General features: G+C 36.7%; 1 protein-coding gene across 1 annotated transcript; it reads right to left on the bottom strand.

Annotated features, from left to right (window-relative positions):
* Nucleotides 1–21,841: 21,841 nt before the first annotated feature.
* Nucleotides 21,842–24,086, bottom strand: LOC102919008 (beclin-1). The gene is made up of 2 exons (XM_042285398.2): nt 23,704–24,086; nt 21,842–23,049 (listed from the first exon to the last, which is right to left on the bottom strand). Exon 2 carries the CDS (start codon nt 23,046–23,048, stop codon nt 21,957–21,959), a length of 1,092 nt encoding a protein of 363 aa, XP_042141332.2. The 5' UTR covers nt 23,049; nt 23,704–24,086; the 3' UTR covers nt 21,842–21,956.
* Between the last annotated feature and the right edge of the window lie 48,003 nt (nt 24,087–72,089).

Here is a 72,089-nt window from a genome sequence, read left to right as displayed (position 1 = left end):
AAAGTAATATAAGGCTCGAGGACCAGGAGCTAGAGCTGGTTAAGCTTTTAGGCTTTTGAGCACAGTTCAGCTGAGACTCATTTAGATGAGGACACAGAGGCTTCCAGTCTGAGGAAACAGGATCAGCTAAGGAATTGGCATGGTGAGGTAGCTGTGGCTTGTTCTGCTTCTCTGATCTTCCAGCATTCACCCCAATTTAGGGCTTCAGATTTGATTTTTATTAATAAGAACTTTGAAAATTCATGCTACAAGTGTTTAGATAGGGAATACTCACAGTTGCCTGACATAGGGATCGCATGACTTGTAGGTGGTTATTTTTCATGATGTCTTTAGCAATGCGACTATTGGTTTTAAAGCTATAATAGAGTTATGATGTTTTGAAAGAAAATGGTCCCCAAATGGAATGGCACTATTAGAACATGTGGCCTTGTTTGAGGAAGTGTGTCACTGTGGGGGTGGGTTTTGAGGTCTTTTTTATCAAGCTTCACTCAGTGTGACAGTCACTTGTCTTCCAGTTGCCTGCAAGATGTAGGATCCTCAGTTATTCTTCCAGAACCATGTCTGCCTGCATGCCACCATGTTCCCCACCATGATGATAATGGACTGAATCTCTGAAACTATAAGCCAGCCTTGTCAATTAAATGTTTTACTTTATAAGATTTCCTGGGTTCATGATGTGTCTTCCCAACAATAATAACCCTAATACAAGATTTATAAAGGTTTGGCCTTTGATCTATTATTCCACAGAGTTGCTGCTCTTACTGAGTTTAGACATTTTTTCTTCCGTCTTAGACTGTTTCACACATTTGTTTAGTTTCTAAGCTCTGCAAGTATTATTTTTTCATACTTTCTGTCACTATTCCTGTTGCTTTTACACAAGGGCACCATGTGTCCTTTCATATGTCCTGCTCTATTACTCTGCAGTGACTAGCTGTAATATGAGTTAAGATATAGCTTGTCAATAGGTAGATTTTAAAGAATTTGCTTTTTTTTTGGGAGGGGTTTGGTTTTTTGAGACAGGGTTTTCTCTGTGTAGCTTTGCTCCTTTCCTCGAACTCACTTTATAGACCATTTGCCTGCCTCTGCCTCCCAGTACCAGGATTAAAGGCATGTGCCACCACCACCACCTGGCACATCATTTGTTTCAATAGACATCTTACAGCACAAGTGACTCCTCTTTCAAATAGCTATTCTAAATTTCATCTTGAGTGAAATTACTGAGAGTGATGTTTGTCAAAAGCCTACATAATAAAGATAAACCACAGAGGTAAATTCCCCCAAGCATAAAGTATATTGTATTAAATATTGATGTTAATATGTCCTTAGAGTTTCACAAGACTTTCACTATTGAAATTTTAGTCATGATTCTCACAGACATTTATGCTTTGAAATCTATGTGTATTTTTTTTTGGTTTTTTCCTGCCATTTCTAGAAATGGTTTCAATAGACCAGTTTTGAATGTATTCCCCATCTTTCATAAGTTGGGAATCTTATCTACAAAGCACCAAATTTTTCCTCTTGTCGCATTGCCACAAGTATCAAATAACCACAGACTGCCTTCAGTAGATTCTAATTATGCCAGCACAACTGGGGGTGCTCTGTTCCCTAGTTCATTCTGTCTTTTTTATTAAGAAAATGTTTTCATTCATTTTACACACCAATCAAAGATCTCTCTCCTCCCTCCTCCTGTTCCTCCAGCCTCCCCCTCCCAACACACCCTAAAAGAAGGCAAGGGCTCCAATGGGGAGGCACATCCAGCAGAGGCAAGTCCAAGCCCTTGGCTCTGCCTTAAGGCTGCACAAGGTATCCCATCACAGGTAGTGGGTTCCAAAAAGCCTGCCCATGCACTAGGGATGGATTCTAATTCTATCGCCAGGGGGCCCCTCAAGCAGATCAAGCTACACAACTGTCTTGACTTGCAGAGGGCCTAGTCCAGTCCCATGCAGGATCCACAGCCATTGATCCAACTCTCATGAGTTCCCACTAGAATTGGTATGAAGTCAGGACTCATCCTCACTTATTTTTCTTAGATAGCTTCCATCCTACTCCTTGCCTGCATAACCTCACTTATCTATGCTTAATTCAGGAACACACTAGACATCTTCCCTTCCATTTCAGTATTTTACAAATAAAATTGTTTTATTGATTAAATAGTTTTTACTAATTACCATTCTAATTATAGTTTTCTTGCAAGTCCTTAGAACCATTTCCATTGTTTTTCTAAAACAATTAGTTACATTTCTGTATTAAAATATAATCACTTGTATTTTACTTCTCTTTCTGATGCACAATGTTCATCTTTCAATTTAACAGAAAAAATATTAACATGACACATTTGTATTGAAACATTTAATTAAGTCGGATTAAGAAGTTATCTTTGTATTTGTAGCTATTAGGGTTTCAGTTGCTGTAAAGAGATACCTTGAACATGGCAACTCTTTAAAAGGAAAGCATTTAACTGTGGCTGACATATAGGCTCAGAGATACAGAGTGTTATCGTCATGGCAAGAAGCATGGAGGCTTCTTCAGGCCAACATGGTCCTGTAGAGGAAGCTGTGAGTTCTACATCTGGATAGGCAGGCATCAGCAAGAAACACTTCCTCCAAGAAGGCCATGCCTACTTCAACAAGGTTACACCTCCCAATAGTGCCACTCCCTATGAGCTTATGGGAACACTTTTCATTCAACTCATACATGTATTTTTTTATTTTTGTAACTTATTAAAAATGTCATATTTGCTACAATGCTTCAAATCTAAGTACAAGCTAGTATATGTAATCATTGTTTGCCTTTACATGAAAAAATTGGAACCTTTTCACCATGAACAGATTTTAAGAACTAACAAATTTAAGTTCATGTCTGAGACAATATTTAAGCATTACCTATATTATATTACTCACTAATAAAAATATTCATTATTCGACAGTTTTAGATATGCATGTGCTTTTTACAAACTCATCTTATTTTATGTATGTTGATGATTTGTTTCCATGTATATCTATATACTACATATGTACCTGATTGTAGAATACAGAAAATGGTATCAAACCCCATGAGACTGGAGTTAACAGACTGTTGTGAACTGCCATGTAGATACTGGTAATCAAACACAGACTCTCAGAAAAAGCATCCAGTCTCTTTTTATATAATATATATTTTTGAAATTATAATATAATTGTATCATATACATCTTCTCTCTGAAATTTCTGGCCTCTTTTTCTTCAATTGTCCTAAATATATAAATATAATTCTTCCAGTCTATATAATGTTAAGTGCATAAATATGACTTTAAGGCTCACCATTTTGTACTGGATAATCAGTTGGAAGGTTTTTTTAAATGGGAAAGACAATTTCTCCTGACTTCAGCATTGCTTAGTTGCTAGTAGTTGTTAACTAAAGTTTAGGCTGGGTGAGCTCTTCCCTTTTACCCCCGAGCCATGTTTCCAGCACCATATCTATGTTTTGTAAACCCACTGAGTTGCCAGTGCTGCAGCAACGGCATGAGTGCTGGACGATCTAATGAAGCACGGGTAGCCTCTCAGAAGCTGCAGCTCAGAAAGACATGGACACCTGTCAATGCCACAGCATCCACTGGGAGCAGCATTTCATGAGCTTGAATCCCAGGAATGATGGGGCTGTATGCTTGCTACAAACCGACTTCCTTGTGTTGATGTATGTACCCTGTAGGCTTCTCTTCTCCGGGACTTTTATCATGAAAAAATGTCAGATTTTGTCAAATGCTGTTCTGCACGTAATGAGAAGTTCTTGTTATTTATGTCTGTGATGATATTCAAATGATGGACTAGATTTACTTGTTAACATGTATTTAAACGTATTTACATCTCTAGGGTGAAGGTAATTTAAAATTTGATGAGTAATCTTTTTTATGTGAATTTGATTTCAAAGTATCCTGCTGAGAAATTTGGTGTCTGTGTTCTTCATAGAGATTTATTTGTCATACTCTATCTCCTTTCCTTCTTTTTTGAGTCTTTTTTTCTCTCTTCCTTCATTCTTAAAATGTTTTGCTCATGAATTCTGGTTGAATTCTGTGCTGAACCCATTTGGGCCTAGGGCATTTCTTTCAGTTGGGATGTTAATTAATGCTTCTATTTTGCTGTGGCTATTACACATCTGATTATTTACTTCATATAGATTTAATTTTGGTAGGTGTCTTTATTTCTCTCCTATTGCTGTGTTAAAATACTATGACCACAAGTAACTTAGGGAGGAAAGAGTTTATTTCACCTTATACTTACAGGTAGTATTTCCTCCTCACTGAAGGTAGTCAAAACAAAAACTTAAGGGAGAAACTTTGAGTTGGGGCCTGAGGCACAGGGTATGGAGGAATGGTACTTACTGACCTGCTCTCCCTCGCTTGTTCAGAACCACTTGCAAAGGGTTGGCACTGCCTCCTGTGAGATAGGTCCATCCACATCTGTCACGAATCAAAAACATGCATTACTGGCTTGTTTACAGGCAATCAGATGGAGAAATTTTCTCAACTGAGTTCCACCTTCCAAATGAAAACAAGTTTGTGTCAACCTGCAAGAAAAATGAGGACAGTAGGCAATGCATGTGTAAAAATTCATCAGCTTGTATTGTTTTTAGATTTTCCAGTGTAGTGGAATATAAATGTTTCAAATACATCCTTATTATTCTCTGAATTTGAATCTCTGAATCTCAGCATCAGTTAAAATATGTACCTTTTCATCTTGAATTTTATTAACTTATATCTCATTTTTCTTTCTTTAGGTTTATTGGATAATGGTCTGTCCATAATATTAATCTTTTTAGAGAACCAGGTTTTCATTGTTTTAACTCTGTAGGTTTCCTTTTTGTTCCTATTTCATTCATTTCAGCCAATAATAATAATAATAATAATAATAATAACAATAGCTATTATTACCATTAATTTCTTCTTTCATGCACTGTCTATTGAGAGACATCAACTGGACTGTACATGATCTTGTGCATGTTGCCACAGTTGCTATTAATTCATGTCTACATCAGCCAGGATTTCCAGTTAACCTCCTCACCGAGGCACTAGTATCAGTGTACAATTTCTGGGGCAGAGAGAATTATTCGTTCTTAAGGATATAGCCACTGGCCTGCTTCCCATTCTCCAGTGGATGGCTTTACAACCATGAACATATTGGTGGCAATAACTGACTTAGTGGGCTATCAAAACATCCCGAAAGCCACAGGGATTTGTTGTTTTGACATGTTATGGACAACTTTGCAGAAGTTGGAGAAAGAAGTGGGCATATGTGTGATGACATTTCTTGGTATACTTGTATGAAACTCTCAAAATTGAAGAAAAATAAAAAAAAAATACAATGATTATTCCTGAAGTTGAAAGCAATGAGCTGAAGACATTACTTATTTAAATATAAGGTAAATCTGTAGAAAGAAGTAAATTATATGTGCTCCACTCCTCTCAATGAACCATTTATTGGATTTCATTCAAATGTATTGATATAGTTGTGTTCTTGATCAATAGTTTAGAGAGATGTTACTCATTGTCATCCTCTGCTTACATTTTCCCATTTATAACACACATGTGCATCCCTCTGCAATTACATAGAAAATACTAGATTTCAGAGGATTTGATGCTTCTTTTGCTTTGATCATCTTCTAATCCAGTGGAAAATAAATTTCCCAAGTTCCTTGAGTAATGGCTTCTGTAACTCAATGCTAGAACCAGAATTCCAACTAAATGCTTCCATTTTGTGCAATGTAAGACTTTTCAATATAAAAGACACAACACGATGCTCAGAAACCATGATGCTCAGAAAAAAAAATCATGTTTTTCAGGGCAATACTAGCAGTATAAAACTTAAATAAACGTAGGATTTATGGTGAATACTTTCAAGTTGAGAACCAGCAGAGATTCAATTATAACTAGGATCTAACTTCACAAAAATGTCTATTTAGCTGACCAGGACACTAGGAATTCTGAGAGCCCAAATCTTTACCATCTCTCATCACACAAAGAATCATGAGGATTTTGTATCTAGGCAGTGCTATACCTGTAGGGATTTCTGATAGAGCTGATTTTTTGTTTGTTTGTTTGTTTTTGTTTTTTTTTTGTTTTTTGTTTTTTTTTTTTTCGAGACAGGGTTTCTCTGCGTAGCTTTGCACCTTTCCTGGAACTCACTTGGTAGCCCAGGCTGGCCTCGAACTTACAGAGATCTGCCTGGCTCTGCCTCCCGAGTGCTGGGATTAAAGGCGTGCACCACCACCGCCCGGCTAGCTGATTTTTAAAACAAACTAAATGAAGAAAATGATCCTGCATTGTGGGAGGCCAGCTTTCAATTTTTTCCAGGGTTCTCTTGAAAAGAGAGGAATAACAATTATTTAGATAAAAAGATAGTGTGTGCTGTGGGATGTTCTGTATGTCCTGTGGGAGCCCTTCTTGGGTTCTTTGTGGCGTTACCCAGCAGGTCCGTATAGAGGATGATTAGGACCATGGGCCTGAGTGCAGGTGTTTGAGATGGTCTGCACTTGGCTGTGCTGGGGGATGGTCTGTATGTCAAGTTGCTCTGATTGGTTAATAAATAAAACCTGATCGGCCGTGGCTAGGCAGGAAAGATAGGCGGGACTAACAGAGAGGAGAAATAAAAGGACAGAAAGGCAGAAGGAGACGCTGTAGCCGCCGCCATGACCAGAGACACTGCAGCCGCCGCCATGACCAGCAGCATGTGAAGATGCTGGTATGCCACCAGCCATGTGGCGAGGTATAGATTTGTAGAAATGGATTACTTTAAGATATAGATTTATGGAAATGCGTTACTTTAAGCTATAAGAATAGTTAATAAGAAGCCTGCCACGACCATACAGTTTGAAAGCAATATAAGTCTCTGTGTTCACTTGGTTGGGTCTGAGCGGCTGTGGGACTGGCGGGTGACAAAGATTTGTCCTGACCGTGGGCAAGGCCGGAAAACTCTAGCAACAAGTGTGGAGAAGACAGTCAGAAATACAGGATAGCTTCAGGAGGACCTGGATCAATATCCACCAGCTCCTTCTGTCTCTTCAAAAGGGCTTTCTATAGGAATGCCAAGGTATAAGGTAAAAGACTTCCCCCTAGCACAGCCAAGTGCAGGCCCTTCCAAACACCTGGTCAAGCAATCCTCTAATGCAGCCATGCTGGGTAAAGCAAGCTCAGATCTCACTAGGAAACCTCAGTGGGACACCACACTGCATAACCACCATAAATTGATAGGTTAATTTAATAACAAAAATTGTATTATTTATAAGACTATCCAGGGAATAACACAAAGTTAAAACAGTTCCTATGTGAAAATAAAAATGCTCTCTTTTAATTTGATTTATAATTTATTTATAATATGCATATCAATACTGCAATTGTTTCTATACTTGTCTTTTAAAAACTGTCATGTTTCTGTTTAGAATATGTAATAATAGTTGCCTAGTATAATTCATATATTATGATTTACTAAATTCTAAGGGATAATGACATGCTTCAGGTAACTTTTGGTTACTGTTATTTCTGCATGCTGTCTCTTTAAAACTTTTTTTATAATTTATGAATGAACATATATTATGTAATATATCTATACATAAATTAAACATGACATTATTTTCCTTCTTCACTTCTTCCCTCCAACCTCTTACATATGATCTAATTGTTCTCTTTTGGGTATCATGGAAAACATTTTAATTGTTTTGTTTTATATATGTAGTGTGTGTGTCTGTGACATATGATAATATATATTCCTAAATATATAAACATGGCCTGCTCAGTTAATTTAATGTTGTTTGTATGTATACAAATTAAGGGCTAACTACTTGGTATCCGATAACAAATTATTTTCTCTGATTTCAGAATTTCTTAGTTGTCTCTATTCCTTTGTATATGGTTGGAGCTCAGTGAGATCTTTCCCATCCCCGTTATCATGTCCTTTAGTATTCTACTTGTCTTATTTAAACAGCCCCAGAGTTGCAGTATTGTGAGTGAAGCTTTCATATCATCTCTAGGAGACACCATCACACAACAGATTTCTTCTCTCTTTAAATCTTAAAATCTTTCTGCCCTCTCTTATGTGAGGCACAAGATTCTTCCTAAGCATTATGTGTAGGAACTATGTTTTAAATATGTAAGTTGGAGCTGGACACTCCACATTCACAGGTTGTCCACTTTTTGACCTCTTAGTTTCTCTGATTAATTTCTTTTTCGAACAAAAAGTTTTCTTGACACAAGGTGAAAGCAACATGAATCTGTGTGTATGAAGGTAAGTACTTAGAATGTAGTTAAGAATCATGTTGATTTATCAAAGTGGCAGTCAGATGTTCTTTCTTAAATTGTACGACTTCCCAAGCCCTCTGTAACTGGCTAAGTTTCCCCATACTAGGTGTGATTCCCCTTCTATTGGATGGTCATTAAGTCTGGTTACATAGCTGTTCACTATTTCTCAAATGTGAGTGTTACTACATTTGTACCCTTAGTGCTATCTTACCATGAAGGTAGTCATTTTGGATCACACAGATGGGAAAAACTATTGGTTGCTTCACTCTTTTAGAAGCTTGTATAATAATCAATCATTTTTATTTCAATGTGAGAATACATACAATACATATACCTATGTGTATATACATAACTACAGAGTGTAAATGTGTAAATGAAGTTATTCCACTTGGACAGACAAATCGCATCTGAAGAGATGTAGATTATTTAACAAAATCCCCAATACCAGGCATAAAAAACATTCAACTTGTTGGTCTAGGATATTGACGTGATCCACCAAACAATATAGTATTGTTGTTGCCTCTGATTTCACCCCAGTGTTTGAAAACTACCATACTACTACTGAAGATACGGTATCTTGTTACAGAATATTTAATTATGTAAAAATGTGTTGCATTTATTTAATTATGTAAAGATATGTTGCTATTTTACCTTGCCTGTCTAAGGCATCTGATTAGTCTAATAAAAAAACCAAATGGCCAAGATTGAGGGAGGATAGGTAGGCAGACCTTCTAGGCAGGGAGAGTAAGCAGGAGTAAGAATTTAAGCCTGAGAAAGAAAGAAGAAGAGATGCCAGGGGCCAGACAGACATGGAGGAAGCAGGAAAATACAACATTCAGAATAAAAGAAAGGTAAAAAGACCTGAGGAAAAAATGTAGATAAATAGAAACAGGTTAAATTAAGCTAGAAGAGCTAGTGGGTCAAGCCTAAGCTAAGTTTGAGCATTCATAAATAATGATAAGTCTGTATGTTTTTATTTGGGATCTGGATGGAACACCAAAGTAAATTCCAACTACACAATCTGGACATAGGCCCTATAGGGCCCAAACTACAGCTAAGACTTTTCTTTCTTTATTTATTTTAAAAATATTTTTATTTTATAATTCAATTAATTTCACATATTACCCACATATTCCCCCATCCTCCCTCCTCCCACCTCCCAGCACCCCCCCCCCTCGCCGATTTGACTCCAGAAACTCCATCTAGGGCTTGGCTGTGGATCTCTGCATTTGCTTCCATCAGACATTGGATGAGAGTTCTATCATGACAGCCAGGGTTTTAGGCCATGCGATCACCAGAGCAGGTCAGCTCAGGCACTCACTCGACCATTGCCTACAGTGGAGGTATCTGTGGATTTCTGGGGACCCCTCTACCACTCTGCTTCTTCCTATTCCCCTTGGGCCTTTATTCATCATGATATCTCCCTCTCTGTTCTCCACACTGCTCCTGATCCAGCTGGGACCTCCAGCTCCCTTAAGCTCTCTTTCTCCCAACCCTTGACCTCCATTACCCCCCCCCCCAACTCCAAGTTTGCACATGTAGAGCTCATCCATTTCTCTGTCATTGAGCGATCCCTGTGTCTTTTTTAGGGTCCTCTTTACTAGGTAGCCTCCCTGGAGTTGTGAGTTGCAGTCTGGTTATCCTTTGCTTTACATCTAGTATCCACTTACAAGTGAGTACATACCATGTTTGTCTTTCTGAGTCTGGGTTACCTCACTAAGTACTGGCTGCATTACCGAACTGGAAACTGGACAGCCCAGAGTCCTAGGGTAGAATTACACGTGACTGGCAAAAAACAAACAAACAAACAAAAAACCTAAGTGATTCTTAATAATATTCTGCTATACTCATAAATGTGTGCCTTTTGCATTTGTCATCAGAGAGGGTTTCTCTGGCAGCAGATGGAAGTAGCTACAGAGACTCACCGCCACATATGTAGAGAGAGAGTCTAAATTGGAGATGTCTATTAGATTCCTCCCATAGCAGATCAGAGAACACCAGGAAGAATGATTGTTGGAATCAGAAGGGATGGAGGACATTAGGAGAACATGGCCCCCTGAATCAACCGAACAGGGCTCATATGGACACATAGACATTTAAGCAGCAAGCAGAGATATTGTAAGAGTCTGCACCAGGTCCTCTGTAAATGTTACGGCAATTATGTTGGTGATTTATGGAACTCTTAACACTGGGATTGGGTGTTTCTCAGACTCTTTTGCCTGCTCTTTTCCTCCTATTGGTTTATCTTGCCCAGACTCAATACAAAGGCCTTTGCCTTATTGTATTGTATTTTATTTTGTCCTGTTTGGTTATTGTCTCTTGGTGGCTGGTGCTTTTCTAAAGGGAAACAGAGGGGGACTGGATGTGGGAAAGAGTGGATATGAGGAAGTGGGTTGCTGTGAGGAGTAGGAGCAGGAGAAACTGCAATTTGGATGTACTGTATGAGAGAAGAACATATTTTCAATATAAAATAAAAATAAATAAGCATCCATAGTGTTAACTACCCGGGCTAGTTTTTAAAGGCAGCTACAGAACTCTTTTATAATAGTGTCATCTTCTTAAGCACTACAAATCATGTAATGGTTCTTATTGAAAATCAGTGGTATATTGACATTCTAAATTATTCTCTCCATTGTTTTAAATTTCTGGCTATTTTTCAAGATTAAAATATTGCTGCCTTATAAAAGAAACGGCTCTACACATAGATTTTTTTTGCTGCCCCTGTTGAGTAATTTTATAAAATAATACATTCATTATGTCCTCGAGAATTTCATACAACATATTTTGATCAAATTTGCCACACATTCCTCTCCATAATTCCTCCAGATTCAAGCCCCTCCTTCCTTACCTTATATATATTCTTTTTAAATATCCCACCAAATCCTATTTGTGTTGCTGTAATGGCCATAGGTGTAATGCCATGCTGTAGACTATAGCTCATTCATCAACAGTGGCACTGTTGACAAAAACTGACTCTCCCTCATCCAGCAGACATTAACTTTCATAACAACTCTCTTAAGAGTAAGTTCTGCTGAAAGACTTACTCTTCCAAGATATCAAGTTTTCTGGCTTGATATAATTAAGCAACCAACACTACTGTGAGTTCATGATATAGCAGTTACATCAGGGTCAGAAGATACACTTTTGCTCTGGTTTTCCCTAAAGTCTAGGTCTTTCCTTATTCTGTATTAATCCAGTTTGAATTCCAAGTTATGTCCTGCTCTGTGACTGCCGTGAAGCACGAATCAGAAGTGTACCTGAAAACTCTGAGGTTTTGGAAGTGGTATTTGCTTATGTGCTTTAAGTTTTCACTCGCTGGTAGACTATTGATTTCATCTTATTCATCAAATCTTTAATGACCTGAAAATAAACAAATCCACACAGAGTCCCCCCCACACACACACACTCACACACAAGTTTTAACTCACATTTACCTCACTTGTACAGAGATCTAACTAACAGCAGTCTGAAAGACAGGTACATAATTAAAATGCTAAAAACCTGATCATGATCACGTTCGAAAGGGAAAGCCTGTAGGGAGAGAGTACTTGAAAACACTTGAAATCAGATGGAAGTGATGATTCATTTTCACAGGGTTGATTAGAATGAAAAGAGATGATGTGGATATGAACAGTTAGGATTTTCCTTTATGATTACTTTATAGATGTGATTTTTGAAGATCTTTCCATAAAAACAATAAGATAGCATGCCATGATGCCTCCTATGTTGGACTTAGAGTGAAAATCCTAAATAAAACTACCCTTTGTATTTCTTCAGAACAAGAATAATTATCTGTGACTTGGGAACCTGATCTGCAATAATTAACCCATCTCATCTGTCTATAGAAAATGGACTTCTAAATGTCTGAGAGATATATGCAAGATTGCCAGCTTTGTGATTGGTTTATATTTTCTTCTCTGCTATCCTTAGACATCTATTGATTATGACTCAAATAATTCCCTTTCAGTTTTGAGTAAAAGAGAATCAAAGACTGACATAGGATCTCTTCTGTGTATATGTATCTATTGTAGTCTTTGATACCAAAGGACCCTGATGAGAATGATTGGTTGGCCAGTGAGCACAAGGGACACAGCTGTCTTTACAAGCCCAGTCTCACTGCCACCAGTTTGAGGGTTGGTGACACATACAAAACATTCAAATGCTTATTTGGGAAATGAACTCAGGATCGCCTTGAAAACAGGCACTTCATTGACCCAGTCCCTATTGTCATTATTATTTATATTACCTGATCTTTGATCTCCAGCATTTTATTTCCATATCGTATGAAGTGTGAAGTTCAGAAGCTTAGTAAACAGGTTTTCAAGGCCATTTAATTTTATGAAGTGTTCATAATTGTCTCTTTATCAATATCAAAACAGTAGACTACATAAATTATACAAAAATTTAAGCATGATCAACAAGCCAGCTAAATTTTTGCCATCCAGACCCTATAAGCTATTGAGGTACTACTGAAAATTGATAGCTGTTGGAATAGGGAGAGCCAATCCCTTTGAAGGATATAGCCACAGATTGATTTCTTATGCTCTAGTGGGTGTCCCTACACTAGCCCACAGATGAGCAGCATTTATTGGACTTTGTGGTTTATGAAAGGTAAAATTAAAAGAAGATATGAAGATGGGAAGAGATCATATTTGGGGAATATGGGGGGAGTTGGAGGTGGGGAAATAAGAGATGGATATTATATTTAATTGCATATATATATTCAATTCTCAAGAAAATAGGAAAAACTAACTTATTAATGAATAATGACTAGGGAGTGGGACAAAATATTTTGATGACCTGAGCTATAATCTCAAACATAATTTGTGGTTAAGGTGTCCTTCAGTTGACAGCTTTCTTGAAAAACAGAATGTGGAAATGGATAGAACAGAACAAGATGTCCTATTCTCCTATAATGATGTACTGAAGGAAAAATACTTAAACTCATCCAATTTCCATGAACAGTTTTAAACAGCCTATATTCCAGGAGTTTCCTAATCCAAACTGTGTCAAATATTCGACTTTTCTAGACCAACATTTCAAATTAACAAGTAGCTTTGCCTTCCCTGTGATTCTGATGGGGAAGACATTTTTAAAGACTATACAGTGGTCCAACACAAGAAATTCATATGAACACCCATATTTTTCTGTAATTGATCTTGCATAAATTACCATATGTGGATACTTTGCCATTGATAGTTTGTGAAACTGCAAGTGAAGCCATCATTGTCCTTGGGTATTTGTCACACATGCTCTGTGTGGCTTGGCCTTTCTCAACCCACTCACTCTTACTATACATACAAGACAAATCAGACATATGTGCTAAATTTATAGTTCACAATCAAATTTCATTCTTATGGGAAACCACTACTTAAAGATCTCTTTTATATTCTGAAATATGTAACCCTGTGCCCCAGCATTTGTCATTTTGAATCAAGATTTATGGGACTTATTAATACTTTTCATCTGTAGTTCACTGCCCTAGAACTAAATCACTGTAAATTCTGACCAAAAGCTCACAGGTGAATAGACCTGTCATATCTTCTAGGAAGCAAACCAACCCTAAATAATCTATGACACCTGTCTTGTCAGCTTTCTCTTATTCCCATGTATTCCCTGGCATGCTAAGGCATTGGTTTGAAACTGTGAATTACTACAGCATGGAATATAACCATATTTCTACAAGGAATGCAGGGAAAAGAAAAACGTGTTATACTCTACTAATATATCAGAGTTATAAATAAAGAATTAGAGAGGAAATCAACACCATTATCAGAAGAGTTCATTCTTGACAATTTCTTGGGAAGAATCTGATCTTTTGTTTTGCTTTAGCCTATAAAGAAGAGGACTATTTCCACCAGGTTATGGAGAAGCAGAAATGGACAGGTTAGTAATGGTAAATGTGCCAAAGAAGTGTAAATCAAAATGATTTAACTAGGATACATACAGAAACAGGCTGATTCTAGTACATTCTACATGTACTGGGGTAAAACCACAATAGCCATTTGTATATGAACTTTATTTGTAAGAGGCACCTTAGAGATTGTGTTGCTCATAAGCCATGCCTCAGATGATGTTGAACTGCTGCTTGCATGTCTATACACATACCTCAAGTATCCCACTGATATATACATATCATCATAACATCATTTAATATGGGGAAGTAATACAATTTTCCCCACATTGTCCCCATTCACAATAAAACAACAGATATGGCTGGGCAGTGGTGGCGCACGCCTTTAATCCCAGCACTCGGGAGGCAGAGCCAGGCGGATCTCTGTGAGTTCGAGTTCAGCCTGGGCTACCAAGTGAGTTCCAGGAAAGGCGCAAAGCTACACAGAGAAACCCTGTCTCGAAAAAAAAAAAAAAGATATGTAGTGTTCACACCTCACATTAAAACCTGTGTTCTAGAATATTTGTGTCACATGACCAGAAATTTAAATCCTTTCATTTTCACATAAATATCATAACTGTTTGTTAGGATTTTACCAATTTACTCTTAGATACATATGAATACAAACATAAAAATTGTTCATGTGAAAGACATAGCAACACTAAGATGACATATTGTCAAAAGGATAAGTAATATAATAAATGAAAGAAGCTTAAGAAATGCATGTGATGAAAAGTGAGAGGTAGCCGGGCGGTGGTAGCACACACCTTTAAATCCAGCACTTGGGAAGAGGTAGACGCAGGTGGATCTTTGGGAGTTCAAGGCTAGCCTGGTCTACAGAGCGAGATCCAGGAAAGGCACTAAGCTACACAGAGAAACCCTGTCTTGAAAAACCAAAAAGAAAAAGGAAAAGAAAAGAAAAGAAAGGTGAGAGGTATAATTTATTGTGAATACTAATAAAGATGATACAAAAAGAATGTTTTCCTAAATAAAATATCAATCAGATTGTTCAGAAGTTTACTTATTTGCTTTTTTTAAGGAGGTAAAGAAATAATCTCAGACTCATTTCCCCATCTGAAGTAATATCTCTAAATTGGAAATTCCAAATTAGTTTTCATCTAAGAATTATCCTTACAGTGGTTTATTAGGGATATCAACTAGAGGGATTCACATTCCATTACTGTCATGTAAAAGGGACATCTATGTTAATATATGAAATCCCTGCTAAAGTTAATATAACAATTAAATACAAGCATGTATGTAAATTTTTATTATAGGTCAAGTGGAGATTTTCCCCTTATTATTTTCTCAACAGTTAAAAGGAAATATATAAAATATTGTGAAACATTTTAAACTATTATTTAAAAAAAATTGGAATTCAGGCTAGCAGGTTGGATTCCTGTAGCAGACCTGACTACCACCATCCCCCACCCGACCCTGTAACCTACAAGCCCCAATCTACCCCCCAAACTCATTCATCCTCCAAGATCGCAGCTGCTTCCTGAGACAGACTTCACCAGCTAGGATTGGACCAAAAGGTGAGTCTTTGCCCTCTTAGACTATCACCCCACAGCCTCTAGGTTTTAGGCCCAGGGATACAACCAGTGCCCCCATACCCTACCCAGGTGCAGATCAGTAGGCAGAACTCCTGCAGACAGGCCTGACTACCCCCACCAGACTTACAAACCCCAGCCCACCCATCCCCCCAAACCCACCCTTGTGGTGATATTTTATTTGTGCTGAAATGTGGTGATATTTTATTTTCTGTTAATAAATAATGTTTGCCTGGAGATCAGAGGAAATAGCAAGCCATTAACATAAGTCAGGTAGTGGTAGCACATGCTCTTAATCTGATCATGTGACAGGCAGTGTCTCTGTGTGTTCAAGGACACACTGGGAAACAGCCAAGCATGGTGACACATACCTTTAATCCCAGTACCAACCATGGAGAACTGGAGGTCTGTACAGACAGGAAGTGACAAAGAAGTGAGGTAGCTGGGCTAAGAGCCAATGAGAGGGCAGAACAGCAAGGTATTAAAGGCATGGTAGACAGGAAGTAACTCACTTTTTGGTAGCTGCAGAGCTGGAGAGGTAACGTTGGTGGCTATTCACTATTTCCTTGATCTCTAACGCTTTCACCCCTATATTTGGCTCCATGTTTTTTTTTTTTATTTAAAAAGACCATTTAGAAATTCATCTACACACCCATCCTCTGAGACTTCAGCTGATCCTTGAGACTCAGACTCTGCCAGCTCTGATTGGACTAAAAGCCCCAGTTTCAGGCCAACAAGCAGGACTCCTGCACACAGGACCAACTACCACCATCCCCCACTGGAACCTGTAAACCACAAGCCCCAATCTACCTCCAAACCGACTCATCCTCCAAGACTGCAGCTGTTCCCTGAGACACAAAGGTGAGTCTTTGGTCTCTTAGCCTATCTCCCCAGCCTCTAGGATTTAAGCCCAGGGTACAACCTATGCTCCCATATGCCAGCCCCAGTGGCAGACCAGCAGGGAGAACTCCTGCAGGCAGGTCTAACCACCCTCCCCACTGGACCCTGTAAACTACAAGTCCCAATCCACCCCCAAACCCATCCATCCTCCAAGACCACAGCTGCTTCCTGAGACACAGACTCCACCAGCTCAGACTGGACCAAGAGTGGCTCCCTGAGACATAGACACCTTTTGCACTAATTGGAGGAAGAGATGGATAGACACCAATGCAAGAATACATTCAACAACATAAAGAGCAACATGACACCATCAGAACCTAGTGATTCTACATAAGAACAGTTAGCAAGAAGCCTGCCATGGCCATACAGTTTGTAACCAATATAAGTCTCTGTGTGTTTACTTGGTTGGGTCTGAGTGGCTACAGGACTGGCAGGTAAGAGAGATTTGTCCTGACTGTGGGCCAGGCAAGACCAGGAAAACTCTCGCTACAAGAAATCAATAAATCTCTTAAAGAAAGTCAAGAAAACCAAGAATAAAAGCAATTAAAGAGGTGAAGGAAACAGTTCAAGACCTGAAAATTGAAATAGAAACAATGAAGAAGACACAAACTGAGAGAATGCTGGAAATAGAAAATCTGAGTAAAGAACACGAACTACAGATGCAAGCATAACCAACAGAATACAGGAGATGGAAGAAAGAACCTCTGGCATGGAGGATACAACAGAGGAAATAGATTACTCAGTCAAAGAAAATACTAAAGCCAGAAAAGTCACAACACAAAATGTCCAGGAAATCTGGGACACCATGAAAAAGTCAAACCTAAGAATAATGTGGATAGAAGGAGGAGAATAATACCAACTCAAAGGCACAGAAAATATTTTCAACAAAATCATAGAAGAAAAAAATTTCCTAACTTAAAAATGAAATGCCTATGAAGATACAAGAAGGTTACAGAACACCAAATAGACTAGAACCAAAAAAGAAGCCAACCTCACCACCTAATAATCAAATCACTAAATATACAGAATGAAGAAAATATTAATAGCAGCAAAAGAAAAAGACCAAGAAATATATAAAGGCAGACCCCTCAGGATAACACTCAACTTCTCAACGGAGACTCTGAAAGTTAGAAGGTCCTGGCCAGACATTATGCAGACGCTAAGAAACCATGGATGCGCTGAGCAGTGGTGGTGCACACCTTTAATCCCAGCACTAGGGAGGCAGAGGCAGGGAGATTTCTGTGAGTTCGAGGCCATCCTGGGCTACCAAGTGAGTTCCAAGAAAGGGGCAAAGCTACACAGAGAAACCCTGTCTCGAAAAACCAAAAAAAAAAAAAAAGAAAAAAGAAAAAAAAAGAAAAAGAAAAAAGAAACCATGGATGCTTACCCAGACTATTATACCCAGCAAAACTCTCAATCATTATAGTCAGAGTAAACAAAATATTCCATGATAAAACCAGATTTAAAAATACCTATTCACAAATCCAGCCTTCCAGAAAGTACTAGAAGGAAAAATCCAACCTAAGGAAATTAGAAACACCCATGAAAACACAGGCAATATATAATCCCACACCAACAAATCCCAAAGAAGCAAAATGTACAAGACTACCACCAAAAAAGGAATTAACAATCACTGGTCATTAATATCTCTTAATATCAATGGACTCAATTCACGTATAAAAAGACACAGGCTAACACAATAGATACTAATACAGAATCCATCCTTCTGCTGCATACAAGACACACACCCCAACATCAAAGTCAGATAGTACCTCAGAATAAAGGGCTGGGACAAGTCTTTCTAGTCAAAGGGTCTTAAGAAGCAAGCTGGTGTACTATCCTAATATCTAACAAAACAGACTTCAAACTAAAATTAATCAAAAGACATTGAGAAGGCCATTACTTATTCATCACAGAAAATATTTAACAACATGAAGTCTCAATTTTGAACATTTATGCCCCAAATACAAGGGCATCTACATTCATAAAAGAAACATTACTAAAGCTTAAATCACACATCAAACCCACACACTAAGAAAGGGGGACTTCAACTCAGCACTCTCACCAATGGACAATTCTACCAGACAGAAACTTAACAGAGAAATAAGAGGACTAACAAATGTTATTATTCTGTTATTATTCTATTATGTTTAGACACCCTGCTCACCCCTGATAAAGCAGGGAGGGACTTGGTCCTGCCTCAATTGAATGTACCAGGCTTAGCTGTTCCCCCATGGGAGAACTTGAGGCAGGTAAGGCCAAAAGCATTGGGCCATACTTTAAGGAAAAGAAGAGCTGTGACATGCACAAAGAGCACTCTGGCCAAAGAAAACTTGACTCATAAACTCCAAAGTGGAAGGTGATGATATTTAGCCAAAGCCAACCAAAACTCCACAGTAGCTAGGAGCAGAGCCTGCCAAAAATCCATATCTATCTATCTATCTATCTATCTATCTATCTATCTATCTATCTATCTATCTATCTATCTATCTATCTATACGTGTGTGTGTGTGTGTGTGTGTGTGTGTGTGTGTGTGTGTGTGTGTGTGTGTGAAATTGTCTAGGAATAAATAAAATGTTTAAAAAATGAAAACAAAAAAGTTTGGAAGTCATTGCTTATTATGTCAAGCTTTCTGGAAAGATTATATCACTATGGAAAATGTGACTAACCAAATGTACTCTCACATTAACCAAATTTATGATACCATTTTATTTCAGTTATGATGTCCATAGACATAGAGAGAGTGATAGAATATTCATAGTCTCAATATATTCATCAAGAGCCAGACTCACAGGACCTAAATATTTTAGTAGGTCCCACATCCTACAGGTTCCATGACCTCATAGAAAGCTCCACAGGACCTGACTATGAGCTTAGCAGTGTGGATCCAAACATATAATAATTCATTCCTAGGGAAGAGTAAGGTCTTCTGGTATATTGCACATTAGAGGAACTTTCAAAAATAATGAGTCATGCATTGCAAAAACTTGGAAGGAAAGACTCGAAAGTTTCATTATAGAGAAATGATAAGTATTTGAAAAGATGAGTATGTCTAGCGTCATTTAAAGATTATCCAGTGCATTCATATATATATAAATTAAGCATTTAACACTAACACACATATTTTAATGTTTTTTTAAAATATTTTCTAAATATAATCAAAATTTATAAATAGGAATATAGTATCTTTTTAAGTTACCTGACATGGTTTATTGCTACTTCCTGTGGGACAGATTTTTAATGTTCAAAATATCTACTATTTAAGTAGAACAAAATGATATTATCTTATTTTATTTCAAGCTCATTTAAATGTTGCAATATTTATCATGAATAATTATCATTAATTTCTACATTAACCAATGAAAGAAGACATTCATGGTTTTTATTAGGAGAATTCAAATAAACATTTGTCAGATCCACACCAAAGAAAATAACACATGCACTAGAAGTATGAATAATAAAAATCTGAGTTTGGTTATTTAAACACGCTGTACTGAATGAAAGAAAAATTGGCAATGAATAAATATAGGGTGCATTTTTTTTTTTACTCAAGTATTTTAAAAATGGATAAGGTGAAAACATATGCACAGTACCAAGCATTCACACATTTCTCATTGCTGTAATTCTACTCAGAAAAGCCAGCAAGATCCCAGTGGGATATTTAATAATTGAATAAGCCTGACCCTTTATACTGCTGCTGAATTCTCTAGGGACAGTGGTAGTCCAAAGGAAAAGTGTCATGCTGATTCCAAATATATTGAGCTAGTCTTAATTGTAATTGGGTGAATCACATTTCATTGGTTTTGTTTGTTTAAATTGGTTAATTTACATGCAGAAATGCAGAGCTCAGCAATCTTCTGTAGCATGCTTTTCTTGTTGTCTTTAATGTAATGAAAGGAAGCCAAGTTTTCACACTCTAGAGGAAACTCCTTGATCCATAGCAAAACACATTAGTGTTTTGAAGTTTTCACTCTGTTTTGCTCAAATGTGTTCTCTTGGGAGTATATATGCATTGAGATTGTGGCATAAGCTTAATATTACTGTCACCAAGGATTTATTTTTTGCTTTGACTCTAGATGTAACAATTTTATTGGATTTTTCTGGCTTTTGCTCTTCCATCTATCAAGTTGTTTGGATGGGTTATAAATATACACTGGCCTTGAAATGGTCTCAGCTTCATCTCAAAAAGAATGTTTCCTTCTTCATCAAATTGTGCCTATTAGGCTAGATTTAGTGCAGTCTTTGCCAAATTTAATAAACTGTGGCGAAAACTAGTATTGATGAAATTTTTCTATCATCCAAGTTCTTTTTCCAATAACAAAATTTCTCAGAACATAAGTATCTTATGAAATTTAAAGATTCCGTGACAGGATGCAATATTGTAGTATTAATGATAGTCAGATACATAAAACACACAACTTTGATACTTGCAACTACAAAGGCAGTAAAATATCACTCATGCCCACAAATGTGCTTGCCCCTAAGGGCAGCATAAAAACAACTTAAAACTGTGGTAACATCGACTTACATATACCAAACTAGTGTTTAATTACCTAGTTCTATTGAATAATGTCTGACCTTAGTTGTCTGGTACCTAACCACTTAGTAATTAGAGCAGGGACCTAGTTTACTCAGATTTGTGATTAACATATGAGATTCACATATTAACATAAGTGTTTGTTTAAGCAGTTAATTCACATGTCAATAAGAGCACGTGAGTCCCCGCTACATCAGTAGAACAGGGCATACTGGTATCAAAAACAGGTAAATTCCATGAGCTGTAGTGCAGCTGTCAATGTGATTCTTATTTTGATTGTTATCATTCTGATAAGAATTTGGCTTAGAATTCATTTCCAAATGATCTGAACATCTATATTGACTTATTTAATCATTAATTCTCAGGGCTTGATATGACCTCTATTTGAAATGGTCTAACTTCCTTTTTGTAATTATGTTCCTTGGTAGAATCCTTATCCACAAATTAGTACTGTCATCACTTTGTAGTCACTTGGGCTTTACCTTTCCTTCTGTAGTTCCCCTTTGCAGTAACACTGGCCACACCTCACTTCAAGTCCATTGGCACTTACTCCTCAAGTCCCCTATGCTACTGCAGGCTTTTAAACATAGTTTAAACTGATGATTCAGCTCTCAGCCACATGTTGCAAATTTCATACTGATTTAAATCATATTCTACTTCCAAGCTTTATCATTTTACTTTGAATGTCTAATTCTTTTTTTTTTATTGTAAACATGTAGTTTAATATCACCCAGATTTAATTTAAAGCATCTTCCAAACCAAACCAAATATAAAACCTTAAAGGCAAACATCCCCTAGGGAATAAGTCACTTGTTATAGAACTGTGAGGACACCCAAGCAAGACCCCACTTCAGATTCGTCAGCATGAACTTGAGTGCTTTCGTCCATTGCTCCTCAGACTTAAACTGCGTTTTGATGGAATAAGAGCCACCACTGCCTCCAGTATCTTCAATCTTGCCTTTCTCCACATCCATCCTGTATGGAAGACAAAATCGTGTCTCGCCCTTCTCCACCTCCTCTTTGAACTGCTGCACACAGTGGAGAAAAGCTACCATTGCATGGTCAAACTTGTTGTCCCAGAAAAACCGCAATCCCCCAGAACAGTATAACGGCAACTCCTTAGACTTGTCTGTCAGAGACTCCAGATATGAATGATTTCCATAGGGAACAAGTCGGTACCTCTGAAACTTCAGACCCATCTTATTGGCTAGTGCATGGAGCAGCAACACTGTCTGGCCCCAGGCAGCATTGATTTCATTCCACTCCACAGGAACGCTGGGTAAGCGACCTAGTCTGAAGTTATTGATTGTGCCAAATTGTCCACTGTGCCAGATATGGAAGGTTGCATTAAAGACGTTGGTTTTCTTCAGTTTGTCCAGCTGCATCTGGGCATACCGCATCTGGTTTTCTACGTTCTTCAGCTCATCATCCAGCTCTAGCTGCTGTCTTTTAAATTCACTGTATTCCCGCTGGTACTGAGCTTCCTCCTGATCCAGTCTCTCCGCCTCAGCCTGGACCTTCTCCAGGTTTTCTGCCACTACCTTGCGGTTTTTTTCCACATCTTCTAGCTCCTGGATCAGCCTCTCCTCCTCTAAGGCCAGCTCTTTCAGCTCCCTTTGTAGCTGTTCACTGTCATCCTCGTTCATCTGCTCGAGGATCTCCAAACAGCGTTTGTAGTTCTGACATTCATTTTCAGTGACATTGAGCTGAGTGTCCAGCTGGTCTAAAAGAGTATCTGTGCATTCCTCACACAGTGGGTGATCCACATCTGTCTGACCCGACATGATGTCAAAAAGGTCTCCAGTGACCTTGAGTCTCCGGCTGAGATTCTCCATGGTGCCACCGTCAGATGCCTCCCCGATCAGAGTAAAGCTATTCACGCTTTCTGTAGACATCATCCTGCAGACAGCCCCCCGCCCATGGCCACATGAGAGGGCAGAGAGGCCGCCTCTACCTACTGCACTGCTCAAGCGCTGGCTGAGGGGCCTCAAGGTTCATACCCACTCCTAGCCCAACTGGACCTCCCAGGGCCACCTATCTCCTAAGGGAAGGCCATGCTGGTCTTCCACAGGGGCACTACTCAGCAGGTTAGCCTGGATGGACTAAGGAGACAGAAGGGACATCAAAAATTGATATGTATGTTTACAGCAAAAAGGAAGGAGAATCAAGAAAGACCATTTTTTTTAATATTACACTTCTTGACAGCAACTTTTACCTGCTACATTCATGAGTACTAAGAACCTGAACATCTAACAAGTACTACTAAAAAACTTCTCAAGAACCCATCTCAATCACTCCCTCAGCATCCCTCACTTCTTCAACATTAGTGGTACTAACCCTTCTCACTGTGGGAATGGCTACAGAGGAAAAAAGAAAAGAAAAAAAAAAACAATGCTGAAAGGTCATGTATAAGGGAACACATCTTTCCTAAAAGAGCCAAAAGGCTAGATGATAATTCATCTACATCACCTGGTCCCAAGTCCTAATTCCTAGGTTTAATTAAAAGTCCCTTGGCCGCTGGCAAGAAACAGGGGACTGAGGACTAGTAAGCACCTGGCTGGGGGGATGAATCTTCGAGAGACACCATCCTGGCGAGTTTCAATAAATGGCTCCTCTCCTGAGTGAGTCTCTTCCTCCTGGGTCTCTCCTGGCTTCGCCTGGGCTGTGGTAAGTAATGGAGCTGTAAGTTCCTGGATGGTGACTCGGTCCAGGAACTTGAAGCTCGTGTCCAGTTTCAGAGGCTAGCTGCAGCGCTGGCACACGAAGCTCACCTGCATGGTGCTGCTGGACGCCTTAGACCCCTCCATGCCTCAGGACCCCAGAGCCCGCCGCCCAGGCTCGCTCTACCGCGGGGGCACGGTAGCCTCGGGTCCGCCCCAGAGCGAGACCTCCAGAGTTCCCATCGCCCGGTCTTCAGCTACTTCCCGGTCGGCTAGCTGAAGCTTGAATGTCTAATTCTATTGAAAATCAACATGCCTAAGAATGTCTTATTAGTTTAAGTAAAATATATAAACTTATTTTGATTTACACCAAATCCCTTTCTTTTTTTTATACCTTTAAAATATAGATACTGATCATTAGTTTTCAGTGCCTACATTGTTGCCATATATTATAATTCTCTATTTGGACTTTCTGAATATATTTACCATTGTATGTTTTAGAATCCATGCACACACACACACACACACACACACACACACACACGCACACAGTCACCAACACATACACACACACACACAAACAAACACTAACACTCACAGATTGTGAGACAGACATGAATAAAGAAAATACATTTCTTCTTCTTTAGATTGTTTTTAATATCTATCAACTTCATCTTCCCAACTAAACAACAACAAAAATGAGGAATCTAGTTTGGCTTTAACAATTTGAAATACATTGATCAAATAGCCTTTCATCTTTTGCACCTGTGGCTTTTGTCACTATGGGTTGTACACATTCTTATCTGCTTTCAAATCATTAAATGTGCCGAGGACCCCTCTACCTGGGGCTTTTAAATTTGTCCATCTCATTAACTAGAATGTGTCTCCAATTTATAATGAGGGTTGTTGTCTTATATTTTAAGATACTTGATCAATGGTCAATATTTTTAATAAGAAATGCCTTTGTTAGCCAACTGAAAGCTGGGTTTGCCTCCACACTCTGCCACCAAAATTTGCTTCATTTAGATTTTGCAATGTGTATTAGGATTCTGTTACAGCCCTAACAATTTGTCACAGAGTTACTGATGCAAAACAACTCAAATTATTACAATGTAGTTATGTAGGCCGGAAGCACAACATTCACTTCACTTGATTAAGATCAAAGTGTTTTGAAACTGTGTTATTTTGTTACATTCCCAGGGAACATTTTCTTTCTTGATCATTGGATTTTGGAGAGATTTGAGTTCCATCTGCAGAAAACAGGTCACTGATTACTTACTTACTTTACTTACTTGCTATAGATTTTGCTTGGTTTTATTTTGTTTTTGTTTGTTTGTTTGCTTTTGTTTTTTTTTTGTGTGTGTGTGTCTACCTTTAAAAGTATTAAATTTAAATTGCATAATTCTTACCACCTGAGTCTCTTTTTCCATTGTCATTTTCCATTTCTGACCACATTCTAGTTGCCTTCTCTTCAGTTTAAGAGCCCTTATGCTCATATCAAACCAATCTACAAATAATTGCAGTAGCTATGCAACATTTCCAACGTATCAAATTTTTTTTTCAAGATTTGGTCTTCCTATATAGCCTGGCATTCATAATCCTTCTTTCTCTGCCTCCCAAATGTTTGTATTATAGGCATATACTGCTAAATCTGGCCCAGAAAATAACTTTTCCAGTGAAAAGTAAAATTAAGTTGTACAAGTTCAAGGAATTACAGTGCTGGTATATTTGGGAAAAAAAAAAAAACTAGTACGACAATAGAATATTGGTACATAATTTTTGACCATTATTATTATTTCTTAAATATAAATTAATGTGAGAACTATTTTTACTATTTAGAAAATAATTGTTGTATAAACATCTGTGAGTCAAATGCAAAAATGACTGCTACCTAAATTTAAGCAATGTAAAAATCTCAATAAAAACATACTGATTTCTGACAATTGTGTCTTACATAAATTCCAATTGTTAACAATTTAAAGATAAAACTTTTTTGAACTATGAGTGTGGTGATATATTGTGTACCCCAGTAAAGCTTTCTTGGGGATCAGAGGATAAAGCCAGCCACTAAATTAGACATAAAAGTCAGGCAGTGGTGGCACACACCTTTAATCCTAGCATTCCAGAGGCAGAAATCCATCTGGATATCTTTAAGTTCCAAGCCACACTGGAAACAGAGCCTGGTGGTGATGGTACACGTCTTTAATCCCAGCACTAGGAGGGAAGCAAGATGGAAGGGCACAGAAAGGTATAAAAGTTGTGAGTAAACAGGAACCCTCTGTCTTTAGACTGAGGATTTCCTAGCGATAAGAAATAGTGGCTGGCTTGTTCTGTTTCTCTAATCTTTCAGCTTTCACCCATTATATGGCTCTAGGTTCTTTTTATTATTAAGACCTTTTAAGATTTGAGATATATATGAGTACTTTCAAGTATTCTCTTTGACAAGAATGTTTAAATTATGTAAAAACAGAGTGAAATTTAGCACAATTTCACTAAAAGAAAAAATTGTGAAAGGGCCATGTAGCAGGAATCTTAAAAGTACTTATTAATAAAATCAAACCTGAGGCGAGTTATTGGGGTCCATGCTGGTAGATCAGAGAGACAGAACAAGCCACAGCTATCTCACCTCACCGGATCCTCAGCTGGTCTTGTCTCCTCAGACTGGAGGCCTCTGAGTCCTCATCTGGAATGGGTGTCAGCTGAATTACTGCTCAAAAGCCTGAATGCTCAACCAGCCAAAATCTTCTAGTTTCTGGTCCTCACGCCTTATATATCTTTTTGCTTTCTACCACCACTCCCTGGGATTAAAGGCTGGCTTTCTGGGATTAAAGGCGTGTCACCATGCTTGGCTAATTCCAATGTGGCCTTGAACTCACAGAGATCCAGAGGGATTTCTATCTCTGGAATGCTAGGATTAAAGGTGTCAGTGCCACCATTTTCTAGCCTTTGTATCTAGTGGCTGTCTGTTCTCTGACCCCAGATAAATTTATTAGAGTACACAATACTTTGGGGAACACAATACCACCACAGGGCCAAATTTTGTTACTGTTTTTTTGTTTATTGGACTATCCAAAAATTTTCCCAACAGCTATGTTGAACAGTGCCAAAGTAACTGCTTTTAAGCTAAAGTGAACTAATGTACTCTGTTTCTCAGTGTTCTAAGACTGAGAAAGTTGCAAATAGATGGCTCTCTAGCCCCACTACTGAGAAGGCAGAGCCCTACCTGAACCAATCTATGGGATTTCCAGTATTCTATTTGATCTCTTTGACTTTCACATTAAACTATTTCAGCATGTAAACATGCATCCAATAGTTTTGTGGTTATTTCCACTGCTGTTATAACTGGTAGCCTCATTTACCAATACAGGTACTGCAAAGTTAATCACTGCAGTCAAGAACTTTGGATTGTTAGCTAGTAGTCTTCTATTTTGACTAAGTCCAGGGGAAACATTCTTGTTTTGAAGAGTCTCTTATGGCAAAGGAGCTGATAATTTTAAGAGAGTTAGAAGTCTTCAGAAAATATGTGATTTGCTCCTCAATAGTAATTTTTGACATCAAATGGAAAATAATTAAGTGAATAGATATTGGATTAATGAATGTATGAATATGAAATGCAAGCATGTGGTCAAGTGTTGGACTATTTAAAACATTTGATAAGTAACCTTTGATACTACAAACTTCAGGTATTCAAAGAAAACTATATTCTACTAGTCCAATACAATCCCATAACTATTTATTCCCTACTTTGTCAGAATTGATATCACATTTTCTTAAGGAAATGCAACATTTTTCTTTCTTTATTCATAATATTCTGTTTCAGTTGTCCTCCATATCAAGCACCAGTGGTAAATATCTCAGAAACCAGAGAACAATATGTCTCAATTTTCCTGGAAATAGTAATCCTTTTTCCACAGATATATTGAGAGTAATTCTGCTTCTATCCAATAGGAACTAGCATCCATCACCACACACGTGGATTTCTGATCACAAGGGGAAAGGGGAACTGATGAAGTTCCAGAAGGAGCAGAAGTGTTGGAATAAAGTTAAACCGAAACTTGTCTGTGCCAGTGACTCAATTCCAACTTTACTTTCACTCAAAACATTTTCAGTCAAACTTTTGAGTTCTTCAACTCAAAACTTCCTTGACTTTGGTCAAACATACCACTTTTTACTGCTATTCTATTTTTAAAGTTCATTACTCTGCATCCATTGGAAGATTTTCTTTTCCTTTGGGATGTAAAGCAAAACTGTGTAATTTGAATAAACCCTCAATGCCTTTCCCTCACAAAATAGCACTGCTTCTATCTTGTATATCTCCATCTGTTGTTAGTTTTTTTGGTCTTTGGTCTTTGGTGGGGGACCACCACCCAGCTCCCAAATAAACCACACAGGGATGTAATGGTATTTTCTCCACCCATGACCTTGGACTGTAGGGCCTGAAGGAGGTGGTGCTTGTATGTGACCTTTTAAAAAGAGAGGAGAGAGGGATCATGTGCTTCTTTCTCCCTCCCCCCATTTTTTTTTTAAATCCTGGCATGATCAGATACTGGATGGCCTGGGAATTTAATGCAGTCCTTCTGGAATATCAATCAGTGCTCTTAACCACCTCTCTACCTCTCCATCTTTTAAACACATAAACCCTCTCTCTTCTCTTTTTAAGAGGTCCATACAAGAAACACTGCCTTTTTTGGGCTGTATAGGTCATAGGTGGAGCAAATACCACTACACACAGAGCCTTATTCTTTTTGTTGTTGTTGTTGTTTGTTTTTTGTTTTGTTTTTTGAGACAGGGTTTCTATGTGCAGCATTACACCTTTCCTGGAACTCACTCTTTAGCCCAGGCAGGCTTCAAACTCACAGATCCACCTGCCTCTGCCTCCCAGGTGCTGGGATTAAAGGCATGTGCCACCACATCCCAGCTCAGAGGCTTATTCTTAATTATTAATGCTCTGCCTAAGCTTGGAGTATTCCTAGACAACTTTTCTTAACTTAAATTAACCCCATCTATGTTTTGCCTCTGGGCTTTTACTTTTTTTCTATTTCTCTATACCTTTTCTTTCCTTCTTACTCTGTGTCTGGCTGTGTAGCTAGGTGGCTGGGTAGCTGTCCACTAAATTCCTCATTCTCTTCTTCTCTTCCTCCTCTTCTTCTCTTTATTCTATCTGCCTTGCAGCCCCACCTACCCTTTATCCTGTCTTGGTATTAGCCATTCAGCTCTTTATTAGACCATCAAGTGTTTTAGACAGGCACAATAACATAACTTCACAGAGTTAAACAAATAAAACATAAAGGAATGAAATATATCTGCATCATTAAATAAATGTTCTAGAGCATAAATAAATGTAACACATTTTAAAAATAATATTCTTCATCATTTCCCACTTTTTGTCTAAATAAAAAGAAAGCTTTTAACTTTAACATAGTAAAACTCTACACAATAAAAATAATTATCGTAGTGATATCTTATTTGTGCTGAAATGTGGTGATATTTTATTTGTGCTTTAATAAAGTTTGCCTGGAGATCAGAGGAAATAGCAAGCCATTTTATGTAAACAAAGAAATCAGGCAGTAGTTGCACACACCCTTAATCCTATCACTTAGCAAGTAGGGTCTCTGTGTGTTCAAGGCCACACTAGGGAACAGAGCTATTAATTCCAGTACCAATGTTGCATAGAGACCTAGAAGTCTGTACAGACAGACAGAAAGTAACAGAGCTGTGTAGGAAGAGAAAGTGAGGTAGCTGGGCTAAGAAAGCCAATGAGAGGGCAGAATGGCAAAGCAATAAAGGCATGGATAGACAGAAAGTATCTCGCATTTGGAAGATGCAGTGTTGGTGAGGTAAGGTTGGCTCGTGGCTTTCCCTATTTCCCTGATCTAAGGCTTTCACCCCTATATTTGGCTCCATGTTTTTTTTTTTTTATTTAATGAGACCACTTAGAAATCCATCTACATTTGGTATACCAACATTGGGCTCTTGAATTTCTGTAAGGCTTAAAAGAGTTTAAAAGGGGCTTCTAAACACACAATAATGGAGCCAAAAACAGCTTTCTACTTCATATCTCATGTGGGTTGAGATACCCAGATGCCAAGGTACAGAGATACTGTGGCATTCGGACTTGAGCTATGGTATGGTGGGTTCACAGTTAGGGGCTTTAGTGAAGCATGGTGGATCCCTGCCCTTATATACAGTGGCATCAGGAAGCTGCACGACATGGTGCAATGTGGGTATAGCTATGGCTAAGACAGACAAAATAAAGTTTCTGGGCTACATGTTGTTGGCTGGAGGCACGGACCTACTGCTTCCCAGAGTTGGTGGTGAACATACTTCAGCCATGTTGGAAAGCTAATGTGGGTGGAGCCAGCAGCCAAAGCTGCCATTTCAGTCCTAGCAATGCTGCAGTTTAAAGCAGTAGATTCACAGTAAGACAGATTCAGATAGGATAAACGCTAAGCAGTTTACACTGTGTGTAAAAAAATGTACGTAGGCTTGTAAGAGAGAGGAAAAGAGATATAGACAGTTATATAAAAAATAGAAAATTTTAAAGCTTAATGTCCTTAAAGAGAAAGTGAACATAATATAAAAGTTAAACCATGTAAAGATGGAAATCACACAGAGAGTCTGGGTTATATTGTCATTGGGATTTTTAACTATACAGAGAAATTTGATAGTAAAAGCTGCTGAGTTCACTCAATATGTATATTTGAAAGATATCTTGATTTCAAAATTTATGTCTAAGGATACGTTGCTTTGGAAAAGAGGTTGTGTTTTATTTCCACAGAAGATGAGAACCTGTAGATTGCTTCCAGGCTTCCAGGCTTCCAGCAGGTTTGACCAGCCATGACCCCCTGAAAGGTCTCCAATGACACCATGGCCCAGATCATCCAACACCCAAAATCAATTTCAAGCCAACTGGCTCAGAGAATACAGCCTCACAGACTACTCCAGTAAGGACTTGACCATAATCCTAAAATTTTCTTTGTGTTCCCATAAGATTACCATCACCCTCTATCCACAGGAAGTAGCCTAAAAAACTATGCCCACATTCCTCAAAAATGGATTATGGATGTTTGTTTTTATTTAGGTTGGTTATAAATTGTAAATCTCTTTCTAAAAGAAAAAAGGGGATATGATATAAATATGATAGAATGAAAAGGTAGAAAGAAATGAATCTACTTTTAAAGAACAACTTGTTTAAAAATGTTTTACATTGCTATGGATTTAAGTTTATTGATACAATTTAAAGTTGATTTTGTTATACTATATATGTGTGTATATGTATATATATATATATATATTTCTACTCTCTTTTAAGATATTATTTTATGTAACTCATTTAAATTGTAATAAATAATTAAGAAATACAGATTAAAATTAGTCTATGATATTCAAACTTATAGTCATGTTAAGTTTTCTAGGTATACATAGATATAATTCATTTAGGTAGGTAATCTTTAAACACTTCAAAGACCTACAGAATATGGCATTTAAAATGTTTTAAAAACTCAGACTTTCCTGGACAGTGAGACATGTCTGTTCCTGGCAGCACTGATTTACTTCAAAGAGAAAGATGAGCATCGAAGACATTCCATGTGGAGTTTATCTTCTTGGCAAACATAGCCATTTGTGCCAGAAACTGTTCTTGCCTGGACTTCTTGACAAAATGTTGTATTGACTAGACATACAGGACCCATAGGAACGTGACCCCTGAACTTGCAAGATGATATGGTACTTCAGCTTCCGTCAGATATTCTACAGGACACATGGAGAAGTGACTAAAAAACTCAAGAGCTACAAGCTAAAGATGGATGCCCCAACATTACAGAGGAACTTTGGGTAACTGTCCAGGTAGCCAGCTGTCTCTGTCATTCTAGATTTTTGGAAGTTTCTTACAATACATTTCCTGTTTACTTAGGTAATATTATTTTCTTCTGAGGTCTTGTAGTTGAAGACTAGATAGTTGTAATTATGGCTTTCCTTGGTTATGATAAGAAATAAGGTAGATATGAAACCTTAGACTCACAAACATAGGGTAGATAGGATATCTTCTTTAATTTTGCCAAATACAAATAGACTATATATTATAACTATAATTCTTGCTTGATAACTGTTTTGTTATATATAATTTTTACTATTGAAGTTAAAACCTTCTTTTTCAATAGAAAGAAAAGGGGAAATGATGGGGATGACATTCTGTATGCTGTGAATATGTGTTGCTCTGATTGGTTGATAAATAAAGCTTTTTGGCCAATGGTGAGGCACAGTAAGGTTAGGTGGGACATTCTAACTAGAGAGAGGGAAAGGAGAAAGACAGAGCAGAGGAGACTCTGCCAGGTGATACCTTGAGAAGCAAGATGTAAAAGTACCATTAAGCCACAAGTCATGTGGCAAAATATAGATTTATAGAATTGGGTTAATTTCAGATATAAGAGCTAACTACTGAGAAGCTTGGCAGGGCCATAGTTTAAAAATAATATAAGCCTTTGTGTTTACTTGGGTGTGAGCAGTTGTAGGACCAGGTGGGACATGGGAATTTCATAAATGGCTGTGGGACCCTGGTGTTGAGCAAGGCCAGGAAAACTTCTAGCTACAATTATCAAGTAAGAATTATATTTACAATATTCAGTCTTTTTTTAATTAGCATATTCAGAGAAAATAATGCACTATCTATGCTATCTTAGTGAATCCAAAGTTTTACACCTAACTTACTTTCTATCATAGCTATGGAAACTGCAACTATAACTATCTCATCTTGAACTCCATCGAAGACCCAGAAGGATATAATATTATCTAATAGCAGAGACATTTGGCTACCTGGGCAGCTACCCAGAATTTCTCTGCAATATTGGGACATCCATTTTCAGCCTACATGCCCAAAACATCTGGCAGACTTTTCAATGGAGCAGGGAATTTGAAGGACTGTACTGCCTTATATCAACAAAGTTGATCAGTCACTTTCTTCTGGGTCTCAAAGGATGTCTGGCAGACTCCTCTGTGAAGAAAGAATCTTGAAGGGCTGCCCTGCCTTGTTTTGGCAAAGCTCAACAGTCAAGCAGTCACTTTGCTGTTGGACCTGCATGTACAGTTTATAAAACATACTGTTATGCAGTCTAGGTAAGCACAGTTTCTTGACCAAATAGCTAGCTTTGCCACATTGAAAATAAACTCCATTAGGATTTTCTTTGATGCCAATGTGTCTCCCTTGTCATGAAAAACCTTAGTTAACAAAACATTCTAAATGTCATATTCTATAGGTATTTGAAGTGTTTGAAAACCATTTATCTATCTAAAATATATCTCTATATGATCTTGAAAACATACCTAACATATCTACAAATTTGGTACTTATAGATGACTAGTGACTAACTTATGTTTCTTGATTATCCTATGTAATTTATAATATTAGCTTCTAAAAACTAGAACTTTACCTTAAATTCCAAATGAACTACATAGGCATAATACCTTAAACAAGAGTAGAAGCATATACAATGTAACAAAATTAACACTAAATTTGTATCATTATACAAGAATCCATTTCAATGCAAAATATCTGAGATTAATAGTTTTCTTTTTATTCTATATTCCTATATTTCCCTAAATTGTAACAAACATCTAAAACACACAAATTAGCCAAAAGCCTCTCACAGCCCAAATCTTGGGAATGTGCACATTTTTTTTTCTAGACTGCTTCCTGTTGTCTGTGGATGAATTATCTTTATGGTCCCTGAGAAATTTTGAGATAATTGCCAAGTCCTAGGACGACCAGCTATAATCTTTGTTGATAGATATGACCTGTCAAGATTCAGGAGTTCTCCCTGATCAAACCAGATCCATCTCATTTCACAACTTCTCATCTCCTGTGGGAACAAATTTTGAAAGAATTTTTTATTTCCATTTGACAAATATATGTTTAGACTTCTTTTTTAAAGGTAAGGCATTTCTAAAGTATCTAGATTGATTCAATTTAGTAGTCCAGGTGATAATTCCATGCCTCTTAGCAGCTACTGTTTGCTTATCATCAATCAAATAATTCAAAATCAACACAATAGTACATAGGATTCAGACTCCCTCTGTATTTCCCATTGTTATGTGGCTTTTTCTTTTATATTACTTTTATATAAGAACTTTTATTTTTTATATCACTTTTTTAAATTCTTTATTATTTTTAATCTACTTTTTTCTATGACTACATATACTCGTTTTCTTTTCTTTCATAAGCCTATGCACATTGTCAAACACACTGGAACCTGTTCAGAGGTTGTTTCCTCTAGACCTCTTTTACTGTGTATCTTTTTGCCTTTTTTGACCATGTGAGCAAACTTTAAATTGCTAAGCTACAGCTGAGTCCTCCGTGCACAGCTCTGCTGGCCTGCTTCTAGGTTTGTGAAAGCCAAGCTTAAAGCTTGCAGTTTGATTAGAAGTTTGCCTGGCCAGGAACTGCATTCAACCTTCCTAGAACTCTAAAATGGTGATGCTTGCACTCTGACAGGCATTTTTACTTAGATTTTTGTACCTACTTAATGTACTAGCTGCTCAAGGACTCACTAGCAGGCAGTGATGCCTAAAGGAGACATGACCTCTTTTTTTTTTCTTTCAGGCCCCTATGGAAATTTGAACCCCACATTGGGCAGCAAAATATTGTTGGTTTTGCTCTTATGACTCTTTACTCTTTTGGATACCTGCCACTCACCTCCCAAATAAACTTCATGTGGAGGCTATTTTTAATTGCAAATGCCCAGTCTTAGCGTGGCTTATTTTTAGTCAGCTTTCCTTAACTTATATTATCCCTATCTACCTTTTACCTTTGTGTTTTTTTCCTTTTCTTACTTCTGTATATCTTGATTTCATTCTTACTCCATGGCAGGCTATGGAGCAGCCATGTGGCTTGTCCCTGATATCCCCCTCCTTCTCTGGCTACCTCTTCACTTCTTTCCAGATTTCTGCTTCTGTTTATTCTCTCTGCCTGCCAGCCTTGCTTATCCTTTCCCCTGCATCACTATTGACCATTCAGCTCTTTATTAGACCATCATGTGTTTTTGACACGAAAGTAATACATCTTCACAGAGTTAAACAAACACAGCACAAAAGAATGCAAAACACCTGTGCATCATTACACAAATATTCCACAGCATAAATATAACACACCTTAAAATAATATTCTATGACATTTATCTGTCTCAGAGAAGGTATTCAGAATATTTATTGAATATATTGAATCTGTATGATCTGTATGAATTTAGTAAATTCATGAATGTAAAATATTTAAATATATTTTCTCATGATAACAAAAATTATACACACACACACACACACACACACACACACACACACACACACACACACACAATATAACCTGAGTGAGGATTCAAGTTCCTTTGCTAGTATTTCATCATTATGTTCTACCAAAAGTCTAAATCTCTAAGGAAAGTAGTATATTTCTCCACAGACAGCTTTGACCTCTGGTTAATAACTTGACTTTCACAGTAATGGATTAAAAAAGAAATGTTCATACAGAAGTATTTTAACTTCTAATTTATAAACAGAAGTACACAAACGTTGACAGACTTATATACTGTAAGAAATGTATACAGATACACTCTAGTAATTCCATTTACCAAATGAAAACTTTTGAAATGAGGTTATTTTCTGAATGAAGTGATAAAGAAGGAAACTAATATTGAAAGTTTTCCATGTGCGTTTATCTAATGCTAAAGTAAATGCACTGTCTCAATGCTCTGACTTTGAAATATTTAAGCGATAATTCAATATTCTGCCACATGTATTCATTTTAGTGAACGATTAGAAGAACAAAATTTATACCAAAATATAGGTTTTATTAAAGCTATCAAGGAAGTTCTGTTATTTTATAAAATAAGCTTGAAGACATATTATTTAAATACAGGATATTTTATTAAAAAATTCATTAGATGTGTTATTAAAATTTGTTATGACCTGATAATTTAAGATTGACATGAATCCAAGAAAGAGAGCTAACTGTATGCTGTATTCTTTGTTTGTTTATTTAGTTAAACTAGATTGATTTTCAAATTTAACAGATTCTAAAATTATTTTATTGAATTTCAGATGGGAAATAGCTTTTTTTTTTAAAGAAATTCTACTGAAATATCAACTAAATGCAGTGCTATTTTCTATGTGCTTCATGTTTCAAGCTAAATAGGAAATATATGCCATCAACACTTAAATGCTAGATTAGTAAATTCTTTACTCATTACTGAAGTTTGAATGTATCCTCCAAGTGTGTTAGAAATTTAGTACCCAAATACCTGTGGTAACTGTTGCTTCAGTTTGTAAGTTATTCTCCAAGAGTTCCTGAATAGTGGACTGGTCCATAGAATCATGATGATGAAGTTGAAGGATTCTTCAAAGTATTCTTTAAAGGACACTGTGGGAGACCTTCACTTTACTGGAGACCTACTCTTATGGTGGAAGAGAAGATTTCTCTGTTTGCCTTTTCTAGCTCCAGGAGGTGTTATGAAACTTGAGTCAAAGTCACTGAGTACTTTCTCTTCCTTGTTTTACTGTGATTCTTCTTCTCACCTATATCCCACCCATCATCATGAGATTAGACCCACAGGTTAGAACTGACCAAAGTTGATCACTAGCTTTCAGATCCACAAAAGGTAAGCTAAACAAACCTTCATAAAAACATTGTCTCAGAATTCTCATTATATTTCAAGTGGGGCATTTGGGAACTATTGAACCTTTGGAAAACTTATGAGGATGGAACCTCCACGAGAAGACTACTGGCTTCAGAGGAAGAGAGAAGTTGGCCACCATTTTCCTATACTTTCAGCACATGGTATCTTCAAACTTGTTATGATAAAGCAATGACTTCTTCTCTGACACATTTCTTCCAATATGGACTACCCAGACTCCAAAAGTGTGAAAGATAAACTTTTTTTCATAAACTACACAGTGTGTTCTCTTGTATTATAACAACAGAAATATAGTCATGAACTTATTGTATATGCTATCTTTCTTGACCTATCAAACTGTCTTGTTTTCTTTACCTCATATGTAGATGAGTGTGCAAATCACCCATATCAGTTAATGTGCAGATTGTTTGGTTTGGAAAAGCCTTTTGTCTAAGGCTCATATTTATTTCTTCATTTACGTATTTCATTTTCTTGAGGAATATATTTCTTTGAATTTTACGTGAATAAGCAACAAAGTTTTCTTTTAAATTTATTTGTGTATTATGTTTGTGACATTTAGCTGCTTTATCTAACTGGTGCATTGTATCTGGATGATTAAATCAATATTTGTCTTTTTCCATAAATATACACTTATGCATGGATTATCATGATAATTCTAAAATGTATCTCAGGTAATTTTGTTTTATGGAAGATTTTTGGAAATACTTCTGATTTATAGTCTGGGAAGGGATGAGTTGCAGGGTGCTCAGTGACTGAGGGTGCTAGGTTATTCACCGTTATTCCATTGCTAATCAAATATCTAGTAACAATACATATTTCTCTTTCTACATTGATCAGCACCTTATCTTTGAAATACTATTTATTTAATAATGGTATTTTTTCTTTTCATCTACTATTATTTGAGTTACAATTCTCAAATATAATTCAATTTGTTTGTTTCCTATTAATGGCTTAGTTATAATATTTCCATATTAACATTTTATTTCATATGTTAATTTTAACTATTTACAATTTTATATATTATGTGAGATTTTCCCATCTTATGTGTCTGTATATTATGGCTGTATATTGGACCTATATATTCCAATGGATCTTTTTTTTTTACATGCTTGTTTCTACAATATTCTTGTTTGGAGTCCTGTACTATGCACTCTGAACTAAACATGTTGCTAAAGTGTAAGGCAGCTGAACCTTCAAATTTGTTATACATATGTCCTTCATCAATTCTATGGACTGAGACAGCTTTGCTTTAATACATTGATTTGTTTCCTCACATTCATCCCAGAGTAAATGAAAAATCATAGACATACATCTGAGCATTCTCTTTATTTCTGTGTGTTCTTTTACACATGGCTTATTGTATGCAAATGTCATTTAGTGTCTCTCTCATATTAACTACTCTTAAATGACTTAAGTATACCTGAATATATATTAAATAATTTATAGATTATTTTAAAGTAATTCTCATCTTTGTAATATTGCTTTCACCACTTAAGTGTATGCATAATATCTCTATTTATTCTAACCTTCATCTTTGAGGTTTAGAGGATTTAATAACCTTGCTGCTAAATGTGCATTAAATATCTTCTTAGGTAATTTATGTATTTGTTGACAGCTTAAATGATCTTTTAAATTGCCTAATTTTTTAGTTGATTATAAGTCTTGGAATCAAATCTAATTTATTTGACAGAATCAATTTTCATACTTAGGACCTAACTGACCTTATCATATTCATCATTTTACATTGGAATAGAATCAAATTGTTTTAATATTGACTATACATGAAGACAATTTCCTTGTTTTTGTTTCTATTTTAAAATTTCTTTCTCTTCTGAATGTCTTATACAGCTACTTAGAGCACCCAAGGACTTGTTGAGAATGAGAGATGCCAATAAACATCCCTTTGGAATCTGCATTTTAAATAATCAAGGTACAATTGCTTGAGAACTTAAAAGAACTGCTGCAAGTGTGTTTATGATTTTTTTTTACAGTAAGAAGTATTTAGTGCTGTACATAGTTGGTTGAATAATTTTATTTTTTTTAATTCTTTGAGCTTATAATGAATTATATAGTTTTCCCATTTTTTCCTTACTTTCAACCCTCCAATAAACTGACCCCTGCTTTTATTATTACAATTCATGTCCTATTTCCCTTTATCAATTTTATGTTTTGTATATACATGGTGATTAGTCTTCTTGGCTGTAGCTGCTCAGCACTTCCAGGTTCACAATTCTCACAGCAAATTCTCTGTTCCCATTGCCTTTGCAATCTGTAATTCTTCTTTTGCAATGATCCCTGAGGTTTAGCTGCAGTAGCTGTGTTCCAGAAGTATCTGTAGTTGGAGTTTTCTCCAGTCCCGCTAGGGCTTGCAGCTGATCAGACCCAAGTAAACACACAGAGACTTATATTACTTATAAACTGTATGGCTGTGGCAGGCTTCTTACTATCTAGTTTTTATATATTAAATTAACATATTTCTATTAATCTATAAGTTACCATTTCGCTTGTGGCTTACTGTTACTTTTCATCTTGCTTCTCATGGCAGCTGACAGTGTCTCCTGACTCAGTTTTCCACTTCCCAACATTCTCCTCTCTGCTTATCCCACCTATAATATACTTCCTGCCTGGATACTGGCCAATCACCATTTTATTTATCAATCAATTAGAGCAATACATTCACAGCATACAGGAAGACATCCCCAGCAGGTATGAGTTGAATCTAGTATCTACAACTCTTCATTTGGGTCAGTTGAATAATTTCCTAACAATTTTCCTGACAGTGAGACATGTCTGCTCCTGGCAGCACATATCTACTTTAACAAAGATGATGGCCAAAAACAAACAAACAAACAAACAAAAAAACCAACAATTCCATATGGAGTTTACTTTCTTTATGGCAAAAGCTAGCCATGTTGACAAAGAAACTGCCCTTGCCTCAATTGCTGACAGATGCTGTCCAAATTGGATCAGCAGGATGCAAAAGAAAGTGACTATCAAACTTTGCCAAACAAGTTAGGACAGTCCCTCAAATCTATCTGCTTCTCAGAAAAGTCTTTCAGATATTCTAGGCCTAATGTTATAGAGGAACCTAGGTTGACCATCTAGGCAGTGTGATGTCCCTGTCATTAGGTAACATCTCACACTTTTGTAGTCTTTGATGGAATTGAAGACTAGATCATTATAAATATAGTTTTCTTTAGTTAGGATAAAAAGGTAAATTAGGTATAAAACTTTAGAGTCAAAAAGTCAAAATAAATAATATTGTATTTTTTCTAAAATTCCCACATACAAATGGACTAGATATCATAACTGTTATTCTTACTTAATAACTGTTTTGTTGTATATAATTCTACTATGTTAAAACCTTCCTTTTTTATTTAGACAAAAGGGGGAAATGCTGTGGAATATTCTTTTACACTTTGTTAATATTTGTCTCTCTGGTTGGTTTAATAAAGAAGCTGACTGGCCAAGAGCTGAATAGAATAAGATTAGGAAAGGGAGTCAGACTAGAGGAATGCTGGGAGGATGAAGGGCAGAGAATGGGGTTGCCAGATAGATAGAGATGGAGCAGGATATGAACATGCTGTGTTAATAAAAGTACTTCCTTCATTATTCTCCCACTCCATCCCTGTTCCAGCTCTACCATCCCATCCCCTTATGTTCTCTCTCCCATTCCCTACCTTCCATTGCCCACCCTTCATCCCCAGTTTACTCATGGAGATCTCATCTATTTCCCCTTCCCAATGTGATACATGTGCCCCTCATTGGGTCCTCCTTGTTAGCTAGCTTCTCGGGAGCTGTGAGTCGTAGTCTGGATAGCCTTTGCTTTACATCTAGTATCCACTTATGAGTGAATACATACCATGTTTGTAATTTTGAGTCTGGGTTACCTCACTCAGGATGATATTTTCTAGTTCCATCCATTTGCCTGAAAATGTCATGATGTCATTGTTTTTTTTTTTTTTTTTTTTTTTTTTTTTTTTTTTTTTGCTACTGAGTAGTATTCTATTATGTAGATGTACCACATTTTCTTAACCCATTCTTCAGTTGAAGGGCATCTAGGTTGTTTCCAAGTTATGAATAGTGCTGCTATGAAAATAGTTTAGCATGTTTCCTTGTGATATGATTGAGCATTCCTTGGATATATGCCCAAGAGTAGTATAGCTGGGTCCTGAATAAGATTGATCCCAATTTTCTGAGAAACTGCCATATTGATTTCCAAAATGGCTGTATAAGTTTGCACTCCCACTGACAGTGGAGGAGTGTTCCCCTTTCTCCACATCCTCTCTAACATAAGCTGTCTTCAGTGGTTTATCTTATTTTATAATTTAATTTTACATATCAGCCATGGATTCCCCTGTCCTCACCCCTCCTATCTCCCCTCCACCGCCTTCCCCCCAGCCCACCCCCCATTCCCATCTCCTCCAGGGCAAAGACTCCCCTGGGGTTTCAGCTCAACCTGGTAGATTCAGTCCAGACAGGTCCAGTCCCCTCCTCCCAGGCTGAGCAAAGTGTCCCTGCATAAGCCCCAGGTTCCAAACAGCCAGCTCACGCATTAAGGACAGGTCCCAGTCCCACTGACTGGGTGCCTCCCAAACAGTTCAAGCCAATCAACTGTCTCACTTATCCAGAGGGCCTGATCCAGTTGGGGGCTCCTCAGCTATTGGTTCACAGTTCATGTGTTTCCTTTCATTTTAATAATTGTCCCTGTGCTTTTTCCAAGCTTGGTCTCAACAATTCTCGCTCATACAATCCCTCCTTTTTCTCATCAATTAGACTCCTGGAGCTCCACCTGGGGCCTGGCCGTGGATCTCTGCATCCTCTTCCCTCAGTCATTGGATGAGATTTCTAGCATGACAGTTAGGGTGTTTGGCCATCCTATCACCAGAGTAGGTCAGTTCGGGTTTTCTCTTGACCATTGCCAGTAGTCTATTGTGGAGGTCTTTGTGGATTTCTGGGGACCTCTCTAGCACTTTGCTTCTTCCTATTCCCATGGGGTCTTCATTTATCTTGGTCTCTTATTATTTGTTCTACCCCTCTGTTCTTGATCCAGCTGGGATCTCCCGTTATCCTAAGCTCTCTTTTCCTTGAACCTTGCCATTCATTAACCCCACTCATGTCCAGGTTGTTCTTGTAGATCTGATCCATTTCTCTGTCTTTGGGTGATCCCTGTGTCTTTTTTAGGGTCCTCTTTTCTAGGTAGCCTCCCTGAAGTTGTGAGTAGCCATCTAGTCATCTTTGTTTTACATCTAGTATCTTCCTATGAGTGAGTTTGTCTTTCTGAGTCTGGATTACCTCATTCAGGATTATTTTTTCTAGATCCATCCATTTGCCTGCAAACCTCATGAAGTCATTGTTTTTCTCTGCTGAGTGTATATGTGCCACAATTTATTTATCCGTTCTTCAGTTGAAGGGCATCTAGGTTGTTTCCAGGTTCTGGCTATTACAAACAATGCTGTTATGAACATACCTGAGCAAGCGTCCTTATGGTATGATTGAGCATTCCTTGGATATATGCCCAAGAATGGTATAGCTGAGTCTTGGGGGAGATTGATTCCCTATTTTTCTAAGAAAGTGCCATATTGATTTCCAAAGTGGTTGTACAGGCTTGCATTCCCACCAGCATTGGAAGAGAGTTCCACATCCTCTCCAGCATAAGATGTATTCAGTGTTTTTGATCTTAGTCATTCTGACAGGCATAAGTTGGTATCTCAGAGTTGTTTTGATTTGCATTTCCCTGATGATTAGGGATGTTGAGCAATTCTTTAAATGACTTTGAACCATCTGAGCTTCCTCTGTTGAGAATTCTCTGTTTTGTTCAATAGCCCATTTCTTAATTGGACGCTTGGGCATTTTGATGTCTAATTTCTTGAGTTCTTTATATATTCTGGATATCATCCCTCTGTCAGATGTGGGGTTGGTGAAGATCTTTTCCCATTTTGTAGGCTATTGATTTGTCTTGTTGTTAGCCATGGGAAAATAGAGAAACCAGGTGCCAAAGAAGTTCCCAGGAATTCCCAAGGATGACCCCAGCTTAGACGACTCACAATAGTGGAGAGGTTGCCTGAACTGGCTTACTCCATTAATCAAATTGGTGGATACCCTAACTGTTATCACAGAGTCTTTCTCTAGTAACTGATGGAAACATATGCAGAGATCCATAGCCAAACACCAGGACAAGCTCCAGTAATACAGTCTAAGAGAAGTAAGAGTGATTCTATGAGCAAGGGCATCAAGATCATGATAGGGAACCCTACAAAGACAACTGAACCAAGCTGGTGAGAACTCATGAAATTTAGACCAACAGCTGTAGAGCCTCCATGGGACTGGACTAGGCCCTCTAAATAGTGAGACAGATGTATAGCTTGATCTTCTTAAGGGACCTGCTGGCAGTAGGATCAGAATCTATCCTTGTTGCAAGAGCAGGCTTTTTGGAGCCCACTACCTGTGATGGGACACCTTACACAGCTGTGAGGTAGGGGGAGGAGCTTGCACCTGCCTCTTCTAAATGCACCAGGCTCTGCTGACTCCCCATGGGAGGCCTTAACTTCTTGTAGGAGGGAATGGGTTTGGGGTTGGGGATGAGAGGCTGGAGGGGCAGGAAGAGGAAAGAGGGGGATCTTTGATAGATATGTAAAATGAATACACATTTTTCTTAATTAAAAAAATAAAATAAAAAAATTAAAAGGCCGGGCGGTGGTGGCGCACACCTTTAATCCCAGCACTCGGGAGGCAGAAGCAGGCGGATCTCTGTGAGTTCGAGGCCAGCCTGGTCTCCAAAGCGAGTTCCAGGAAAGGCGCAAAGCTACACAGAGAAACCCTGTCTCGAAAAACCAAAAAAAAAAAAAAAAAAAAATTAAAAGTACCTCCACATGGTAAATATGGAATATGGTTATCTTAAAATATGAGAGTTATTTAGTTATGAGATTGAGCTATTGGCCAAGGATTTACAATTAATAAGCCTCAGTGTGTTGATTTGGGAGCTCTTGGCAGAACAGAAACATTGATCTATAATTTGGGGATAGGAACTTCAGATGAGAGAGAATATGTGCAGTGTGTCTCTCTGTGTTTGGGTTACCTTCCTAATATGACCTTTTCTTACACCATCCATATACCTGCAAATTTCACAGTTAGTGTGTTTGTACCACATTGTCATTCTCCATTCGTAAGATAAAGGAGACAGGTTATTTTCATTGCCCACCTGTACTGAACAGAGCAGGAATGAACACAACTGAACAAGTATGTGGTAAGAAATGTAGTCCTTTCAGCATATGCCCAGAAATGGTATAGTCTGGTCATATTTAAATCATTTAAATCATTCTTAGCATTTTTAGGATTCTATAAACTAGAGAGAGTTGATTTTCATCACATGATCTCTAATATTTTTGTCATTAATTTTTGTTTAATTTTGCCACTCTGTGTTGAAATGAAATCTTAAAGTTTTTTGATTTGCATGTCCATAATTGTTAGGGACAATGAACAGTTTTTAAGATATCTCCTTGAAATTTTTTTTTTAGAACTCTGATCAGGTCCCAAGCCCATGATTTGAAAACGTTATTTGACAATTGGCTTTTGTTTTATGTGTTATTTATACATTCTGGATATTAGTTATCTATTTGATGTATAATTTTCAAACATTCTTTCCTATTCTGTGTCCTTTCTCTTTACCTGATTAATCATTTCTTTAGCTGTGCAGAATCTTCTTTCTTTTATAATATTCAACTTGTCCATTATTAGCCTTAATTCTTGGACAGATAACATCCAATTAAGAATGCCCCTTCCTGTACTGGCATCATGGAGGAGACTGCCTATACTTTCTCCTAGCAGTTTCAGTGTTACAAATTTAGGTATTAGATTCATTTGGATTTAGTTATTTTCTTTCTTTTTTTCCTTTTATTGAAAACGGATCTTTTCCCCATACAATATATTCTGATTATAGTCTCTCCTCCCACTACTACACCCACTCCCGTGCCATGTTCTCTTCCCTCCAGCTCTACTCCCCTTCTTTCTCTTGTTAGAAAAGAACAGGCTTTGGAGCAATAACAACCAAATAAAATGTAATAGGATGAAGCAAAGCCCATTATATTGAAGTTTTGGACACAACAACCATGTCCAAAAGACACAGGAGGAAAAGAATCCTCAGAGCAGACCCCAGTTTCAGGGACCCACTCTTCCCCACAGTCAGGAGTCCTACAAAAATACTAAGCTAATAGCTACAATATTCAAGCATAAAACCTGGTGCACACTCATGTAGACATTATGACTGCTGCTTCAGTGTCAGTAAGAACATATAAGCTTTGCTCAGCTGATCCAGAGGGCCTTACACTACTGTGAATTTTTCAATCATTTTGCCTTCTCTTCCATGGGTTCCCATGAGCTCTGAGAGGAGGGACTGATGGAAACATTCCATTTAGAGCTGTGTTCCAAGAACTTCCTCTAAGTAATATTTGGCTGTGTTTCTCTGCATCTGTTCCCAATGGGCAATAGAGGAAGCCTCTCTGATGATGACTAGATAAGGCATTGATGTATGAAAATGGCAGAATATAATTAGGCATAATTTTATTGATTTTTTTTAGACCTGTAGTATTGGTATTATCCTAGGTCTTTGTGCTTTCTGCTCTATCATTCTTGGTTACTCAAGCTGTGTCAGGTTTCTTCTGTTCTCTCTTTGTTCCTTCTTATGGAGTGGGCATTAAGTCAAATTAGATATTTGTTGGCTATTTCTACAAGTCTGTGCCATCATTGTCCTAATATATTTTACAGGCAGAACAAATTGTAGGTCTAAATTTTTGTGGCTGGTTTTCTGTCCATGTTTCTCTTTTGGTACCTTGCAGAGTGCCTTCTCACCTTAAAGAGACTAGAATTTAGGGGTGAATATTTCATGTAGGCAGCATTTCTTCTTCTCCATGTTGAATGTGCTGGCTTTGTGTCAATTTGACATAAACTAGAATCATCAGGCAAAAAGGAGCCTCAATTCAGGTAAATGTGTCTATGAGATCAAACTGGAAGACATTTTCTAAATTAGTAATAAATGGGGAAGGACCCAGTCCACTGTGTGTGCTACCGTTCCTGTGCTGGTGATCCTGGGTTCTATAAAGAAGCACGCTGAGAAATCCAAGGGAGGCAAGCCAATTAGAAGCATCCCTCAATGGCTTCTGCATCAGCTCCTAACTCCAGGTTCCTCCCCTGCTTGAGTTCCAGTCCTTACTTCCTTTGGTGATGAATAGCAATGAGGGAAGTGTAAGCGGAATGAACAATTTCCTCCCCAACTTACTTTTTGGTCATGGTGTTTTGATTTAGGAATAGAAATCCTAAGACAAAACAGACCTGACCAGGTTTTGAGCAGGATTATGGAAGGACTTTGAGCATTGATCCAGAAAAGCCATTAAGTGTTGAGACCTCAGTGGGAAGTTCTTTAGAGGCTTGGGCAATAACAATGTTGAGAGCAGTGCAGCAGATGAAGGCCTGGCCTGTGAAGTTTCAGAGGGAAAATGCAACACTTAGTTAGGGCCTGCTACAGAGATGGGTATGAGTCTGGGTAGATTAGATCTCAGGAACAGTTTTTTTTTTTTTTTTTTTTTTTTTTTTTTTTGCACCTTAGTAGGAGAGGTGTAGATCTGCCGTCAGCCTATTTGTTGCCCTGGGAGAAGCAGCCCTGGGTTAAGCAAGGGGTGTCTGCTTTGGCTAGGGTCTAGAACACAGCAACAAGGGAGGTGAGGAAGGTTAGGAATGAATTGCTTGTAGGATCTACAGAAAAAGTGAGCAGGGATGAGGGAAGGCCACAGCTGGTGTTCTGTTGCAGTACTAGGGACGAAAGTGGGTTATTGGATCTGCATGAACAGATAGAGAGGGGAAGGTCTGCTTTCTCCTTTTTTTTTTTTCTGGAGTTGAGGACCGAAGTTGAGGACCGAACCCAGGGCCTTAAGTTTGCTAGGCAAGCACTCTACCACTGAGCAAAATCCCCAACCCCTTGCACTTGTTTTTTTAGGCAAGGTAGTAGATACAGTTATAATCTTATTCCTTAACATGTGGCAACCAGTTTTCCTATCCCCATTTTATGAAGATGTGTTTTCTTCTTCAGTGTGCTCTTATGCACTTTTATTAATTATTAAATGGCTGTAGTTGTGTATACTCATGTTTAGGACTTCAATTTTGTTTCATTGGTCCATATATCTGTTTTTATGTAGAGGTATATAATTTTTAATATTATAAGTCTGTAATACATCTTGATATCTAGAATTACAATCCCTCCAGCATTGTTCTTTTTGTTACAACTGAGGGATACCTTTTCTTTCTTTCGAGTGATTTGTATTTTCTTGATTCTGTTTATAACCAACTTTTCAATGTTAATTTATATATCATTTTGATATACTCCCTAATAATTTCAAATATCACTATTAATTAATGGTACATATACATGCTTTCAATTTATTTATATTTTCTCCATGCTTCCTAATGTTTTCTTATGCTTGATTTTATTTTATTTCCCACATTGCCATATATCATTTATTGCTATGACTTTGTGATCATCCTAAGACTCACAGAGGTTTTCTAGGATGTGACAATCTCATTCATTTTATTGAATCTTTTGGTCAATAAATGACTATAAGTGCTCTGCAATAAATCTTTTATCTTTTGTATCTTTATTATCCATTTACACTTTCAATTTCTCTTAAAATAATAATTTCTTTGATCAAGTTATTTTCCTTTAGGATTAAGAGATTGCCTGGTAAATGAGTCACAGTGGTAAGTCCTCTGAAGATTGTTCAGATCTTAGGAGCCCTGCGATCATCCTGCATCTAGCCTGCTGAGATGTGGACAAATATCTGCCTCATATTTCAACAACCTACAAGGAGCTACTTCCATGCTCATTATTTCTGCATCAGAATGGACTGACTCCTTAGATTTTTTTAGTCATTTTATATACCAACCCTCATCCCTCCTCCCACTCCTCTTTCTCCCCCCCCCACTTCTTCTCTCCTCTAAGAGGGTAAGTTATCCCATGGGGGCACAAGTAAGCCTGGTAAATTCAGTTGAGGCAAGACCAAGCCCCTCCTCACTTTATCAGGGTACCGACTACAGGTAATGGAATTTAGAAATCTGGCTCATGCACCAAGGATAGATCCTGATCACATTGCCAGGGGCTCTTCAAACAGACCCAGCTACACAACTCTCTCCAGTATGCAGAAGATCTAGTCTGGTCCCATGTAGGTTCCACAGCTGTCACTCTAAAGTTTGTGAGTTCCTTTGAGCTCGATTCAGTTGTCTCTGTGGATTTTCCCATCATATAAACTTGGCCCCCCTTGCTCATATGCTCATATAATTCCTCTTGTGTCTCCTTGACTGGATGCCCAGAGCTTGGCCTGGTGCATGGTGGTGGATCTCTGCATCTGCTTCTACCAGTTACTGGATGAAGGCTCTATGATGAGAGTTAGGGTATTCAACCATCTGATTACCAGAGTAGGCCAGTTTAGGCACCATCACCACTGTTATTAGTAGTCTAGTCTGGAGTCATCCTTATGGATTCTTGGGAATTTCCCTAGCACCAGATTTCTCCTTTACCTCATAATGTCTCCCTCTATCAAGATATCTCTTTCATTGCTCCCCCACTCAATCCCTCCCCAGCTGAACCATTCTGTTCCCTCATGTTCTCATCCCCCATTCCTTACCCTATATTTCCCCAAACTAGACAGCAAAATATCAAACAATCCAATTAAAAAATGGGCTATAGAACTAAACAGAGAATTCTCATCAGAAGAATTGCAAATGGCCAAAGACATTTAAAGAATTGCTCAACATTCTTAGTCATCAGGGAAATGCAAATCAAAATGACTCTGAAATACCATCTTACACCTGTCAGAATGGCTAAGATCAAAAACACTGATGATATCTTATGTTAGAGATGATATGGAATAAGGTGAACAGTCCTCCACTGTTGGTGGGAGTGCAAAATAGTACAGTCAGTCTGGACATCAGTATGACGATTTCTCAGGAAATTGGGAATCAATCTGCCTCAAGACCCAATGGTACCATTCTTGGGCATATACCCAAGGGATATTCAAGCATACCACAAGGACACTTGTTCAACTATGTTAATAGCAGCATTATTTGTAATAGCCAGAACCTGGAAACAACCTAGATGCCCCTCAACCAAAGAATGGATAAAGAAAATGAGATACATATACACAAGGGGGTATTACTCAGCTGTAAAATAAAATAAAATAAAAATGGCATCATGAAATTTTCAGGCAAATGGATGGAACTAAAAAATATTATCCTGAGTGAGGTAACCCAGACTCAGAAAGACAAACATTGTATATACTCACTCATAAGTGGATACTAGATGTAAAGCAAAGGATAATCAGACTATAATCCACAGCTCCAGAGAAGCGAGGAAACAAGGAGGATCCTAAGAAGGATGTACAGACCACCTTGGGATGGGGAAAAAAAGAGATCCCAAAGACTCCTTTGAATTTTAACAAAATACTCCCTTTAACTTCTAGTAATTACGTGTATTTTCCAAGACAGATATTTTGACACCGAGACCAGTATACATCACATAATGTCAGAGAGAAAGGGTACAATAGGGTATGACAATACAGAGGGTTTGGACCCCCGTGATTAGGGATGGTGTGGCAGGACAGCAGGCATCACTGTGACCAGGAATCAAAGTGGGATGACGCCATAGAAAACTGGGCATCACTTTTAAATTTTGTCCCAAATCATCTGCTTTGTCTACCTGGGCTCCATCCACAAAAACGTTCATATCCTCATGAAATAGTACAGGACCACATTTTCAATATACAAGTTTTTGGAACCCATTTTCTCATATAAGAAAAATGTCAATTTTGTATTTCCTAAAGTCATAAGCCTCACAGAATCTGATAGGCAACTCTGTTCCCACAACAGATAACTGGCTTGAAGTGGTGGCACATAGCTTTCATTCCAACACTTAGGAAGCAGAGGCAGGGGGAATATTGTAAGTTTGAGGCCAATTTGGTCTACAAAGTAAGTTACAGGCTAGCCAGGGCACCATAATGTGACCATACCTCAAAAGAAATAACACAGATGTGTACAGGGAAGTGACCATTTCAATTTACCCAAATTTTAATGTAAATAAGCAAACATAAATTAAGGGAAGGATCTTGTCTGGCTGTGTCCCTTTATAGTTCTTCTGGTGCACACTATTTTTTTTTTTTTGGCCCTTACTGAATGTTAAGCTGCCATGATGACATACCCTAAATATTCTTTATATTATCAAACTATGAAGTGCTATCATTTACACACGGTGTTAAACTAGATTAAAATGCCACAATGCCTTTGCATTTCCTTGGGTTGTTTTGAAAATGGAAAACAATTGACATACATGACAGCTACCCATCTATCTGTGTATTTAATAAAGCCAAATGTGATGAAGACTAATGTACCATACTGATGTTTGCAGAATTTCATTAATGTGTTTCCAGACTATCATAACTCACTCACCTCTGTTGAGTTTATGAGCCATGGGTTATGCTCCAGCACATAAAATCAGCTTCTCTATCACAATATGGAGACTAATAATATCAGAGATGACACTTCTTCACATTTGAAACAAGGTGACTCATTTATTTTCCCCTCCCCTGGGCAAGAGGACAATGAAGTCATTCAAATTAGACCTGGCACTAGATTTGATGCAAAGTATCTGACAGTGACCCAACTTCTTTAAAAATACCCAAATTTCACAATGCTACAATAATCTTACATTTGCACAGAAATACAACTTATGTTTAAACTGCATGACATATAAGTGATTGTTGTTATTTCTTTTGCTATTGGAATATCTTTAAAATCATCTGACAACATTAAAATCATTGACATAAATGAGCCTTTTTAAATCTCAATGATATCTAAGATTAAGAATGATTTGCTGATTGCTTTGCAATACAATTGTCACAGCCTCAGTCCATCTAAGACCCCTCCAAAAAGAAAAAGAAAAAGATTTTTTTTACTAACAACATAGCATTCTATTCAGATTTTTTTCAAAGATAGAACTTAATGATGTCCTCATAGTCTGTTAGACTCTATCTCACCACTTTTCGAAATTATATTTAGAGTTTTATAATTATTGTTTTATGAGAAAATAAAATGTGTGTATGTAACTGTAAACAAACAATAAAAAGAAGAAAAAAGTCAGTGTGTGTGTAAGATCTGATTTCTTTCTGCTCCTCCTTTTTAGACCATCCCTGTCTCCCACTTCCTCCTTAGCACACACCCCATTTAGTCCTCTCCTGCCTCACTACCCTTCATTGTTCTCTTTATCATGGAGAGTGCATCCTCTATCAAGTCTAATATATTTTTCCCATTACTGTTTGGAAAGCTTGAGTGGTGTGTGCTGGATGACAGCATCTTTGTGATCAAGAAAGTCTCAGTATGTTCTATTGCCCTGCAGGTGAAAAAGGCTGTATTCTGAAGCTACTGTCACAAAATAGGAAGGAATGAATCTGTGGGTTTTTCCAGATGTTTTCACAAATAGCAGAGGATTTAGGCTTGGGGAACAATGATAAGCAATTTCAGGTCTTCTTTTGTCACTAAATACATTTTGTAATATATAATAAATTGCTGAAAAACTTGAACCAATTTATGTCACTTATATAAACATAATACTTAAGCCTGAAAGCAATGCATTTAAAAATAAATTATCACTCTGTGTGTTTGTGTGATGTATGATGTAGGTGTGTACATGCCACAACTTGTGTGTGGAGGAGTTCTTTCCTTCCTGCTGTCTCTAGGTTCTAGGCGATGAAATCAAGTCATTAGACTTCACTGCAAACACTTTTATTTACTGAACAATGTAATCAGGTCCTAAAAACAAATTCATTGTTTTACCATGTTAAATGTATGGCAGAATATTTAATATAGAATTTCCCTGATTTGAAAGTTCATTACGGCCTCTGCTGTTGCCCACATTGCCAAATGACAGGGTAAAAATTATGGTTTTATTTATCAATCCAGAAAAGGAGTGTAGAAACTTGCAAGATGCAAAATCAGAAAGCTATTGACTTTAACCTTTCTGTTTTTGAAATTCCATTAATATAATAAATTGATTTCAATTGCTATAGCAACTAGTTTCTCTAATTTTCTAATAAATAGATTCCATGGTATTTTTAAAAAATACCATAATGTAGAAGGATAAAGTTAATTCTGCAGAATGTTGGATGATCTTTGTAACATAATACATAAATAAAATAATTAAATGGGATGAATGCAAATAATATAATCTACAATGTCAAACATTACTATTTAGAATCATTAACAATGAGCAGAAAGGAGTGAATATTCACCTGTTGTGAAGGACCAACCTCTACTGAACTTCCATTATCATCAGTAGTTCAGCTGTATCTGCTTGCAAAAGATCATCACAAATGGTCTTGTGTGTTGACCCTCCTTCATGGAAGGAGGAATGGAATCCTCACCAGAGTCTACAGCCTTCCTTCCCAAATATTATTTTATGTTCTTAAGTTATTTCTTTGAAAATATAACATGACTTTTTAAAAATTCCTACCTAATTGTTCATAGCTTCAGCAAAGCTAGAATGTACAGATTAGGAAGGACTTGAGTAGGGCCCTCAATATCCACAGTTGGGAGGAATTCATGTTTGTTGTGGATTTTCCAAGTGACTGCTTTGGAAATCACCTATGCTCCTTGTAAGGAAGCCCAATAAATGTATTGGTTCACAAGGGGCAAATTCAGGTGGAAACTAACTTTTAGTTTCCTGTAGAGCATTAGAAAGAGGAGGTACATATATTTTCTTGTCTGTCACAGCATAAAAATTCTCGCAACACAACTGAACTGTAAAATAATGGAACTGTTACAAACTAGCATTTGAAAAACCTAACTGGAGTATACTTAATATATCTCATAATACAAAGGAATGTGTTATAGAAATTTGAGGGACAAAATTTGTTAGTATACAGTACTTATGTGAAGAAATACAATATGCAGTGTTAATCTGTCAGATGTTCACAATGAGCAATTTCTAAATTACAAAGAGAGTTTACAATGTGAAAATGTGGTAAAAACAATATCAGAAAAAGCACATATTATAGGAATCTACATGCTGAACCAACATGATGGATGGCAGTGGACAGATCTGAGAGGATCATTGAGTCAAGCAACATTTCTGATAATCCCTTTGTTCTAGAAATTTCTAAACCAAGAAACAGTATGTTAAAAAATAATCGTATTCTAAGTCTCATATATACTATATTCAAGTTATTGGAGGTCATTAGTAAATTAATGCTGCTGAATAATTAATATTTAGTTAATTATACAATAGTTAAAAATAAAAATAATTAATAATTAAATGCTTAATATCAAATAAATTATTTGGCAAATAAAGGAAGGGATTAGCAAGGAGGTCCTGAAAGCTGTCACCAAAACGCATTTGTCTTAAGATATGAAATAAACTAAGCAGTGATTTGTGTGAATATCAAAATAAAGCTATCATTTTGAAAAACAACTTGGATAGGGTGCTTTTTCATAATTTCTTCTGAAAAAAACAAAAACTTAGTATTTTACAGAAAAGAAATTACAGAAAGTAGATATAGAAGGCGAGAGGGAAGAGATAACACATAGGTTTCTAAATATCATGTAAATGCCCTGACATTAACAAGCTGGAAAGCCAATGTAAGGATTCAAAATGGTGTTCTGATCTAATTTCACCTCTGTCATGAGTTTTATTTAGTGGGCTGTATGACAAAAATGTCAAATCAAGAGGGGTTTGTGATAATGTTGGCATTATTCAATTACTGGTGTAATACAGAAGAGTGATCTTTATTTCCTTACTGTTGTGAGCAGACTGCATTAAAATTTTAGGAGTTACCAAAATTATTTATCTCATAGTACCCTTAATCTAAAAGCCAACAAGGTATTTTCTCCTTCTGTGTCTCATCTCTTTCATTCTTTCATCTTTAAGAAGGTATGGGCTGGAGAGATAGCTTGGCAGTTAAGAGCACTGGCTATTTTTACAGAAGATTCCCAGCACCCATATGACAGCTTACAACTGTCTGTGACTCCAGTTCAAGGGTATCTGATACCTTCACACCAATGCACATAAACTAAAATTATATAAGTTATTTGAAAAAAGAATTATGATGAATGGCATTCTTATCTTTTAATGAAGCTCTTGGAATGCAATTTATTCTACAGTCTCTTCACAGTAAAGACCCTAAAGCAGAAAAAAACCACACACCCACACACAAAGTACTCTGAAAATAAAGTTTGGCCTTGACAAGATACATTTGGGTCTGACATTATTATGTTATGTAGTAGAGTCTTAGAAAAAATGTATTCTTTCTCTCTCCACACAAACATCTGAATCACTTGTAGTACCTGTAGATGCCCATATGTCTGTAATGAAATTCACTTAGTTTATATTTAGGGTAAATATCTAAATCACAAATTTACTTTTATTGTGACTTGTAATTTACTGATAAACTTAAGAAATATGACATAATTGAAGGTGTTTCAATAGCACTTTAAATGATAATTACTTTGATTTATTTCAAAAGATTTAGTTTGTATGAAATTGATGATATTGTTAGGATTATAGAAATATATAATTGCCTGTCTCATCAAACAGTTTTTATCATCATTTTGAATATATTTCTTTTTAAAATTTATTTAGTGTTTGAGAATTTCATATATCAGTACTATATTTACAATTTCCCTTCTTCCAATTACTTTCAACATGTCTTTTCTTCTCACATCATGGCCTCTTATATTTAATTATTATTTTGTGTGTGTGTGTGTGTGTGTGTTTATGTGCGTGTATTTGGGTTCCCTTAGTGTTGTTCCTAAGTACACGTGTTCAGTGCAGATCATCCAGAATTGGGAACCTTTCAAGAGTTTTTCCCCTGGAGAAAATTGATTCATCCCTCCCTCTGAAGCAATTGATTGCCTACAACTTTTCATCTAGTAATAGGTCTTTTTCTAACTGGCCTCATGCATGCTGTTATGTCAACTGGCATCAATAGTCAAGTATTGATTTGGCAGCTCTACTGTTGAGTCTTTGAGATCACAGATTCCCTGACCTGTATAGAAATGTGTATAGAAATGATTATCCTGCAGGTGATGTCCTGACCTTCTGGTTTTTATCACGTTATCTTCACTTTCTTCCACAATGTTCCTTGAGCTATTCATGTAGAGGTTGTATTGTCCATCTTTTGTTTGGATCTGAGTAAAATATAGTCACTTGTTCTCTGAATTTTGACAAGTTGTGGAACTTTGTGATGATATTGATAATATTTACAAATATATTACTATATTAATGTTACATTTTATTAATCCACCAAACCTTGTTTTTATTTTCAAGACAGGGTTTCTCTGTCTAGTTTTGATGTCTGTCCTGGAACTTATCTGTAGACCAGGCTGGCCTCAAACTCACAGTAATCTGCCTGCCTCTGCCTCACATGAGTTGGGATTAAAGGTGTGTGCCACCGCCAACAGGCACCTGTTTTTGTTTGTTTGTTTGTTTGTTTTTTCTAATGGGAGAAAGAAGAGAGTAGATTCTGATGGGAAGAGAGGTGAGGAAAAACTCATAATAGTAGTGGAAGGGTGAATTGTAATCAGAGTATATTAGGTGAGAAAACAATCTATTTTCAAATAAAGGAAAAGAAAAGAAATATGGAAAGGGATACTGAAACAAATCAAAATTCTGAAATATAAAATAAAACTTTAAATATATATAGAAATATACACTTATTGCAAAAGATACTTTTTCATTAAAAAAGGCTTCTTTTATGAAAAATGATGGTCACACTCACCTGAGGATGTTAGTATTTAGAACATAGTCAGAAACTGTTGAAGTTTAGGGGAAGTTGCTACTGTAAGTCCCCACCTAGGTTATACAGCCTCACCAGACCCAAGTAGTGAGCTAGTTTAAAATACTAGGGAAGAATTCCCTCCTGTCATGTGGGTCTTGAGTATAATTAGACAGGTCTTGATTACCCACAGGATATAGGAGCCATTATTACATCTTTCAGAATGTCCTGCTCTTCGGTGGTTTGTAAGCATTGAATCTTGATAACAACATTGTGACTATTCTCCCTTGGCACTTGGCTGATCCCCTGATATTTCTGAGATGTAGTCATCATGGAGCAGACTTCTACTTCACCTCCCACTTGACTCTCAAAATTATATATCCAAATTGTGCAGTGTATTTAGCAACATCATCTTAAAATCAATCTCAGAAAGGCAATCAAGGGCAATGACAGTATGCTATATTGTTTGGGAATCTGTTGGATCTCACTGATCAGCAAATTTAAGGGAGATTTCCTGTGGCTTGCAACTGGATTTTGCAAGTCTGTGGATTTCAGAGGGAGCATTGTCACCCAACTGGCATAACTTTACTTCTATATCTTCATTTTTACACTCACTCCCCACAAGCTCCTTGTGATTTATTTCACATGAAATAATCTCTCCCCATCATTGCTGAATAATTCCATAACTTCATGTGAATAGTAATTGCTCATTAAGACAGCTTCTGCATCAGAATTAGCAGTAGTTTGATCACCTCTTATGATTAAAATGATGCAGATGGACTGTATTATTCTCCCATTAACCTTGCTGCATGGAGGTGCTTCATGATATCATCTCCAGTCATTTCAATAAAAAACATGTTTTGAGAATATTTAGTTCTTTGAAAACACTTGGAATCAGTGCAGTTGTTTGGATGTCTAATATATATATGAAAATTCTTAAATATGCTTAAGTCAGCATGTGTGTGTTACTATGCCACACTCTTCTGTTTTGAGCTTTAAGGTAAGTAGAATTCTGTAGTGGAACCAAAGACCTCTGCCCCTATACTAAATAGTGCCATGAACAATTCAGTATTCTATAATCAGAGCATATCTTTTTCTTCTTTTTATTTAACCACATTCTTTTTTCAAATAACGTATATAACTTTATTTTATGTGCTTTGGTGTGAAGGTATCAGATACCCTTGAACTGGAGTCACAGACAGTTGTAAGCTGTCATATGGGTGCTGGGAATTGAACCCGGGTCCTCTGTAAAAATAGCCAGTGCTCTTAACTGCCAAGCTATCCCTCCAGCCCATACCTTCTTAAAGATGAAAGAATGAAAGAGATGAGACACAGAAGGAGAAAATACCTTGTTGGCTTTTAGATTAAAGGTACTATGAGATAAATAATTTTGGTAACTCCTAAAATTTTAATGCAGTCTGCTCACAACAGTAAGGAAATAAAGATCACTGTTCTGTATTACACCAGTAATTGAATAATGCCAACATTATGAATAGAAATGAAAAATATAGTTTTATCAATACTTCTGGACTTGAAATGAACATTGTTGGGATCTTGATTCCAATTTTGTGATTAATGGGCCAAATTGAGTAATCAGTAAAGCTGTACCTGAATATCTGATCTAGAGATTATATATTCATATTTTTAAGGATCTGTGTTTGTGCTGATTTGTTATGTGGAACGGGGAAATAGAATACCCATTTCCGTTCTTTCTAGTCTTACTTAATCCTACATTTTTCTCAAGTCTGTATTACACTCCCTCACTTTTCTGATTATGGTACATACATCAGCTCAATCCAAAGATTGGCTCTTATTTGGAATCAGCCATTAAGTTGATTTTTTCTTTTCTTTTCTTTAAAATTTATTCTCCTCTCATATACTGCATCCCTAACTCAGGTCCCATCCCTCCACTACTCCCAGTTCCTTCATCCTGTTTCCCCCTCTTCCCTATATCCACACCTCCTCTGTTTCCCTTCAAAACAGAACAGGCCTCCCAGTTTCTGTCAGTATTCAGGTACCATCTAACTCTGATAATGCTTAGCATTGAAAATCTGAGCACATTTATAGCAACAAAGCACTAGAAATAGTATGTAAGATTTTTACATGATCTTAAAAGCACTATGGGAGAATCTTTTAGAAACCAACAATGATACTCGGGATTTGTGATTCCTTCAGGAAAAAAAAAATCTGTCTAAATATATGTAGGAAGACATGGGATTTCTGGAGGTATCTAGAGCAATATCCAGTTAGCAGATTGCAGAACAGGTGTTTATTCCAAGCAGTCTCCTACAAACCAGCTTTGAATTGCAGTTCTCTATCTGAATCAACTAAAACTATACAGACTCAAAAGTATCTGTGTCTGCAGTATTAAACAAGGGAGAAAAACAACCGGATCATCTTTTGGAGAGAGCAGATATGTCTGAGATATGGTAGAACTTAAGAGACGTCCTTGAGAATGTATTCTGCCTTGAGATTGATGTTGGTTTTTGTTTATTAGGGAACAAAGAAGAACACACATTAAGCAAATAGCTCTCTTACATTTATCTTCTCTTTTAAGGCGACTTGAAGTGCTCTGCTCTAGTAAAATGATTCTTATGAGTCTGATTGGAATGTAAATGTTTTCATTTTGAAATATAATTATTGTTAAACATGACAACATTCTAGATGCCATTTTGAGATAACATTAAATACCCTCAACTCATTTTTTTCATTAATGGGCTGGAAGAATTGTCACTGAAGCCTTTACTGCATCAATCATCAGAGGACAGGGAAAATTCCTGTGATTTCTGAGTCTGAATTAAGAAATAAATCGAATCATTTCTCTTGCCATTAACCTTCCATATGAACTTACTGAGCTTTAGTGGGTCCATGATGGGTAGCTATTAAAATAAAATATAATTAGCACCATCTCAATTGTCTCCGATTCATTTTAAGAAATAATTATTCATTCTTTGGGTCCTACAGAGAGAAAGAAAATGGTTTAGTTTTATTTTGGCAATAAAAAATACAAAAATACTGGAAAAGAATGCTTCCATATGGATTCATTAAATGATAAAAAAGTCTTTTATATAGTGCTTTGTCATTTTAATATTGCTAATAGTTTACTTTATGACTTGATGCAAAGCAAAAACAATATAAACTGTAAATGTATGTGAAATATGTTCTGTATGAAATTATATATATATATATATTCAGAAGTATATTGGATTAGGTAATGTACATTATGCATAAAATGATTACAGAAAATTTAATTTAGCATTAAAAACTATAATTATTAAGAAATGAAATAAGAAATTTGTACGGGAGCAAATACAACATAACTATCCATTTTTGGACTTTTCTTCTAATTATGAGAGAAAGTTCATAAACATAAATCCTTGTCAGGAAGCTGTGGATGAACAAAGGCAGAAGCCTGTGTATCTGCCTATCAAGATGGTTTTGGGAAATATTGGTTATATGTACTAGATTTCAACTTCCTCACATGGAAGGTATTTGGGGCTGTATTTTTAAATAAAATTATTTTAAAGCCTGATGTGTTGGTTCACATGCGCTGTCTAAGTACTTGTGAGGTGAAGTCAGCAAGATTGCAATGGGTTTGTGTGTTGCCTGAGATATGTAGTGAATTCCAAGATGGCCCGGGCTGTACCTTGGAACTGTATTAAAACATGAAAAAAGAGCAACAAACAAAGTCTAGATAAAGGTGGAAGAAAGTTACAGACTGATTTATAAATATTTTAAGTACAGCAGACTCTTTTACCTTTACTTGTAGAATTATAAACTTCATGTTTATGTAGTAAGAAATTATTAATGTAAGCCTTAATTTATAAGCAACTGAAATACATTATTTCACAAAGATTTCTTTCCCCAATTTAACATTTTTCAGGTGATATTAGATACTCAGCAAGCAGAAATGTTAAACTCAATTATATATTGCAAAACCAATTGTGTTTATTAATATATTTTTGTAATATAAACTTTATTATATATCACCTACAAGTAGATTTTTTTATTGAATTTCAGTGAGATTGAAGTATATGTGAATATATCAATAAGGCCCTGAACATATTGACTTCAAAAAGTAGGCAGTGCAAATAATTTCAAATACAATAGTTTATTTGGCCAGCAGCAAAAGGAATTCATGTGCTCAAAGCATCAGGAAACATGATTAGCAAAGGCTGTTCTTTGTGTAGGTTTGAGGTCTCCTGGGCTTTTCATAGCCCATGTTAGCATTAGCATGGCTATTGTCCTCCTTGTTTAGCTCATATTTAGGAAGCCATGTTGGTAAGACTTTATGAGTATAGCTTCTGACATTCCAAGGAGGCCGAGTCTCAGAGCACACTTCCTGATCCTCTGGGTCTCACAATATTTCCATATGAATTCAGGACGTTTTTGATAATATTTTTGTTCTTTGAAACTTTTTTTACATTAAATAATACATATGCATTATATTCATCCATTACCTTAGTGCCACTCACACCATCATCATCCCACCCTCACGTTACACTTTTATTTACTTATTGTGGTGGCTAATCACCCTGTGAGTCCAGTTATTTCTGTATAAGTGCATATGATTGTGTGACCAACTATTAGAGAATGAACAACTCCCAGTGGCCACATCCAAACACAGGAATGATTCTTCTGAAGTCATGAAACATCAATAGCTTCTCTAATAAATGAGGGATCACAGGGCCCCATTACCATACCATTACATACCCTATATTTTTGACTTGCTTAATAATATGCAGGTCTTGTTAAGGTAATAATAGCTGCTGTGAGTTGAAGTATGCATCCCATAGCTGAGAAATGCTCAGAGGACAACATTTCACCATGTTTGTCCATTCTAATGGCTCTTAGGTTTTCTCTACCCTCTCTTCCACAAAGTTTCCTGAGACTTATTTGGTGGGGATTTGATATGGACAGTCGGGCACTCTATCTATACTAGACATTTTGACAAGTATATCTCTCTGCATTAACCACTACTCACTGTAAAAATATATTTCTCTGACAAAGTTTGAAAATATTACAAAGCTATGGGAATAAACAAATATTCAGCGTATAGCGTGTAAGCACAATCATTTAGCAAATCATCAAGTGTAAGTTCTACCCTATAGCCAATGAGCTCACCAATCATACATTTTGATCAGGTTACAGTATTAGATATGAAATTTTTTCTGTAAAACAGACCTCATATACAATTCAGAAATTTGTTGGCTACCTTCACAACTATTGGGCTTCTATTGCACTAATGGTTAAAGCTTGCCAGTGGGTCAACATGAAGGAAAGGGTTAGCAACTGTTTGAGACCACTGGTGTATTTTTTTTTCTTCCAGAAACTGGCACTGCATATTCTGACACTATATAAGCAAACTACAAGGTGTTTTTTGTTTATTTGTTTGTTTCTTTGTTTGTTTGTTTCAGACAGGGTTTCTCTGTGTCGTTTTGGTGCCTGTCCTGGATCTCACTCTGTAGACCAGGCTGACCTCGAACTCACAGAGTTTGAGTGCTGGGATTAAAGGTGTGCACCACTGCCACTTGGCTACAAGGTGTTTTTTATTCAGTTTAAGTTTGATTGTTCTATGCTCTACTTTCAAAGTAAGTGATGTCTCCAGAAATATGGTCATAACATCCAGTGATAGCTGTCAAACAATAGTCATGTTTTGTTGTATTGCCTGTGGGGCCTCCTAATCCAATATGGCAATATCCCATGTCTATCACTGAAATTTGTGCTAATAATCCATGTTCTTTGGGAGCAACATTGTCCATCTACTCAGTGTACTTCTGTTCAAAGTCCTAATTTTGCTCATTCTGAGAAGAAAAGCATTGGGATTTTGAAATACTGCATTAAATCTATAGATTGCTTTCAGCCATAGTCATTTTTTACAATGTCGATTTTGTCTGTCAATGAATGTGGGAATCTATGAACCAAAGGCTGAGGGGCCCCCAACTAGATCAGGCCACCTGAACGGGTGAGACAGTCAGTTGGCTTGATCTGTTTGGGAGGCAGCTGTGCATTGGTGCCAGGTCCTGGACTCGTTGCATGAGTTGGCTGTTTGAATCCTGGGACTTATGCAGGGACACTTGGCTCGGTCTGGGAGGGGGGAATGGACCTGCCTGGACTGAGTCTACCAGGTCAACCCCGGTCCTCGGGGGAGACCTTGATCTGGAGGAGGTGGGAATGGGGGGTGGGCTGGGGGGAGGGGTGGGCGAGAGGGGGAGAACAGGGGATTCTGTGGCTATTATGTTGAACTGAATGGTGTTGTAAAATAATAATAATAATAATAATAAAACCAAAAAAAAAAACCTAAAAAAAAAAAAAAAAAAAAAAAAAAACAGACCTCATATACAATTCAGAAATTTGTTGGCTACCTTCACAACTATTGGGCTTCTATTGCACTAATGGTTAAAGCTTGCCAGTGGGTCAACATGAAGGAAAGGGTTAGCAACTGTTTGAGACCACTGGTGTATTTTTTTTTCTTCCAGAAACTGGCACTGCATATTCTGACACTATATAAGCAAACTACAAGGTGTTTTTTGTTTATTTGTTTGTTTCTTTGTTTGTTTGTTTCAGACAGGGTTTCTCTGTGTCGTTTTGGTGCCTGTCCTGGATCTCACTCTGTAGACCAGGCTGACCTCGAACTCACAGAGTTTGAGTGCTGGGATTAAAGGTGTGCACCACTGCCACTTGGCTACAAGGTGTTTTTTATTCAGTTTAAGTTTGATTGTTCTATGCTCTACTTTCAAAGTAAGTGATGTCTCCAGAAATATGGTCATAACATCCAGTGATAGCTGTCAAACAATAGTCATGTTTTGTTGTATTGCCTGTGGGGCCTCCTAATCCAATATGGCAATATCCCATGTCTATCACTGAAATTTGTGCTAATAATCCATGTTCTTTGGGAGCAACATTGTCCATCTACTCAGTGTACTTCTGTTCAAAGTCCTAATTTTGCTCATTCTGAGAAGAAAAGCATTGGGATTTTGAAATACTGCATTAAATCTATAGATTGCTTTCAGCCATAGTCATTTTTTACAATGTCGATTTTGTCTGTCAATGAATGTGGGAATCTAGTATCTGCAATATAATGTCATCTTAAATTTCTGTACTTTCTTAAATTTTTCATTGTACAGGTTAGGATTTTTCTGAAATATATTATTTTTGACTCTACCATGAGTGGGGTTTTCCCTGTTTTATTTCCTCAGGGAGTTGATTCTCAGTATGCAGAAAATCTACTGGCTTTTCTGTATTGATATTTAATCTTTGTAACTGGTGAAAGTGTATATTGATGTTTTCTTACATCATCCTTATTAACAGACTAGAATAATGTTTAATTAAAACTAACAGAATTCTGTTGTGAAGCCAACTATTTTAGATAATGAAGTAAATCATACATCCTATCTCAGGATCCCTAATTTCAGATCCTCCAGATCTATTTTTTTTGACTTCTTGTATAATAAGCAAACCTCCCCAGATTGTGATATTCTTTCTTATTTGTTGTTTTTTCCTTGGTGTTTTGAGACAGGGTCTCACCCTGCAGGCAAGGCAGACTCAATCTCATAATCATTTCTTTGTCTTCTAAATGCTGGGACTTTAGGCATCTCTCACTGTTCCTCAGTCATTCATTTTGAATATTAAACTTGATATTTCAAATGATTATATATAATCACAAGATTTACATAAAATGTCATGTTATAATTTTTATTATATAAAAATGTAAGTAAGTTCGCTATCATGTCAGAAGTAGACAACTTTTTCATTAACTATCTTTATAATTTTGGGTACAATGTGTGTATTTAGCAAAAAATATGATAATTAATTTTACTATTCTTAAAATTGCAAAATGCTATTTTACTTAAGAGACATATTCAATTTTCAATAGTAATTTTCTCATAATTACAAAACCATTATTACTGAAAAATGTGTATAGTAACCAGGAGATTTCATGTAAATTCTGCAATTTAAATTTCATCATAATTTTGAAAGTTAAATTTTTCCATCATTGGCTCAATTTTTCTTAATTATAATGGTGTTATTGAGCACACTTAACTATGTAATCCAGGTCACATGAGATGCTTTTCTAAGATATGTAGGAAAGCTTGAAAATATGTAGCAGTATTCTCATTTTATAAAATCAATTAACAACAAACAATTCATAATGTATCAGATTTTGTTCATTTAGCAGATTAATTAGCATAATATTTGGAAATGCATTTCTCTGTACCATGAGTTGTTCCTTATAAATGAGGTTTTCCCTTCTCAATCATTTATATGTTGGAACAATTATTTCCTCTGTGCTACACTAGAACCAAACACACAGGGTAACTGCAAGTCTTTGTAACGGCATAAAGGTAGAAATGTTTCCTTACATCATTTAATTTGCTTCTGAACGTGTTTGTTTCTCAGTTGTTTCTTCAAATCATTAAGTGCTACAGATTTGTTTGCTTTTATGTTTCCCACTCCATAATCATTCATCATGGATCATTGCCACATATCAATATATTCAGCCAATGTTAGTAATTACAAATGTTCACTAATATAATTGAAGGAAACAGAAGGCATTCAGGTTCAGGAGACTAATACAAGAGCAATATTATGTTTTCTTGATCTTCTTCCAATGGCTAAAGTAACTTATACGTATTATTTATCTGTGTGGCACAGTTAATAGTTTATGGAAGAGTGGGAGACATTTTCTTTCGAGTATATAAAATTAAATAATGTTTTTACAGGGACAAATCCTTCCATAAATCTTGACTCTATAAATACTTCAAAATACCATACATAGGTTCATGTAGTCTTACTGTTTTACTAAGAAATATTACGTAATTAACTTATTTGTTTATGGGCAAGTATTTTCTGATTTTTCAATGTGTAGGAGCTAGATTATTCTAGATAAAATTATATTTATCTTTATACTAAAAATGTGTTTTTAGATGTTCAGAATTTTGTGTATTACTTAATTATTCAATTAGCAGAAAATCAATTACATTTCAAAATGTAAACAAAGTCCCTAGTGATGCATAAAATAAAATTAGTAAGCCGGGCGGTGGTGGCGCACGCCTTTAATCCCAGCACTCGGGAGGCAGAGGCAGGCGGATCTCTGTGAGTTCGAGGCCAGCCTGGGCTACCAAGTGAGTTCCAGGAAAGGCGCAAAGCTATACAGAGAAACCCTGTCTCGAAAAACCAAAAAAAAAAAAAAAAAAAAAAAAAATTAGTAGCATATACTTGCTTTTCATACATTACTTAGATTAATTTAAAATCAATGTCATTGATTAAATTAATGCTGTGAGTATTCACATTTACATTCACAACTTGAAGCAAAAGGAAATTTTTTATTTTAATATTTAATCAATGATGACTTTCTATATAAAATATTATTTACAAATTACAAATTATTTACTATATTTGGAATCATTTCTTCAATAATAGTATGGATTTGGATAGTGAATTTTCTCTCTCTCTCTTTTTTTTTGGAGCTGAGGATTGAACCCAGGACCTTGTGCATGCTAGGTAAATGCTCTACCACTGAGCTAAATCCCCAACCCCGGATAATGAATTTTCTGTGCTTAAATATTTTTCAAAAACTACCTGAATCTCTACTTTTCATAATATTCATTAACTTGCAGCTAAAGCTTTCTTATTTTAATTTCTGTACAAACCTAGATTTTCTATTAGAGTTTTAACTTTTTATGCTATATTTTTATTGGTTAATACTCATATTATAGAGATTTAATAAATGAATGGACATATATAATATTTCAGATAATAAGTGTTGAATTACAATTTCTGACCATGTGTAACATAAAACTATAAGTTGTTAAATTCAGTGCTGGGTTCCAAGATATTGCTTTATTGAGACTAACAGTTCACATGTATCACAATATATCTATAATATTTCATACCATCATTTACATTTTGGAAAAAATACATCAAGTATACAACATATTGCTTTTAGTCCTGTAACTGTTAAATTACTCTGCATATTCTATATCCTGAAGCTACATTAATTTTTTTAAATTTCAAATAGTGATGGAATCTTTAATTTTTATGATAAAAGGATTCTTTTATTTTACGTAAAGTTTTTATATGCAATGTGTTTTATTGCATTCTTTCTCCTCCCACAATTCTTCCCAGATACTTCACAACTCCCTCCCTACAAAATATCATGTTCCTTCTGTTTCTCTCAAAACAAAACAAAATGAAAATCAAAACAAACAATAAATATGACAAAATATTCCCAAATGAGAAAATAACACACACACACACACACACACACACAGAGCCAGTGGAGAATATTTTGTGCTGGCCAACCACTCCTGGCTCCAAACTAGCCCTGGCAACACCCTGCAATGCAAGACATGGGCTTTGATGCAGTGGTGACAAGACGGTACCTGAGTTAACCAAGTTTTCTCTTGATGGATTTGAGACCAGTTCCAAAGGAGAAAATATAGACACATTACTGTAAATATAGTGAAAAACTGATGGTTAGGAAGGTTATATGCTCCAGTGGAAGCTATTATTCTTGCTTTCATAAATGTTCATTTACCAAACTGCTATTCACACTCCATCAGAGAAAAATAATAGTTTCTTGATGAAGTCACTAACTTTCCAACCAAATGAGCTACAATAACTTCTGAATGTTTTAGACTTTTTCGACAGGAAATTCCATTAATTCTTGTGTAGCAAGAATCTTAAAAGGTTCTTACTAATAAAATCAAACCTGAAGCCAGGTACTGGGGTCAATGCTGGAAGATCAAAGAAGCAGAGCAAACCACAGCTACCTCACTTTGCCAATTCCTCAGCTGATCTTGTTTCCTCAGACTGGATGCCTCTCAGCTGAACTGTGCTACCCAAAAGCCTAAAAGCTTCACCAGCTCTAGTTCCTGGTCCTCACGCCTTATATACCTTTCTGCTTTCTGCCATCACTTCTTGGGATTAAAGGCGTGAGTCACCATGCTTGGCTGTTTCCAGTGTGGCCTTAAACTCACAGAGATCCAGGCAGATCTCTGCCTCGGGAATGCCAGGATTAAAGGCATGTGCTACCACTGCCTAACCTCTATGTTTAATATTGTGACTGTTCTGTTCTCTGACCCCAGATAAGTTTATTAGACTTACAATACCACCACATTTCCCCTTCTTTTCTATAAAACTAAAAAAAGCTTATAACTAATACAAGAAAAACTATATCCAATAAGTATATACAATATATACAGTCAAGAATTACATTAACGAATGTCTAGTCCATTAACATTTGACAGATTCAGACAAAAAATTTTCATTACTTATCCTATTTTAAAAAAGTAGTTCCTTTTGAAAAGTAGGTTCAATAATCTCCCTTTTTATCTTATCATATCAATATTCTATCTTTTCTTTTCATAATAGATTTAATAATTTATCTTTTGTCATTTTTATATCATTCCCTTTTTCTTTTTAGAGTAGATTTAATAATCTACCCATTTATTCTATTATTTCTTTCTCTTTTTTCTCAGAGTAGAATCAAAAAAGCTGTTTTCCTTTTTAAACAAAAACTCTGAATCTAATCTCCTTGTTTAGCTTTTTTGCTGATCATAAACAATTAACAACTTGTAACTAACCACAATAAACAATGACAATATCCATAACTCAAATGACCAAAAATCTCCCATCCCAACTCTTGGGAATGTGGGCATCATTTTCTTAAAATTACTTCCTGCTTTCTGGGGCCAAAGATATCTTTGCGGGATCCTGAAAAGAAAATTTTTGGGTTAATTGTCAAGTCCTGAGAGAGTTAGCTGTATCATTTGTCCAGTCTCTGCATAATGGGAAAGTACAGGGCTGTCTCAAGTCCTTGCTCAAGTAGTCGTGAATTTGGATCATCTCAGCTAGCCGTCTTGAAATTGTCCTGATCAGTTTGTACTCCACAGCTGATTTTTCCATGGTGTTAATCAGGTTAATGGCTTTACCATAGTCCATGTGGAATCATCATTGTGGGATCCTGTCACCTTTTTGAAGATTTTGAAGTCACTGTTAGGCATGGTCATGGTTCCCTGCAGAATTTTTTTTCTTTTCTAGATAGGGTTTCTCTGTATAGCCCTGGCTTTCCTGGAACTCGCTGTAGACCAGGCTGGCCTCGAACTCACAGAGATCCACCTGCCTCTGCCTCCTGAGTGCTGAGATAAAAGGCATGTGCTACCACTGCCTAACCTCTAGGTTTAATATTGTGGCTGTTCTGTTCTCTGACCCCAGATAAGTTTATTAGAGTGGACAATATTTTGGGGAATAAAATACCACCACATTCTTGGTGTTTGTAACTTGTAGTTTATAAGTGATTTCAAATTTGCTAATTAACATCATAAAGAAATAGTTTAATCAGATTACTAAACTTGTACTGAAGCTCATGGCTTGGTCCTGTAAATTTGGCTAGGGTGTCAAGGTAATAAAGGAAGACAGATACACAGATATACAGAAAAGCTGGGATCAGGCAGTAGTAAACACTCTGATGGAATGGCACCAACTAGTCTACAACACTCTGGAAGCACAAAAGGTTTATGATGGACAGCACAAGGGAGAGAAATTAACTAGTCTCCTTAGGTTTTATCTTTAGGACAGAGGTCACTGGGTACAAACGTTCAGGAAGAAGCTGTTATTGCTAGTATACACAAAATGACCAGATAGTCATGAAAAAAAATATACTTGAACCAAAGGAAGATTTTGTCAATTTCTCATGGGTCTGAGAAATTGTTCCTTGACATCATTGTGCCCATGTCAACAACATTGAGGACTTAATATACTCTTTGTATATTCATTCAAGGTTTCTCTGGCTCCCCACGAAAAAAATAGCTCTTATTAATAGTAAATTCTTTAAAAATAGTATTAATTCACTCACCAAGTATTTTTAGTGCCTCAAATATAATAGATAGACAAAATGTTGAACATAATTGAACATTCAATTTGGACTTTTAATCTTATCCAAATTGTTCATGGGATTAGTGATTCCTTTATATAAATATAGAAGAGCAAAGGTTTTCCTGTGCAATGATGGCACAGCTCAGTGTCTGACCTCTTTCAACTCTTTACTCCCATATCATGACGTTTCTACAGTAAACACAATATTGAGGAAAAAATGCCAACATTAAAAAATGCCAACATAAAAGCTTTGATCAATTAGCAAGGTTTCTCTAAACAGTAAGTTACAAAGATTTTTGTATATATTTGGCGTATAAGATAAGTCTAGTGAGTATGTTTTTGTTGGAATAATGTTAATAAGTTATAATTTTCACAATTCAAAATAGTGTGAGATTGTCTGTAAGGAGCTAATTCATTTATTTTTCCTGGGCAAAAAAATGTCAAGGTTAATTGCTGAATCCAGCTTCTAATTATGCTTTCCTTTTGAATGTCAGTTTTCTCACTTATAAACCTGGCAATAAGTTTCTATCATAATTAATTACACACATTAAAAATGATGAGTAATTAAACTCAAAGCAAAATACAAGTATAATGTGTTACTGATCTGCTGTATTAAAATGTTTCAAATAGCAAAGAACATTTTAAGGTGCTGAAAATAAAACTGAATAAACTCGCCTTATGCCTGTTGTTAAATCCCTGTATATCACGACAAAGCAGTAAAGTGAATATACCTGTGGCATGACAAAGGAGAAAAGAGAGGCAGACACACGTTGTATTCCGTATCTTATTAAACCTTCTATTTGGCCATGTCATCACTTGTTATACCTTTGTGAATCCCTGATTCTAAATGTAAAAGTACAATAATGTCAACTCACACTTCTGTTAATAAGTGATCCCTGCACTTTACAATGACATGTACTACTTGTAGACTATAAAACACTGGCTGCCTAGAAAAGTATTTCATCTCATTCAGCTATTTCTCACTCATTCTTTACAGCATGACATTGTAAAAGAAAAAAGAAAAGAAAAGAAAAAGGAATGGTTGGGATGTGAAACATGAATCACTGGGCCAATTGAATTGCTTTCTCAATATGTCTTTCGATTGCCAATCCTGAAAATGTGTTGTTTCTTCTATAAACAAAGAATTATTTTCCCACTTCAAGGTAAATTTTTTTTTCATTTCCTATAAAAGTCAAACAGAGAGAAAGAACAGCCTAGGGAGAACATGATCAACTTTATGTGTGAAAATACTGCCAATGGGCAATCCTTCACCAGCCATAATACCCCTAGAGCAAATCTCAACATAAAATATCTCATTTGTCTAGAGACATTGAGTTAGGTTTGTTATTTTCTGACAGACAATGAATTTCCACTAGAAATGAAGATAAAATTTCAAAATTATAAATACATAGTTGAAATTTGTCATTTTAAAGGTAATACAGCAAATAACAATTTTGAAGTGTATATTTCATGAAAGTAGAGGAGGAGATTTTAGATGACTACATCATAAGTAAATCATAGATAACTTAATAGGCATATTTATCTGATTTAAATATTATACAAATGTGCCAAAATATTATGTGGCATACCTACATATTTAAATCTTATAATTTCATCTATCTTTTAAAAATCAATTATTTCTAAAATATATGCATATGTATGGTAGAAGTAAAAAATGTTAAGAGGATAATTAAGCACTTTTTGACTAGATTTAAAGCCTGCTTGTTTAGATGAAACCCATACCTGGAAAAGGTAATGAGACCAAGAATGTATGACTAGAAAAGTAATAGGCCCCATGGAAAAACCTATTGCTAAATAAGCAGAGCTAATGCAACCCATTTAAGTGTAATATTCACCCCTCACAGGGATACTACTCCTTTCAAAAGCTGGAACTCAGTTAAAAGCAATCACAAGCAATTAAAATGCAGGGTCATGGAGCCCAGTCCCAATAAATAAATATTCAAATCTCAGGGATCATTGCAGAGGAGGGTGCAGGAAGATTGTGAGAGTCTGCTAATTATGAAGTTTATGTTTCTCCCATGAATGTCAGAAGCCATAAAAATCTCACTACTGAGTCTGTCTAAACTTTGGCTGAATCAGGACAACCATAGACATGCTAAAGGAAGAGGGAAACCCACAAAAAACTCCAATCTTACACAAAGAACTACAGAAAATTAAGGGATGCTGAAAATGGGAGAAAGAGTCTTCCAAAGGGAAAAGTACTTTACTGGCATTTTTATAAAGCCTCGGTGAAGGACCACATGAAATTAGGACAGGTACCCATGGCCTATCCCAGCTAGGGGCCACACATGGCCAGATTCAGCATCCACACCCTGCCCACAGAAGACTGCACAGAAATAGATTGTTTCTCCACTCCCACATGAGAGTGCATGGCCTGTCCCTGGGCCAGTTCTCTTTACTTCAGTTTCAAAGCTTGCCTTATTTAACATCACATTTCAGTTTACAGGATGATCTTTGGTTAGCCTTGCTCTCTTTCTCCATTTTACGTCATTGCCTTTCTGCTAGAACTCAGGTGGCTTGGAATTGGGGATCGTGCTCAGGCTCCTGAGTGCTGGGACCAAACTATGGTTTTTGCTCTTGCAGAGGACCCACGTTCCATTCCCAGCAACAACATAGTAGTTCACAACTGTTTGTAATTCTAGTTTTAGGAGTTTCGAAGCCTTCCTCTGACCTCTGTAATCACAAAGCACATATGTGGGGCACATGCATATATTCAGGAAAAATAATGACATTTAAAATAAAGTGAATAAATCCAATTTTAAAATCTTTAAAACTAAAATAAAATTAGAATCCCCCACAGCCATTTTACAATGAAAATGTGGGCTTTTTGGAGCCCACCAATGTGATGGGACACCTCGTGCAGCCCTGAGGCAGGAGGAAGGGCTTGAACTTGCCTCTACTGGATGTGCCTCCCCAGGGAAGGCCTTGCCTTCTTGTGGGATTGGGAGGGGGAGGCTGGGGGGCAGGAGGAGGTAAGAGGGGGATCTTTGATTGGTGTGAAAATGAATGAAAAAAATCTTAATAAGAATAAATAATTAATTTTAAAAAGAAAACATGGATTCATAAGATAAAGTTTCCTTTAAAGTCACATTTTAATTTTATGGTAAATTCAATATTGATTTTATTTAAATTACTTATTTAATTACTTTTACATAATTAGTTAGTTTTACTTTGGTATACTGAAAAAAATATGCTAGGTATTTATGTGCTTCTAAAAGAAGAATGTATCATGTAATACAAGAGTAATACAATGTATTTCAAATTCTGCCGGGCGGTGGTGGTAAATAACTTCAGTTATACCCAACAAAGCAACTATGACCATTTTAGTGAAAGACCGGACACAATATCACACTTTAAATCGGACAAAGATTTCACAGTATGCAGGAAAACCACTGTCCTGATAGGACTCTTGGACCTAAGAGTGTTGCCATGTGATAAATAATTGAAAATTCCAGACAGAGTGACCTTTCTATCCTTTATCAATGTGGTCCTGTGTTTTCATTTTCCATAGCAGCTTACGGCAACATCTGACAAAACAAAACAAGATATAACAATTTTAGGTAATTGTATTTGAAATACAATTGAAGTGCAAACACACTCACTCATACTTGGGGAATATTTTCCAAGCTTGTAGAAATTTATTGCTGTAAAATCAGGTATGTTTAAAGGCAAGTTGTATCATTTTTCTTTTCTTAATACGTACTGAGTTTGTATTCTGGGCAAGAAAGGAATTATTTCAGGGGATGCACAACACCTGCTTATGACTCTAAGTATGTGTTGCAGATGTTCAGAAATAAAAGAACGACTCCCAAAGCCCAGTAATGCGGTAGAAATGCAGCTGTAGAACATGATGGAAAGTTGTCAGGTTGCCTTGATTGTGGTGCTTCCCTCTTTTGGAAAAT

This window comes from Peromyscus maniculatus, chromosome 9 (genome assembly GCF_049852395.1).
Source record: "Peromyscus maniculatus bairdii isolate BWxNUB_F1_BW_parent chromosome 9, HU_Pman_BW_mat_3.1, whole genome shotgun sequence".
Lineage (NCBI taxonomy): Eukaryota > Metazoa > Chordata > Mammalia > Rodentia > Cricetidae > Peromyscus > Peromyscus maniculatus.
This window is presented reverse-complemented; position numbering and strand designations above follow the sequence as displayed.

Coding starts and splice junctions, on each gene's coding strand:
- LOC102919008 (XM_042285398.2), bottom strand. CDS start 23,048: ATGATGTCTACAGAAAGCGTGAATAGCTTTACTCTGATCGGGGAGGCA.